This window comes from Lottia gigantea (assembly GCF_000327385.1).
Source record: "Lottia gigantea unplaced genomic scaffold LOTGIsca_10, whole genome shotgun sequence".
NCBI classification, from domain to species: Eukaryota; Metazoa; Mollusca; class Gastropoda; family Lottiidae; genus Lottia; species Lottia gigantea.
The window spans coordinates 3,963,066-4,024,420 of record NW_008706747.1 but is presented as its reverse complement, the minus strand read 5'-3'; the positions used below and the strand labels follow the sequence as shown (position 1 = coordinate 4,024,420).

Genomic DNA, 61,355 nt, shown 5'->3' with positions numbered 1-61,355 from the left:
CTTATTTAGTAGGTAAGTCATGTTTTTTATGTAGAAAACTAATTCGAGAAAGGTTTTTTTTATGATAATTTTAATGCTTGGCAAATTGAGCAGCATGACAACTACATAACAGATTTGAGAGATACGGATCAAAGTGCCTGAAATGTGAAAAATGTCTTGTGGTTCGGATGGGACAATAAATCGAGGGCCTGTGTGTTACAACCTATGCATGTTTAATTTCCCTTGACAGTTGGAAATAGTAAAAATGAGCTAATACCACTGTCCTGGCTAAATTTCCCCTATTGCAGACAGCATTGTGTTGCCTGAATTCATTCAGGTGCAGAACAGTTTGATGCATTTTATTTCATTTCTTAAATAAGCTAATTTTTATCCCCAACCATATTTTGTTATTTTTGGTGTATTATTTATGTATTATAGAAGATCGTGATGAAAAAGCAAGAGAGTTATTATCTATGATGGAGGAAGCCCGTAATTTATCTCGATTAAAATCATATCTTCCTACCAACGAGAAAAAGTGAGTTTCAAACTTTCATTGATGAAATAAAAGGAATTATTACATCCAACTTTTCTGCAGAAGACGGTGGAATGCCTTCAAAACTGTATTTGAAAACAGACTGTAGCTCAATTGATCATAGTGTTGGAATCTTGCTGTATTTTAAACTAATTGTGGTCATAGGTTGTAATCTCAGTCAATGTGTGAAAGTCTTGCCAGTCGGCTGTAAAATGGGTATTGAAAATCTGGGACAGCTGGTAGACTAAATTCTTGTGAACCCAAGTTGTTATCCTTGTAAAATCATTAACAAGAGGTTTGACCAAGGACCAGCTGGTAGACAGGATCCTTGTCAACCTAAGTTGTTATCCTTGTAAAATCATTAACAAGAGGTTTGACCAAGGATCAGCTGGTAGAAAAGATCCTTGTGAACCAAAGTTGTTATCCTTGTAAAATCATTACCAAGAGGTTTGGTCAAGGACCAGCTGGTAGAAAGGATCCTTGTGAACCTAAGTTGTTATCCTTGTAAAATCATTAACAAGAGCCGACTGGTGAAAGAAATTTGATTCTAATTTCAAATTTAGGCTGTCATCCTTGTAAAATATTTCTAATTTTCAACTATTATTTTCCAGGCAGCGTGTAGGTTTAGGAAACGGTCAGAAGAGAGCAAAAGAATTTGAAGATTATATTTTAGAGAAGAGAAGTTATATACGTCAAGAATTAAAACTATGTGAAACAGCTTGTAAACAAGTTCTACTGTATTCTAATAACTTTCTACATAAACATATGAAAACTGAATCAGTAAGTTATTTCTTCAGATCTTTTAATATATCAATCACTTCTGTCAGGGTTCCAATTTAAATTAGAAAATTTGCAATTGGTTGCAGAAATTTTTGGCTTATCAATTAAAGGTTTGATTCAAATTTCATAACAAAATGTTAAATGACCCAGTATGATGCTTGAGATCCACATTTCACAAGAAGAAGAGATCTTAGAACAAGCCATATTTTGAGGCTGTTATTACTGTATACTTGCGAAGATCTTGTGCATGTTTGTATAATGTACACACCCTTCCTTGGGGAAACTCCATTTACCTGTTAATAATGCGTGCCCCTCTTATGTAGGAAATGTGTTTAAAGAGGAGTAAGAGTAGCTATATTTTATCATTATATTATAGAGAAGAAGAATGAAGAGAACAAAATGTAAAGGAAAATTAAATATTTTACCAGATATCAAATCTCTACCAGATAAAACTTGCTGTATTGATATGTGTGTACAGGTTTGTAGATTTAATACACAGAAACACTGGTTGGGGACTCGGAGATATATGATTAAAAGATACACGAAAACACATTTATGTGAATATTAATTAAATTTCTCTTGATAATTGAGTCGTTACTAGGTGTTCTGACTCGAATTGCAAATACACAAATTCTTATACAGTGTCTACATAGACCACATCAGACCTTATCTATTTTAACCCTCTAGTCATAAAATATGTATTCCAGATGGCGCTGTCTCACTACTATCTACTATGTGAATGGAGAGAACGAGCTCAGACCTGTCAGGTGGAGGCGAGGAGAGTTTTAGCCGAGATGCTCACACCTTCAGGTAATATTTCTGTCAAATTATTCAAAGAATAAAAAATAATAATGTGAAATATTGACCAAGACTTATGCTCACAAATTTCACTTTTACTAAATGGTTCTGGTAAAAATCAATAAAACAGTTAAGCAATAGTAGCTATGTGGACTCTACAAATAAGATGCCAGAACAAACACATTCACCTTGTGGCATGAAAAGGTAAAATTGGTATGACAATGGCCAAAAGTTTGACCAACATTTGCTATCTGCACATGATATGGGTGATGTTCCCATTCTCAAAAATCTTCTCTGATCCTTCTCCTTATTAAAAAAAGAAGTTTGATTCGAGTGACGTCTAATGGTTATCATTTTAATTATCTTTCAGGAGGATCAGCTAAGAACTGTTATAAATTTATCCACTGGGTAACAGGATGTAGTAATAGTACGATACAGAAAGTTAACCAACAGATGAAAGCTACCCGAGGAAATCGTGAACCTCCTCGACATGGGCTACGCAAAAACTGGGAAGTGGAGAACCATATTGGAAGTCAGCAGGAACATGGTAAGACAGGGAAGAACTGAAATTCGTAAATTTTGAGCAATTTTTTTTTGCTAACGATCTGAACCGCAAAACAATATCCGCATATTGGCGAAACATTAGTAAAATTTAATGAACCTTTCACATGAAGAAGTATATCAATCATAAATGAGTAAGTATTTCATAATGAAAAGTGGTCTCTTGCAAAGGTCGTGAATTTCAAAACTTCCTATGTAGAAAGGTCAATTTTGTCCCATTTTTTCTACAGATACAGGTTTAAATGTCCAAACATTAGAGAATCCTGAAAATTACATCATAGTACCAGTGTCTGCTCCGTCGTCAAGCGTACCACAAGATAGTCCTGGAGAACAACTATCCAACATCCAAAAACAGATACTAGACCAGTTTGTCACCATTCAGCAGCAACAGAAACAAGTCTCGCAGCAAATCATGCAGAAGTCAACTTCACAAAGTAGCCTGGTATGTCAATATATTAATCAAAATTTCAGTAGCACATCATGAAACTGAAAGCAGTTAACTGTCAAAAGGTTTGGTTGAGAACCAGCTGGTAGACAGGATCCTTTAGCCCAAGTTGTTATCATAGTGAAATGATTACAAGAGGTTTGAACAAGAACCAGCTGGTAGAAAGGATAGTAATGAGTTGTTATAATTGTAAAGTCATTACCAAGAAGTTCAGCCAATGACCAGCTGGTAGACAGGATCCTTGTGAACCTAAGTTATTATCCTTGTAATATTGATACCATAGTTTGAACCGGTTGACAGGAATGGTCAGGACCTAAGATGTTCCCCTTGTATCTTTCTTTGGTGTTCAATTTTAAAATTTGTATTTCTATTTCCTTTCAGGAGGCCAGAAATGTTCAGTATTTAATAGAACAACTCAACACCCTTCAGCAAACAGTGGAGCAGATCTCTTTATCTAAGGGTCATGGGGTCACAGATAATCAACCAATCAGCACTCATCATCTGCATAGCAACCAAGGTCATGCTCAGCAAATGGCATCAAATTCGCAATACATGTCTAGTATCTCCAGCAGTCCAAGAGTTTCCGCATCAAGTAGTCCAAGCATTTCCATTGGTCCATCTGATAAAGTGAATGACCAATCAGCAGCCAGTCGTCAAATTTCATTACTGACGGGGAAAGTTGTTCAAAAGCAGCTTCAATTTCAATCACATAACCTAGCAACAACTAGTAAACATGTTACAGTGTTTGATAAACATCCACAGAAGTCAATTAGACAAAATCAAAGGGGAGTAACTCAGAAACCATCTGCAACAATTTCTTCAACTGGCCATCAAGGAATTTTATCACCAAATTCTACTGAAAAGACGATGTTGGAACCAAGAAATGATATCGATGCCCCACAGGCAACACCAATTCAGAAATCAACGAAACGCAGACACAAATCACATCCTGCTCCATCTAAAAGAATCGAACCTGTAGCGCAAAGATCCGCGAGCACGTCAGTTGAAATGATGTCACAACCAATTATTCAAATTAACCAATACAATGCTCAGAAACCTCAAGAAATTCAAGTTCCATTGACCAATCAGATTTCAGTAGTCAATCAGCTTCCACAAATTCCCCTTAGTAACACTGTTCCTGCCTTCGTTGGTGAAGACGGAATTTTAAATTTCATTACTCCAATGCCTGTGGCCTACAATATCCAAGCTTATCCAGCAGTTGCTCAAAAGATTACGGATGGCTCTGGTGGAATTCAGATATTACAACCAATCAGTAATCAGGTCTCTTCTCAAAATGGCAGAAACGAGCAGTCATTCATCATCGCACCTCCACCTGCCAATCAAATTGTTACCATGCCAACACAAGCAGGACAGCAGACTGTAGTTTATCAGCTTCCACCAGGATTTCAGAGCATCTCCATTCCTCAAGGGCAGCAACTCTCTGAAGCCCAGCCTCAACAATTTCAAATCATTCAACCAGGTCAGCAGCAGATAGAAGTTCAAGGTCAAATTCAGCCAATTCAAGTTCAAAGTCAACAGTTGCAGTTGCAAGTTCAAGGCCAACATTTTCAAGTTCAAGGCCAGCAACCAATTCAAGTTCAAGGACAACAGCCAATCCAAGTTCAAGGACAACAACCAATTCAAGTTCAAGGACATGTTCAGCCTATTCAAGGGCAACATATGATTCAGGTTGAATCACCCCAGCAGGTTCAAAATCAAGGACAAAAGCAGTTGCAAGTTCAAGGTCAACAATTGTTTCAAGTTCAAGGACACCAGCAGGTCAAAGTACCACAAGCACAGTCACAGTTGGAAAACCACAAAAGACACAAGCCACATGTAGTGCAACATCAACCGGGGTCTATACCACATAGCCACATTCTAGAAAACTTTCAAAATGATGTCGTACATCACATGGAAGGTCAAGGACTTCATCTGGCAGACCAGTACCAGGACCATCATCAGGTTCTTCTCCAGCAGCATGAACAACATCCACCACCAGCAAACCACCATGATGTTTTGAATCCACAAATTTCTGAACCACTTATTGGAAACGGAAACAGCTACCAGCATACTCTTGAACAAAGTGGCCATCTTCCATCCCTTGACCAAGATGGCTATCAACAACAAATTAGTACAGCCGAAATGAACAAACATGGTGTGCCATTGAATGATCATTTTCAAATCTTGATCAATCCAGACAACTCCGAGCTAGCTAGCGATGGATCCAAGGGTTCGGAAGACAACAATTTTGATCCAGACATACCATCCTCACTAACTCAGTCTGCAGATCTAACAAGGCCACCACCAATAGGATCTAATACAACTCAAAAGGGAGGTTCCACAAGCGGACCATCAAAGGTTTCAACCAATGAAAATACACAGGATTCAATGGATGATCATGACTCAGCAGTTTTGAAAGAAATGACAACAGAAGAAATCTTAAAAGCAAATGCAGCCGTGTCGGACTCTTTGGTTGGAAAAAGTCGAAGCATACATACTACCATATCTGGACGTGAGGAATTCGACGAAGCACGAAATCCGTCTACGTCTGCTTCTGCTGATTTGTCACATGATGCTAATTTGGACCAATCAAATGTTAAGGATTTGAACCCAAAACAAGCAAAGAGTAAACCAGTTAAAAAAGTTGCGAAAAGAAAACGCAAGGCTAAGCCAAAGACCCCGAAAAAGAAAGCGAAGACTCGCAAAGTCTCTGCTTCACCAACGGTGGCCTTGACACATACCCGTACCAATGAATTTGAGTCTGCGTCTGAAATTCAGAACTCTAATTTTTCAGATATGAACAATGTTGCTATCAATAGGGTCAAGGTCACTGCAGAGCAGCCTTTGAAAATTCGTCACAAGTCAGGAAACAAAACATTTGCGCCTTCATTCGATCTGGATCCCAATTTGAATATGACATCATCAAATCATGTGTACTCATCATCACATAATGTGTTGTCTGCTGTGACATCATCGTCTAATAGTGCTCCTCCTTCTCGATCATCATTAGCGAATACTCCCACCAGTCAGTTGTTAGCCAATCCAAATCTTCCATTTTTCATGTCGAGTCCCGATTACGAACATGCGTTATCGATCATGAACTCTGACCCTGATTTAACAAATATGAGAAATTGGAATTACGGAGGGGAGACTACTCCACCAGACCCTAATTTTTTGTCTCTTTCATCCAGTGACATCTTACAGATTCTTTCCAGTCACCATGATCCAAAAACTACTTAAATATCAAGATGATAGTTAACAAGGTTGTTAATATTCAAAATTGTCGAACCTGATGGACATGGTTGCCAACAACTACAATATACACCCAAATAGAGACAGGCTGAGCCTGTTAAAATGAAAAATAAAAACACAAGATGACTTTTGGTAACTAAAACTCTAAACATAAATAATTTTGGCATATATAACATTGATATTCTTTTTTATCATACTTTCATGTAAAAACGTTTTTTTCTTATACCCAAAATAGGGCATATCATTAATTTATTCTGACTTATAAAATGGCATCATATTATGAATATTCATCTTTTATTATTTTTTTTTTCCTGTTATTTGTTTTTGTTAAAGAATAAAATTTATTATGATTGAAATTTTGTAAATGTAAATGCTATACTTTCAATTTCATCACTGACAGGGAGAAACTTGGTTGAAATATCCAAATGTATTATCTCGACCTATGGCAGGATTGGATTAAACACCAGACTTTCAGGCTAGTGCGCCAGCGTCTAACTCACTGAGCAGCTCCCGAAGGAATAGAGTAGGGCAACAGAATTTTCCAGGGGGCAAACAGGATCAGGCATTTAAGAACTCGATTATATCAAAGGGGGGAGGGGACTGAAAACATAAACACGACCAGTCCATTTTATTACTAGGTAGAATAAATAGTAATTGGAACCATACAGACTAAACTTGTATTTTGTTTATTTCTACTTATTCAACCTATAATTAAAGAGGACTGGTCGTGTTTCTGTTCGCAATCGACCCAGATGTACACCAAATATCTTCACTCTACTATGAATTTAAGCCAAGATTTTAAAGCTGCATCTATTTCAACAAAAAAAAACAATAAATTTTTAACAAAAACAGTTTTATTTTGTAACTAAACACAAAAAAACTCCCATGATTCCGTGGAAAACTGACAGAACAAAAAAAAATAAATATCAATTGTCTTCCATTGCCTCCATTATAACTTCCTGTTTAATGACAACTCCGTCGACATCCCCCATTTCTGATTGGTCCATTTCTATGATGTCAGAACTGACACCAGCTTCATTTTTGACTACGTTTGATTGGCCCGTTTCTTTAACATTTGAACTGTCGTCTGCTTCATGTTTCACCTCAACTTCTGATTGGTGGGTTTCCTTTTCAGACGTGACAGTTGTCAGAGGTTTAAATTTCAGTTTCACAACTAAAGGTTCTGATTGGTTGGATTCATCCAAAGCACTATTTGATTGGTTTGTCTCAGAAACCACTTCCCTAAAGACTTGTGAACTTGTTTCTGATTGGTTTATTCCATTAGTTTGCTCAGAAGATTCTGATTGGTTCATTTCACTGGCATTCGTTTGCTCGGAAGATTCTGACTGGTCAATATTCTGACCATTTGAATTGTCGTTTGCTACACTGTTATTAAACTCAATCTTCACTATGTCCAGTTTTCGTTTTTTCGGACGTCCTCTTTTTCCTGGGATTCTAACTTCAACATCCTCTTTAACGTCAGATTTGGGTTTCGATGGCCGTCCACGTTTGCGTTTGATTGGCTGAAATTCAATCTCAATGTCAATGGGTTCAAGGTCGCCTTCCTCGTTAACACTATCATTAGCTTGAGTATTTGAAGTCTTAGGGTCAAGGTCACAAGATCCAGTATTCACAGCTTCAGGGTCAAGGCCACACGCCTCACTCACAGCTTTATGGTCAAGGTCATGTGTCTCGGCAACAATTTCTCTTACACTGAAGGAGTCAAATTCGGTGCCACTGTTGCCTTCTGATGAATTTTCTGCTTCTTCTATTTCTTCTTCTTCGCCTTCTGTTTTCAAGTTCTTTGGATGAAACTTTGTGGTCATGGGCAACATCTTCATTCCTTGAAAACAGTAACTATGGAAATCAATTGCTTTGTCTGGAGTATCTAAAGATTTCTTTGATGTTTTGTATTCTGGTTGCGGCATGTTTTCTTGACGTGCAGAGTGACGACGATTTTCTGGCTCAAGAATTTTCACACAAGTTTTACTTCCTTTGGGTCTGCCTCTTTTCTTTTTACCCGGAGTTTCACTTTCATTAGAGTTATCTCCCTCCTGACTGTTGTCTAAAGAATCGTTGAGATTCTGTTTACCCGGATTGTTTGATAATGCTACCATGGTAACTGGGACAGGTTTTGGTTGATTTGGGGGTCGTCCCCGTCTTCGTTTCAATGGAAAAGGGTCATACGGATTGGAATTTTCTGATCCTAAAAAAATAATACAAAAAAGTGTAAGTCAAGAGAGTGGGTAACAATCAATGGAGTTTTACATCCTGCTTTCACTGTTTACGTGTAGACTAATAAAGATGGCACCCTATTAAATGGGCAATATCAGAATTTGTCATGACTGTGGCACCAGCCCACTCCTTTTCTTGATGGCAAAAGATGACGGAAATTTTACCAGGACAGCGGCACCAGCCTACTCTTTTTCTTGAAAATATTCAACTTTTGAGGGAACATTAATGTGCACAGCGTGAAGCAAACAAGACCATGGTTCATTGTCCCATCCGAACAACTGGATGCTTTCTACATAATGGTGAGAATCTGTATTGAAAGATCTCAAGATATTGAAACTGAACCTTCCAGCATAAAGGGTAATATGGTAATAAGCCAACCTGGATTGTTTATAGAAACTTCACACGTGCTTCCTCCTGGTTTGGGATGAATTCTTGGGCGTCCACGAGATCGTGATCGTTTCATTTCTGTTTGGTCTGCTGGTTTAGGACTAGCTGAATCTACAATAAATAAAATATCAATATATGATACTGACAGCCTTCAAGCAAACTTAGAGAGTGGAAAAGGCTATAGTAGAGAAATCAGTAAGCCAACCTAGAGAGGGTAAAGGGCTATAGTATACTAGGCTATCAGTATGCCAACGAGTGTTAACAATAATAGCCAACCTAGAATATGTAAGGAGTTATTACTTACTTGGGTACAAAGGAGTATGGTCAAGCTAGCAGCAGTTAGCCATCCCAGAGGGTGTAAAGAGTTAAAGTAAGGAAAGCAACACGCCATTCTACAGGGTTTAAAGGGAGATAGTAAAGATAGCAGTTAGAAACAGAATAGCTAATCCTAATAGATCAAAAATACAGAATATGTTACAAAGCTGAGACAAACAGAAGCAATCTAAAGAAATTGGGAAAGAAAATAAAAAAAAGCAGAAGGAAAAAGTTTAAAGCATTACCTCTATAAACACCATATCTGCAAAAGACGAAAACAAACTTGAATAAAAAACCTAGAGCGCAAATAATAACACATCTGTTTAGTTGTTTTCATTTCAACGGTTTTTGTTTTTTGATTTTAAGAGCTGCGTTGTGCGTTCGTGTGGAACTCATGGTCACTTTCATTATTCGCCACCAGACTTTGGGGTTAGGGCACTTTAAGGTTTGAACTTTGACCTACCTCCTGCTCAAATTGTCCTTCAATTCCTCGAGTATTTGTTGGTCTTGAGTATCTTGTGGAGTGATTGGTCTAGAATAAGTCGATGATAACAACGCTGGCCACGTAAATATCGACTGGAATCGAGCCCGTAATTTTTTATAATCATCTGATTCTTTTATTGAATTCATCATCTTTTCTTCAGACTGCAAAAAAACAAGATTTTAGATAGGGGTGGGGTCTGAAAGGAAACTTTTAGGGCTTTTTTATGTGTATCTGCAGGATAGCTCAGTCCAAAGTTGGATTGTCCTCTGTCCAGAAAGTAGGAATAGCTCTGACAGAAGCGTAAGTTGGTTCTTCTTGTTTGCTGGAAGTTTATCTTCCACAAGTTTGCTAATTGAAATAGTTGGGACTATTTATAATGCCAGGGCCAGGTTGTGCTCCCCTGTTAGATTAGAGATCCACAAAGAAATCTTTTGACTAATATTTTAGCATCAATCATACATGCAGACAAAAAATCAGGGCAAATGAAAAGAAATTTGCATATTTTTCAAGTGCATAACTTACTGATGGTTCTTGGTGTGAATTTGTTGAAAATCGACACACGACAGAATCATCTGCTACCTTGGTAACCACAATGTCATCTTTATTTTTAGATTTCCGTGCAAGTTTCAGAGTTTCCGCCTTTTTCTTTTTTTTAGCGGCATTTTTTTTATCGAGTAAAGTCTTCTTCTCACCTTCTTCCTCTTCCAAAGTTAAGTTTTTTTGTATGTGGACAGTTTCGACATCCTTTGACGACTTTCCAACGATTTTATCTTCGGGAACTTGGATGTTGGCTTCTTCTAATTGTGATTTAGGATACACATATATCACTTGTACGGATTGAACAGAATTAGCTTTCGATTTGGGGTTTTCATTTTTTGAGTTCGTACTTGATTTTGGTGTCGCATTTACACTGGTTGAGGTGCTGGCCCTTTTCTCATTAATTACAGTTTGATTTCGTTTTGGCGTCTGCTTCTCAAATGTTAGACCTTCATTTTTTGAGTTTGTATTTGTTGTCGGTGGTGCATTTAGGCTCGTGGAGCATGCTTGGTTCTCTTTAGTTACATTTTGATTCTGTTTTTGTGTTGGTTTTGCGACTGTTGGTAAGGGTTTTGTTTGTGTATATAGCTGTGGGCGTGGCCTAAGAAATGAATCTAATGGCTTCTTAATGTGCTTCCCTCGAATCATAGCATAACAGTTTCCAGCGCGTTTGACTAAACAAGGTCGTGCCAGCAGAAGGGATTTGAAGCCGCGAAGATTAGACAAATTTGGCGGCAAAAGTGGAAGATCTTGTGGGACACTTTTGGGTTTTAGTGTTGAAGTTGAGGTAGATGGTGTAGGTGGCGCTGTAGATGTTGCAGGGGAGAGCATCCTTGACTCTGCAGCAGATGTATTTGATGATTCTGTAGCTAAAGTGGATGAAGATTTAGATTTAGAAGAGTTTGCTGACATTGGAACAGGGGGCGCTTTAGATGGTGTACAGGTCATCGAAGTTGACAAAGGGGACTCTGTTGGTGTAGAGGTCACCTCTGGCCGTCTTTTCGGCGTAGATGGCACTGTTGATGAGGAAGAAATATCATCGTCTAATAAAATTGGTGTAGCAGACGTCGTAGGCTCATTTGCATACTGTTTCTTACTTCCAATAGATTTTCGAGTCCGTCTGCCTCCAGATTGTGGTGTAGAGGGTGCTACTAGAGTGGCTGAATCTTCTTCCGTTTCGAAATCTTGTTTGGAATTTATGTAACTTCCATCTTTTAATACAACTTCTCTCAAAATGGCCAAATCTTTTTCTCGTTGAAATGATTTTGGTTTTTGAGATGCTGTTTTTAAGATTTCTTTCCCATCCACTGCCAGAGCCTGAAGAAAAAAGGGTGACAGTTTCAAACACAAAAGATCTTGGTCTGAACGGTATTTTGAACCCATAGCATAAGAAATTGCCATAATTTACGCTATCCATTCAAAAACACTGTTATAAGTAGTTAGACACTATAGTAAAGAAATCTTTTATAGAACAAAGCATTTGATTGGTTGAAAAGTAAATGACTCAGAACAAGAAGTGCATAGCAATTTCATCAGATCATAGATGGCAAGTTGAGTCACCTGGAAATGAAAACATCAAACTAAAAATGCAGAGGTGCACTTAGTCTTAGAATATATTTGAAATTTCTAAAGATTTACCTTATTTATCAAAGCCAAGATGGCTACTGACACTTTCCTCTCTTCTTCTTCCTCTACCTGAGGTTGTACAGCTGAAATTTATAAAACACTTATTAGCTATGTGGACTCCCTGAATTGTATGAGTTGACAAACCTAAATACCAAATAAACATCATTATCTATGTAGACTCTCTGAAAGAGATGTCTAGTTGACAAACCTTATATCAAACAAGCATTATTAGCTATGTGAACTCTCTGAATTAGTTTTGACTTGATAAACCTCAATAACAATGAACCCTATGTGGACTCTCTGAAATTTGGTTCCAGAGTGAACAAACTCAAATGCCAAATAAACAATATAATAGCACTAAGAACAAGATGACAAGTTAATCATATTAGCCATGTGGACTCTATGAATTGGTTTAAGTTGACAAACACTGTTACATAGTAACTCAAATGATCTGGATCCCAATAAGACGCTCAGAGTTCAGTACTTACGGAAAAAACGTTTGGGTCTTCCAATAGAGCCTGGCTTCTTATTGGGTCCTTTCACGATCGAACATAACTCTTTATAGACTTTGGTTCTAGCACTGCACCTATCTCGTCTTGCTCCTTGTTTTTCTTTCGGAGCCTGACGAGCCATGGCTATCAATTTTTTAACAGACGCAGATTGAGAGGCGTCGTCCTCCATTTCTAACTTCAGTAAAATATCCGTCTTCTGTTGTTCCTGAAAATGGGAATAAAATAAAATATAATTTTTGTAGTTTTGGGCTAATGAAGATGAGCAACATCTGGCAGTGTGCAATGATGGAAGTATGATAGTGCAATATAGATATAAAAGAAATGAAATAGGTTGTCAACGATCCAGGGCCGCGTTTCACAAAAAATTTCACGATCAATTTTGTCGTAACTATGGTATTTTTCAATGTAAATTTCTACACTTACGACAAATTCTTACCGTAAGATTTTTTGTGGAATGGGGCCCTGACTACCAAACCTCTTGGCAAAGATATTTCTCAGATGCTAACCTGACAAACCTCAGCTTTGTATAGAAGTGACATAAGAAGTGACATTTTATGTCCGGTACTAAATGGCTGATAACATCAGTATTCTATGCCCGAGGAATGGGCAGGGATAGATTTGTGACTTATTCTAGGCTCATCCCCAGACTCTTTCACTCCATCTCAAATCATAACTTGACCAGATTTTTTCACCAACCTAACAAGGCACATGATGTCATAAAATGGCAACACTCTAACCAATCTGAACTACTGCCTCTCTAATTTTTGGTGAGCTTAAATTCAAAAGCATCAGAAAACAGAAACAAACCTTTTCAGCATCAGTTAAGTCTTTTCCCTCTAAAGTTTTGTCAATATATTTTGACACAGCCAATCTGTCCTTAAACTTGACTAGAGTTTTAAATTTCGGTCCTCGAGGCGGGAACTGTAGTAATGGTGGTAGAATGACCACACTGTCTTCTGAAAGTTAAAATTAAAAATCGGATTCAGATGTCTGTTTCAGAAAAATAGCCTAATAAGATTCTAGTGTTCCAACCATCTGATTGGTCAAATTGAGAGATGAGGCCCCCTGATTGGTAGAAAGAGCTAGACTTAATAAGATTTTGCTGCGCCTGTAACGCGGGCTATACAGAATACAGTCTTAATATCGAGGGCTCTGATTGGCTGTATTAGCTTGACATTGTGAAGATGACAGACACTGGGTAAGGCCAGAGTTGTCAAGCTAGGGAATATGATGTTATTTTTATTAAAAGAAATTTGTACCTCCATGTTCTAGTCTATCTTTTTCCTGTTGATCATAATGATCAGGGAGTAGACCGAAATCACGATAATATGACTTCCAGTTCACATTGGGTTTCTCACTACCTCGACCTTTTTTCGCGGGAAATCCTTGTAACATCCTCTTGACAGGATCCTAGGGAAAGAAAATATCTGTCACATGTCATGGATGTCATGGTTACTGAAAATGGGCAAGGCCAAGCAAGTTTTGCCACGACAGCAGCATGAGCCTACTCTATATCGAGTTTTAGCTGTCACAGGATCTGAAAGAGTAGCATCTAAAAGATCTCCCATCCCTACGACTAAATATATTTTTCAAATCATCCTGTACGACCTGCATCACTGACAGTTTCACAAAAAGAATGTTTAGACTTTCTGAGAATAAGTCACCCTATCACTTTTATTAAGATGTTGAAAAGGCAAGGGAATTCAACTTCAGAAACTATACATAACTCCCCCCAACAGACAAGTTGGCCAGGAAAACTTACCGATTGTTTATGGAACCAAGTGACTGTTGATTTCCATTGCTGTAGTTTTTTATATCTGGTGAGAAGATGGTGGTCTGTACGACCTGGCATGTACGGCACCATTTTAGACCAGCATCCTGCAATTATAAATTATTAACAGTCATAACATCTCTGATTTTAGAATAACGTACTGCAAAGTAAAGTTAAATAAAAATCTGTACAAGCAAGACAATTACCTTAATCAAAAATCCTGTAAAAGTTGTAGAGTAGTGGACTCCTCCAAAGAGAAATACCATCAGGTGTTTCGAAAAGAGTAAGCATGGTCTGCTTTGCTACATAATGCGATTTCGTTCCATTATCAGATTGGGCTAATGAAGATTGCCAATATCATGCCATATGCAATGAGTTAATCTAATGCAAATATGAAACATTAGGAAAATAAATACCCCAAAAAATACAGCAAATATGAATTTAAGCCTACAAACCTGCACCAAATTCCTTAACCAACTGAAGAAGTCTTTTATCCTCTTGATATGAAAAAGGTTTTCCCAGTTTTAACGACGGGTCCAAATAGTTACAATATCTGAAACAAGACAACAATATATTGTTTACAAGACATATAGAAGTAGGAAGATTACAATAAAACACTAAGATATATAGATATACTACTGCATTTATTACATACTACGTTTAGAAACACATACAGTTAACATTAATAACACAAGTTATATAGATATACTACTTCTAGGTTTATTACATGCTACGTTTCAAAACACATACAGTTAACATTAAAAACACAAGATATATAGATATACTACTCCTAGGTTTATTACATGCTACGTTTCAAAACACATATAGTTAACATTAAAAACACAAGTTATATAGATATACTACTTCTAGGTTTATTACATACTACGTTTCAAAACACATACAGGTAACATTAAAAACACAAGATATATAGATATACTACTGCATTTATTACATACTACGTTTCGGAACACATAGAGTTAACATTAAAAACACAAGTTATATAGATATACTACTTCTAGGTATATTACATGCTACGTTTCAAAACACATACAGGTAACGTTATCAAGTAAAAAGTTTTACGACTACATTCTGATTCCAAAGAATAATCCTTACCGTTCTCGACATTGTGAAGCATTACGTTGTGGTATATATTTACTACAAGACGTCCAGTCTTTTGATCCCAGCAGCTTCACAGCTAGCATTAATCTCTGAAAAAAACCAAACAGACCAGAAATAACAAACAGCTTTTCACAACGAAACACTTCCTCATTTATAATTGATATACTACCTCTTATGAATATTTCATTTAAACTACCAATGCGACTGGAAACTGGAATGGTTCAAAACGTAGCAATGATTCCAAAAAAAACAGAAGAATTGGAAGAATTAAATAAAAGACTTACTACATCTTCTTCTGGAGTCCATTTACTATGTTTAACTCCAGGGTCAACTGATATCCATCGTTTCCTACATTGATCAGCACTCCTAGCCTCCATTAGGTACGATACTGAAAACACGAACACATGATTAGTCTTTAAAATCAGGGGCCTGTTTCACGTGGAGGGTGTTGAACATGAAGCAGACCATGCTTACCCTTTTCAAACACCTGATGGTACATCTACTATACTATCATTGCTCCTGATATTGTCATACTTTAACCGAGATGTCTGGTTACAATTGTTTTAAGGATTTTTATTCAGTAAGACAAATCTAGGCCACATATTCTCGAAACGATCTTAACACTAGGATGTCCTAGGTTCTTATCTTCTAACATTGACTCTAGGATATCCTAGGTTCTTATCCTCTAACATTGATTCTAGGATATCCTAGGTTCTTATCTTCTAACATTGATTCTAGGATATCCTAGGTTCTTATCTTCTAACATTGATTCTAGGACATCCTAGCACTAAGATTGTTTCGAGAATAGGTTGCAAGATTTCTAGAAATACAATAATCTGATTGGATGATACAGAGTCAAAACGATCAATCAGATGAAATTTTGCTAATTTGAAACAAATTTTGGATTGAATAACAGGATTCTGGAAGTAAATATTCAAAACTTACTCCTCTGCCATCTGACTTTATCAGCCTGGACATCTTTGTTTTTTTCATAGGCTTTTTTCAACATGTCATCTTCTTCTCCTCGCCATGTCCTGAAAATAGAATATTAATAATAGGAAAAAATTCACTGATATAGACTCGATTTAGATTCAAATGAAATCACTTTGAGTCTTTGAAATCGAGAAGAACAACCAGTTATCAGAATGAGGTATATTATTTCAATGCAAGAATGACAAATAGTTTTATATGCTATATACCAGCTAACAATGCCATGAAGTAGGCAATAGGGACAATAAATTAGAACAGCAGTGCAGCATAAACCCATAATTTATAGCTGTACATGGATCTATAACATCCAAAATCTGTAGTTGACTCTTGACTCTACCCAATTTCAAGGCTATAAAATCTAAAGAATCAATGCCTGATCAAACCCAAGTCCTTTATATAGGCAAATAATGGTCTTCAAGGTGATCCACCCAAGCTGCCATTGCTCATATTAGACTTTGTGTTGTCTAAAATACAGTCTAAATGGAAGCGTCACCAACCTGTGTTTAAGAGTAGCATTAATATCAGTTTGGTAATACTGCATGGCTTGAAACGGCGATCTCTTCGTCTGAAAGTGACAGAAAAAAAATACAATAAATAATCAGAAGCAAGGTAGACAATACTAAGTACATGCAGTACGCGATGGGGGACATTTTATCCCGACAGCACCCTCGTTTATCTTCTATTTTTTAAAACCTAACTGTAGCATGATTAGGGGCATACGTAGTCTGTCATACACAAGGCAAGAGCTTTCTATAAGGAAAAGAAATGAGGTGACATTTTCTTCAAAGTGAGCAAATGACTTGACTAAAAGTTACATAATGTGTCTAATCTGTTAAAGAATGTTATCTTCCATAATATTGTGTTTGTGATATGTGCTCTTTGCTTCTAAACGTCCTACAAATTTTGAAATTCGGATGTTAAATTCTCAAAATTGTGGTCAAGTTACCCCAAGTTCTTCTGCTATCTGTTCCCAATGTCCAGTTCCATATTTCTCCAGTAATTCTTCTAATTTCTTCACCTCACTTTTCTTCCAAGTTGATTTGTTTATTTTAGGATCGATGGCAGTCTCCCACATCTTCTGACACTCGAACCAATCACGTTTTCCACCAAACTAGAATAATAATTTCAATGAGATATAAATATCTGTACACGCAAGACAATTTTCCTTGATCAAAATCTTGTCTAAAGTATGTCAAAATTGGAAGTATTGTGGTATAGTAGTGGATTCCTCTAAAAAGAAGTACCATCAGGTGTTTCGAAAAGAAACAACATTTTGTACAAGGACAACTTAGGTTTACAATGATTCTATCTACCAGTTGATCCTTGGCCAAAACTTTTAGCATTAACCTTTCTCAGCTTTCCGAAATCATTCACAGCTCGACTAGAATTATGACCATTCTTTCAAATAACAACCAAGAGTATCACCCACGACCACCATTTGTTGAACTAAACAAGCAAATGACGTCATGTACAGATTTTTAAATATTATCCAAGAATAAAAGACTAAATAATTGAGACTTACATCAACTGTAGATATCCTCATCCAGTCAATTTTTTCAACATCCACTTCTTCCAGTAGCTTCTCATTCTTCGTCCGACTGAATCACAAAAAATAGACAATCAATCTTTCCTGGATGAAAAAATCAACTAGTTGGCATAACATAATGTAATGGCACCCTTTAATTCATTACCACTTGGCTAGAAAAACCTCTGGCCCTATAATACACCTACCTTTTCTTTTTGATCTCCTTGTCGAGTTCCTCGATTGTCTGGTTAATCTTGTCTTTATTCTCACAATCTGGCAACTGACGTTTATTTTCTAATACTTCCCGTTTATTCATCAGGGGCTGGATGATATTTCTTAAGGCATCTTTACACACCGAGTTGATTAATTGTCTTTCTGCCACGATCGTCCCTACAACACCGATTCAAAAATAAAAAGGGATACAGTCACCAGATTTTTCCGTAACATAGCTGATCGTGTAGAACTTAAAGAGATTGTTAAGAGATTTTCTAAATTTTGTATGCGTATCTGGGATATGATAGTATCAATTTGTATCATTCCAATTATCAATTTGACGTCTGTGGTTTCTGAAATTCCACTAAAACTAAATGTTTTATGACGTCACTATCACGAAGCTCTTAGACATCATTAGCATCATTGAATTTTAAATTTCAAGATCTACTTTCGTTACTAAGGAAGAATAAGTAAATAATTCCCAGAATGCAACAAAAATCAACTTACAAGCTGAACTTATAACTACATCTTGTTTCTTCTCTTGTAGAAAATCTTTTATTTTAACATCTTCATTTGGTGGAGGACCCTGAAATAATCAACAATAAAATTAATTTCCCTTCTCCCTTGTGATGAGAGCTCAGAAGATGACAACTTTTTCAAATTGAAATGAAATACCTTACACTCTTCTTTTCTAAACCATGTGGGCTAATAAAGACAGGTCGCTGTGTGCAATGAGGGAAATTTTTCCAAGGCGGTGGTATTAGTATACTCTTTTTCGATTTCCAACTGTCAGGGATCTTTAACATTCACAGCCTGTAGCACATAGGGCCTTGGGTTAATCCAAACTTTCCATGTCGGCCCCTCCAACCTGCATCACTAACAAGATGAAACAGGAAGACTCATTCAAGCACAAAACAAACTGGACATAGGGCAATGGGTTAATGTTCCATCCAAACAACTAGATGCTTTCCATTTCAGCCTCTCTGACACACATCACAAGGGTAAGCTGAAAAGACTCATTCAAGCACAAAACAAACTGGATTCAACAAAATGGCAATAAAATCTCACTATTCCATTTTCATCAGAGAAGAACGGTTGTGTGTAATCTTTGGCCTTCTTGGATTTATTTTCTTTTGGCGCTTTCATTCCTTCTTCCAGATTCAGTTCCAGCAATCTCTGAAAATAAAAGACCAATTTTAAGAAACTACCCTAACAGCTCAGTCAGTAGCAAGTTGGATGGTTGTCTGCTGGGTGATTAGGTGGAGTGGGTTTGAATCCTCCTCAAAGTAAGAAGATTTCTGATGCCTCTCATCCACTAATACCTAATGTGTTTGCTTACTTTCCTGCACCCAAAACTGCATGAGATGAGCTCCAGTCAATCTGGCAGCAAATATTTTTTCTATCAAAAAATCATCCAGCCTATAATTTTCGGTATTTGAAAACAAATTTACAATCCAGTCTTACCTGTTTTTCTCTGTTTTCTTGTAAAGATTTTTTGATCTGATCGAGATGCTCTGTAATAATTTCCTGGTATGCTCTGTTTAATGCTAGACAGGTCTCTACATCCACTGGGAGCTCTGTCGTGTTGGACTCTACTGTACTGTCTGTTAGAGAGTAGACTTGGCTTTTAGAATCTTCATCAGTTATCATAGACTGGAAATACAAAAAACAAAAATTATTTGATTTTTGCATGGGCAGAATATCTCTAATATAAATGTTTTTCTTTATTTTTTATGCATATCGGGGACAATGATAGCATCAATGTGCAGTGCATTTCAAAAACTAGTTGTCCTGATGAGGATTATGTAGGACTATCCGAAACATGATGACAGTATGATAAGATCTTTCATTGCAAACTGAAACACTTACTTCTTCAAATGTTGTGCCAGTCAAACCAGACGTAGAAGCAGAAGACACTGGAAAAAGAAAATTCAATAAATAAATCCGTTGACAAATTAATTCCAATAAATTTTGAGATTGGTTTCCAAGGCCAAAAGATAAGTCTGCTGCCCGGTGGCTGAACCAGATATGGACCAATCAATTGGTCGGTGAGTGAGGGCACCAGGTATTTACAAACACAATAATAATAAATTTGATTGTGGGGGTTGGGCAAAACTGGGTCAGTCTCATGATTAATATGCTTGACATCATTTTCTTAATTTGAGCCAGTTTCAACATGGCTGCCATTCAGACTTGTAGTCTATCAATGTAAACATTTCACAATAACCATGCATTCTACTCCCAGAATTATATTATCAATATTTCAAAACTAAAAACAAGAAATGAAAGGTACTTTCAAATTTCGCATAGACCGGCAAAAATAATTTTAAATTTTAATAAAATAAAAAATGTGGCCGTACCATCGCGGTAGGTTGAAGTGCGATCTTTTGAGCTTAACCCGAGATCTAAGAAGAGCTGGTCCTCTGTCGGCTCGTCACTGTCATACTCAGCATCATCATCGTCTGCTTCACCTAGAGCATCTTGAATTTTCTCAATTTCGTCCTTCAGAACAGAAGCATCACCTGCCATCGCTCTTTTTTCGGTAAATGGCTTCAACCAAATCTGAGCATTTCGCGCTACTAACGTTGATTCTCCACGTTGGGATAGTGTATTTACAATGAGGGTGTGTTCTTTAATTCAAACCAAGGATATTTGACATTTTAAAGTTGGCATGTGGCTCTTTTGATTATAAAATTCCTGAACAATTGGAAGTAATGAAACTTTTTCAAACTTTCAAAGCAAAATTCACGTCTGCTAAATTAAACAAATTTCAGTCACCATCCTTTCACCCCTTCTAATAATGAGAGTTGCCGGAAACGGAAGTCATGCGACTGAGTGTAGAGACTGTCGCAAGTCATCATGGAGGCGAAGTTGAACGAATTTTTTCGCGAATGAAAAAGCGATGTACTCAACGAAGCTATGACTGTTTCAACTTGAAAACATCATCAGGTTATAAACTATCCCCCATTCGACAAATCCCCTGCCTGTCTGTCCCGTATCATTCCGCTTTAATGAAATTTTTTCCAATTTTCTTACCCTACCCTGAGGCCATTTTATCAGCTGATTAGGTCTGTGTGTGCTCAAAGTAAACAAACATGTTCAGTGTTTCACTTGTGGTCGACTGGGGCCGGGAATGCACCTAACCTAGGACCGAACGAATAAGATGTACATGTAAAAGCCTTCATTGCCAGGCAAACATTGATAATAGGAATGTAATATTTGTATAGAGCTGAATATCATTTTCCTTTAGGATGGATATGGGGCCTGGGGCAGCACATGATTATGTCATAATCCTAATGTAGGCCCTACATGCTTTTAAACATTGAACATCCTTTTCACTGGTAGAGCAAAGTGTAATACTTCAGGTTTTCTTACAGTCTTGGGCTATCATAGGTAACATTTTAACCAATGAGCTTTTTTCATGTTAACATTCATTCAATTATTCTGCTGAAGATTTGCTTGAAAAAGACTGACAATGGTCTTATTCTTTCAGATGGTTTACTACAAAGCGATAATCTTCTGTGCAAGGACTAAAAGTCTATAAAGTCACCCTGCAAAAATGGCATCGAATACAAAAATGGCGTCAAGTATTCAAGGGGAGTTAAGAAACTATCAAGTGGAGGAGATCTTTCCACTGTTAGAATCCACAGATCAACAGGCCAGGGAGGAAATCAGGAAACTTATTCTGGAAGATATCAACAATTGTGGAAGTAAGTTCTAGTTTGGTTAACTTTCATTCAGGGGGTTGGAGAATCGGCGTTAAACCTTTCCCTCTTATAAATAGATTAGACCCTGGTTCACTTTATCCAAATAGTTTTGTATGATGCGATGAATTTGAAGCAATCAAACCAATCTTTTCATACGAGAAGTTGCCAATACTCATAAATTATACATGAGTTTTGAGCGTGTGTGTTCATATTACAAAACAAACTGTATGTGACAGGGTGTTGATTCAACTTGATTGCCAGTTTGAACATCAAGCAGTGCCATATTCAAGGTTAACCTAAATATCAATTAATGTGAATTGTCTTCAGAATTAGTTTCATTTCAATTTAATGACATTATGTCATATTTCCTTTCTAGCTAAAGAATCATGGTTGTTACAGTCATGTTTTGATCATTATTTATTAACCAAGTCAGAATCAGTCCAGCAGTTGTTACCAGAAGTAAGAGATCCTCAGTCTAAGGTCAGTTCACAAGACTTAAAAATACTCCTAAAATCTTCAAGATATCAAGGCCCTTACAAGTTTACAAGTCTTAAACTTGTTGTGCCTTTACACCCAGGCCTTAATGAACTTACAACATAGTTACAATTTCCATCTACTGTGATCTGGAGATGTAGCTCAGTGAGTTAGATTGTTGCTTGCTTACCTGAAGTTCTAGGGTTCAATCCTCAGATGGGTCGAGATAAAGCCTTTGAATTTTTCTACCCGGTTTCTCCTGACAGTGTTGCAGGTCAGAGGGACGGACATGGAAAAAAGGTCTAGTCATTTGCATAAAACAGTTCAATGGGGCTCTAAGTGCTACAGACAATGCATGTTAAAAACCCACGACAGTTGGAAGCGGAATATTATAGGCTAATGAAAAACTTTCATTTCAGCATCTGTTAGACAGAATAAACGAGGGTATTAGAACAGTGAATAATAAAATGGCGTGTTTACAGTTGTTACTAAATATAGTTTGTCGGCAGCCCCAGTGGACACATCGTATTGTCGGACTTCCTGTATTTAATACTCTTATAAAATGTCTAAAGGTAAATATTAACATTTTACATGACTTCAATACTGAAGCAGTTTTAAGTTGGGCCTCGGTGATTGCTTTAGGTATGTTGTCAGGGCCTAACCCTAACCATGTTCCTTCAGCAACCGTCAGATGATAATGATCATCTAGTCATAGCTTTCACAATCCCATATTCTCATCATTAATGTTGATTGGTAGAGAATTTAATTTAATGTATGGTCTGCAAAGGGAGGTTATTGGTCTCTAATGACGAGAATATGGGATTGTTTAAGCAACGGTTAGATGTGAATAATCATCGTACCGTTGCTAAAGGAATACGAGCCCTAAGTGGGTATTGCCTCAATACAATACAATATATAGACAAAAAGTAACACTTTATCTTTCAAAAGTATGAATATGAATATTTTGAAAATGTTTGTTTTGCAGACGGAGACTGATATCCCAGTATTAATGACGTCTGTTATGATTTTAACGTTACTTCTTCCCGTCGTACCAGTTTCTATAGTAAAATATCTTCAAGAAATACTAGACATCTTGACACGACTAGCTTCCTTTTGTGTACGAAAACCTGGTACGCATTAACTTCTTAATATTTACTGGATTTTAGGGGCCTTTCCTTTCATAATCTTTTAAATGAAGGAAATAACAACTTTATGGCTTACATGATTGTAGCTCAGTCGGTTAAAATGTTGAAATCGCTTCTCCCTTTCCTTGGTTTCCTCCCAAAAATTTCAAAAAATCTGGTGACCGTGTTCTGATGCCTAAAGGATTGTCCAAAGACCATCCAGTATAAAGGATCCTTGTGAACCTTTAAATTTATGGTCCTCAACATTTGCGATAGAATCTACATTTTTGACTAGATTTTCACCAAACTTTGTGTATGTGTTTTAATGTCTTGTATTTCAGCTAACACACCTGACGTCTATCTACTCCATTTACATGTTTCACTATACAGTTTATTTCACCGACTGTATGGAATGTACCCTTTCACCTTTCTCCAGTACATACATCATCAGTTTAATAAGAAGGAATTGGTGCCTGTCTTTGAGGAAATTGTTTACGTAAGTATTGATTTGATCCTAATATACAATGAAGCTGTATTGAAGATGGATTGGAAATAAAAAGCAAACAGGAGGCTACATCTACCTCCTTGGTCTACTCAGTTTTGGTCTCTCAAGAGGCTAGTCTACCTCCTTTACCAGTTTTGGTCTCTCAAGAGGCTAGTCTACCTCCTTGACCAGTTTTGGTCTCTCACGAGGCTCTGTCTATCTCCTTGACCAGTTTTGGTCTCTCAAGAGGCTTGTCTACCTCCTTGACCAGTTTTGGTCTCTCAAGAGGCTTGTCTACCTCCTTGACCAGTTTTGGTCTCTCAAGAAGCTTGTCTACTCCTTGTCCAGTTTTGGTCTTTCAGAGGCTCTCGCTACTTTGCAAAACTCAATGAGCTTCCTTGAACAATTTTGGTCTCTTATTTGAAAACATTAACAATTTCAGATAAAATTTCATGACCAAAGTGGATAATTTTAGACATAGATCTAAATATTGATAAATTTTGTATTTCCAGCCAATGTTAGAGAGAGTAAGACTACATCCTCAGTTAATATCTGGCTCTAGAGAAGATGAGACTAGCACGTCTAGGTAACTTTACACTTCTGAGTTTATCGCTGTGTTTATAAATTACATATTAAAAGAAAGGTGGTTATTGTAGTCAAGGTATAGAACAAAGCTTGACATTGTGCAGATGTATGGAAACCTGCTGCCTAAGCAACTTAGAATTCTCATATCTAGATAATTTCTTCAATTCTGATTGGTTGTTGATTTTCTTTGGATAGCAGAAGACAAGCGCTTGTCAATTAATTTTTGTGATATCAAATTTCTGTTTATTATCTTCAGATGGAAACATCTAGAAACTCAAGATATTGTGATAGAATGTGCCAAGTTATCATTAGATATTGTGGAGGGGACGAGAGATGACTATCCCACCCCAGCCTTTATTAAACGTTATCAGACTGTACAGGATGTGGTGAGAAGTCGACATAATTCAGATAACAGTCAGGGTAAGATTTATCTTTTTAAGCTCAATGAGTTTGAGACTTGCTCCTTGATCTTGAGATTTGGGGTTTAATAGAAGCTAGGATCAAACTTTTCAATTCATTTTTTTTTTCGCCGGATTTCGTCTCCATTGTAATCTAACAAGTTTTTTACTGCAGTATTGTTCTAATTTTGTTTTCAACCAATCAAATGGTGTCATGTAGAACCCATTTCTTGCAAGCATGAAACAGCCTCTTTGGATTTCACTATTTGTCATTCAACAAACAGGTTCAACATGATACCATTTGATCAGAGTTTTATATCATTCCAATAATGATTGGATTATTCCAAATTTTCATCATTGCACACTGCACTACTTCCTAAGGTATTGGAGGTGCAAGTACTATTAGATGTTTACCCATGTTATTTCTAATTGTAGATATGAATATGATGTTTTCTGGTGGAATATTTGAATCTAGTCATTATATATTAGCCTCACTGGGGAGCGATCCCAATGTGGTCTGTAGTCCTTCAGTTGTAATAGGGTTATCTACCCCTCCTCATTCTCAGTGTACCACTCCAGCTACTAATGTTATAGATACCTGTCGACAGGTCCCCTCTACTTCAGGTAAGTTGATGCTATGAGGGGGTCGGGCATATTCTTGGGGGGAGGAGGGAGGGGTTTCGTTCCAGCTACTTTGCACGAGATATCTTCTTCAAAGGGCTGGAACGGCTCACTTTACTAATTTAATTAAAGCTGTCCTAGCAAAATTTTCCTCATTGCAAACTGCATGGCATTACCTGTCTTCATTAGCCCATTAGGTGCAGAAAAGTAGGTCAGAAAATTCCATTCATATTCATTTTGTGACCTAACTACTTTCTTATGGTTTTTTAAGTCTTTGAGAATTTCCATTTTAACATATTAACTTTAACATTCATGAACATTGCTTTAACCCTGTGCCAGTGCTTTCTGTTGGATAGTAACTTGTTACCTTTCAACCACCCTAATCCTACCCTAATGTATTTCAGGAACATTAGGAAACACCCCGATGTTAACACCATCAGAGATTACCCCGAGGGAAACTCCTAATATAACAGACGAACAGGTAACTTATAGTGTATAACTGTGAATATAGTGCTCACCATTTCTTACACTCGGGTAAATACAGAAAAAGTCATTTACCCTTTATAATGAGTCTAGTTTGGCGATTCCCTTTTGGGTGAAAAACTGCAGTATTTTTCACTGAGACAGGCGGTTAGATGTGATGATCTTTCTTAAAACAGTTAGCTCAGTAACAAGATATATTTTATCAAAATGTCACTTCAATGCAGTTAGACACTGAAATTTGGACTTTTTCGCAATTTTCTTGTCTTATTCTTTACAGTCCCGTGCATCTAGTCGAACTTCAGCTTTCCAGAAATCCTCAGATACCAAACGGCTTAGCTCTGGCTTCCAACCTAAGAGCTCTTCAATTGACTCCAAGTTGACTCCTGGGGCCATGGTTACACCTTCTCCATTGAAGACAGAATTCACTCAAGAGCCGCCCAAAGGTGCAGTGAAGACTCAACCAAGGAATGCCATACGCGTTCTGGAATTTGACAACTCTCCTGAAAAAGAGGAAGTTATGCCCTACAAGCGCCCTCTGTCTAACCAGAATTCCATTGAAGAGGCTAAAGCTGTTACTATGGATATATTGGATGGATTTGTCGATGAATTGCCTACTCATGAAAATGGTGAGTTAAGCTTTTCCCTCCAGATTATGTATTAAACCACTTTTCACTTGAAATTGATGCAGATTGGAGAGGCAGACATGAAAAAAGTGGATAGTTTTTTTGGCTTTGAAAATAAACAGACGCACCAAGTTCTTCACGCTGTGTATTTTAAAAATCCTCTTACATTTGCAAATTGGCTGATGCTATCCCGGCAAACTTCCCCTAATTGTATTGGGTCATCCGTCCTCTTTTGGCAAATCAGTTGCACATAAATACGATGTAAAACATCAATATTGTGTCTTTTCTATTTCCAGAATGTATAGACCATGAAGTCAGTCAGATAACGCAAGAAGACGACCTAGAAGGAAGTTTTGAGACAATCCCTAGCCCAGAGATTACCCGTGCTATGGCGGAAAGCGTCAAACAGTTCATGAAAAAAGTGAATCGAATTCGCTTCAACAGTTTAAACGCTACGTCAGAACGGAATGAAAAGAGGAATCACGTACGATCCAATTCTTGTCCTCCTTTTGAAGAAGAGAACCAATCAGATGAAGAAGATGTTCGTGATTTTGCAAGTCGTTCTATTTCTACGTCAGTTGAAGAACATGTTCCCATAGCGTCCAACTCTGCAACTGCAGTATCGACAATCGACAAACAAGTAACGATGATAACCAGAGTCAAGCTAGAAAAGAAAAAGGTTCGTCAACTGAGTGGAAACAGCGACATCGTAGAATTATTCGAACCCAGCAACCTAGGTCCACCCTTCAGTTTGATATCTCAAGCTCTACTTGCGCCATCTGATGTGACCGTCTGCTCGTCTTGTCATTCGAAAATTCTACACAGAAATAATTCAGAGGCCGCTCAAGGTAGGTCGACTGACATTTTGGTTTTGAATTTGACCTTTGACCTTTTTCAATTTATTTATGAATTTTTTATGACAACAAAATTTGCAACTAATCAGAATTTGGATAACAGCCATTTGTCCATTTTCTCAAGTGTGATAAAGAAAATTCATAGTGTTAACAAGACATATTTAGGGTAGTGACTCATGATGGATTGAAACAGTGAATGGATTTACTGGTACTCTTACAAGTATATGGTAGTAGCTTATCCTTCTGATAACATTTATTTCAGAAACACCAATGTTTTCAACGTTATCTCCCCCAGAAATACTAGACAGGCATCTGAGAATTGGTGGAGAAGTTCATGCTAAAGAATTAAACAGAATTCCTTTGACCAGTAAAGAATCTGTCAACTGGACACATTTTGGAGGTAAACAATTTGGTTTTTTTTCTGTCGAGTAGATCACAGTTTCTGTAATGGCTCTCATGGTTTTTTGAAAAACTATGACCTTTGCAGCAAAACATTTGTGACCTACTAAATATTACACACCAAAAGTGACTTTAAATAAAGAATTCATGAACAAATACAAAGACCAGATTGAAGGCTGACACCAGGTTGTTGCTTAGAATAACTGACCAGAGCATCAGAAGTTTTCTTACCTTGAAGAAGATTCCAACCCATGGTACCTAGTCTCCAAGAGGTTTTAAGATAAACTTGGTGTACTTACGATATTTTCTAGGGGTTCCACCTGCAGATGAGGTGAATATTTTAAAAGGACAGAATATTCTACTCCATAATCAAGTCATGTACGAACGTCACAAACGAGACTTACATGCCAAACGAAATCGTCGTCTGCTACGAAAAATAACTCAGACTAAAACCTTGGAGGAACAAAACAAAGCTATGGTAAGATTTTTGATTGGGGAAAGTGATTTCTGAATCTGATTCGGGAGGAAAGATCAGGTTGTGTGATCTAGGCAGAAAACAGAACAGTTAGAATACAAAAAAGAAAGGGACTGTGCCACTGTCCTGTCAGAATTTCCCTCATAACACACTGCATGGCATTGCCGGTCTCCATTAGCCAGATCAGCTGCAGAAAAGAAAAACTCCATATTCTTTTTTAGGCAGATCAAAGAAGAATTCACGAACAAGAAATCCAGAATTTAACAGTATCATTACGTTTGGTCCAGGAGGAAAACCAGAAATTAAAACAGGAGAAAGAGAGCAACGAATACAAGGATCTTGTCATGTTGAGGTAAGGGGCTATGTGGGATTCTTGTCTTGTTTGGGTGGGGTGATTTTCCACATGACATCTCATTGCAGAAAATGTTAATTTAGTATGTGGGTTTGTTAACTAAGTCTTCCTTTAGAGAGTTCACACAGTTGATAATAGAAAATTTGTATTTTTGATTCCAGATCAACACTACAAACTAATAAAGATTTAGAAGAGGCGAATATTGGACTCAAAAATCTGTTAATAACTCAGAGAGAGGACCATGATAAACTTAAAATGGTACGTGAACAATTCTAGATATTTTATAAATTCCGTATATTCTGCTTAAGCAGGTATAATGAGCACACCTTTCTTACCTTCCGGTGAATCTGGAAAAAAATAATACACATCCCGTCCTGACTGGAGAAATATCTGGAAAAAATCTCTTGTCACCAAAAGATTGGGTCCTGGAGAAAAAAAATTACAAGTTGGCTTGTTAACAGTTTGTGTGTAGATTTTGCTCTCAATATTTTATTTTTTTCTCAATTTTATTTCAGTCATGGCAAGAAACGAAATCCGAATTATTAAACACCCAGAAAGAACTCGATATTTTAAAGAATCAGAGTATTTTTAATCACAAGTTAAAGGAACAGGTAGGTCAGCTATTTTGTTTTTCCTTACATTTTGATTTGGTCTCTTTCTTCAATTTTGTGTTTTCCACAGTTTGTAAAATAAAGAACAGGCTAATACTTCTGGCTTGGCAAAATTGTCCACAATACACAGTGCATTAGCCCAAACGAGGTTCAGAAAAGTAGGATGTAAAACGCCATTTCGTTCTATTTTATTTGACAGGTTTTCAAGCTACAGAAGGAAGTATTATTAATGGGAGAACTTCAACAGAAATATCACGAGAAACTTCATAATCAACGCAACTCCATGTCAGTCAAACCAGACGTTAATTATTTAGCCCAGTCTCTTAAAGCTGAAACTAGAAGTAAGTATATGTTTTATTAGAGGGAGTGAGAGATTGGTACGGGGGGTGCTGACACTAGAAGTAGGTGTATCTTTGATGGGTGGGGATGTTGGGGTGGGAGGTCTGACTCCATTTCCATTGTACCAGATGTGAACTATTTAGCCCAGTCTTTATAAAGCTAGTGAGGGAGGGGCTGAAACTAGGAGTAAGTATATTTTTGGTAGGTGGGTAGGGGGAATTGGTAGGAAGGAAAATGTGTATTAATTTTAAAGGGGAAATTTGTTTGTTTCTATTTTAGTTTTAAAAGAGAAGTTGAATTCTGCGACAGGAAAATTAGAAATTTCTACAGCCCGAGTTTTAGAATTAGAAGAACAACTACAAAATAAGGTATTGAGTTTTTTTTATTTTCAGTATAGTATTTACATTATCCCGGTATTCGTTAAATTTATCATTGAGGTCAAAGGTCAATACTTAAATTCAACTGTTGATACTTACTCAATTCATTCATTCATTCATTGATCCCTTCATCTATCCATTCATCCCTTCATCTATCCATTCATCCCTTCATCTATCCATCCATCCATTCATCCCATCCATCCATCCATCCATTCATCCCTTCATCTATCCCTTCATCTCCATTCATCTATCCATTCATCCCTTCATCTATTCATTCATTCATCTATCTATTCTAGGAGCAAGGAGTTAGTGAAATAAAACGAAATCTAGAACAGACTAAAGTAAGCCATGCTGACGAGGTCCTAGCTATAAATGATAAATATAACGCCATGGTTCATATTAACCAACAGTTAGAATCAGAGTTATTAACCCTACAGTGTCGAGTTGATCAACTTACCTTAAAATGTCAGCTTCAACAAAAAGGTACGTGAATTGTATTTTTCCATTTTTTAAGGCAAAATGTTTAAAATCTAAAGTCATAAGCTATGCCAAGTGTAAGACTTAAAATTCCATTATTTTAAAAATTTTCAAATTCGTTATAATGCAATTGAATTTGAATTCATTTCAGGTGTAACTCCAGTGATATCATGTCCAAGTAAAACAGAATCTGATTGGTCAGAGGGAAATCATTCACACCAATCAAACGACAGTATTAAAACAGTGACCGATCAGAATGAAGGAAATAGCGAACAACCTCAAGTTCGCGTAGCTCGTTCTGTAAGTGATGCAGTATTGCAGGAAGAACAAGCTCGTCTGCAGAATTCTCAAGCTTTGGATTCGTTATCATTTTCTTCCCAAGATGGCGCTAGTGTGTCGAGGGGTGGATCGCGATCAAGTATTTTATGGAATACTGACAGTGAAGATAACCGTAGCAACACAACAACGGACAGTGGCTGGTGGGAAAAATCTACCGTCAGCAAATAGGTGTTTCGCTTCTTTTTGGAGATGAAGCTTTGTTCCTACTGTGCAGTATTAAAGTCTAAGAACTGGGTTTTCAAACTAGCAAGGTGTTCCAAGGACCTAATTTTAAAAAACCTGGCATCCATCGTCTGCAATATTTAGTTTAAAAGCTTGATTTTCGGGACATTACTTTCATAAACTTAAGATTTAACAACTGCAGTCAAAACTCATTTGCTATGTCTCTAAACCTTGGTTTCATGATAAACATCCTTCAAAAATATCATACCAATTTGATTTAATATTAGCAGTTTGCCTTCCTATATTGTGATGTATAAAAACCCCTTGTATAGGTGCTTGTGTGTGGCATGCAACTTGTGAATGGAAATAACCTTGGGCCACAAACCTTTTTTCAGGCTTTGCTGAAATTTAACTCAAATATAGAGAAGCTATTACAGATGTAGAACTGATTGTATCAAAGAAAAAATACACCAATCTATTTCTTAAGGTACAATGTTTCTGGCATTATCACATTAATCTTCAAATTTTACATTCTCTTGATGTGAGGGGTATTATAAATTTGAGTAAAAACTAAGCTGGGAATGAGAGATGTTTTGTGGCCCTGGGGTTAGATTGTTCAATTACCTTTATTCTGCCAAAAATTGTAATGATTATATTTAAACGTGATTTGCTTTCTCTATAGTTGTGATGTATGTATATATATATATTGGTGTATTTATATCTAATATGATATGATAAAAACTCATAACACAAATTTCCATAACCTTTCGACCATCACAGCCTTTATCATTGGAACTGGATGGTGGAAAGTTATGGAAATTTGTGATAGAGTTTTTATTATACAATCAATCAGAGACTTTATATTTATAATATACAACCTTAATTTATCTGAGGATCTTAGCTTCAAATCATACCTTCTTCAAAAGTTTCCCTTTCAGAAATTATTAGGCTAGAAACTAGTTACTGTTCTTTTTGGCTTTCATATCTTGAAGCACTGGAACGGACCCCTTTCTGAAAAAATCATACAATTGAAATGGGGGTGTATATTGACGTCACCCATGTCCGTCTGTCCATAACTACTTGTAAACATTTAGAGGCACGATTCTTGCAAAATTTTGACAGAACTTGGTAATATTATTCAGCATCGCCCCAAAAAGTTCAGAAGAAGTGTATGACTGAAGGTTGAATATTTCATACTGGTGATTGTTACTGTACTGCTAAATATTTCTGTTTAAAATCAAAGCTGCCAGTTGCAAACTATCTTACAACTTTTGATTGTGAAATTGGGCCAAGATTATGAACTTTTCCTCTATTAAAACTGAAACTGTTATTAAAACATCTATATCCTGGTCTCAGGTCTATTCTACTAGTCAACTGAAATATAAAATGGCACCCAGTAATTGATATATCTTGTTCATATACTACCATTAAATATCCAATCTTTTCTTTTTCTGTTGAAAATGTCATTATTATTCTGTGATTATTATGTATAGTGCTATATATTGTTTTAAAAAGCCAAAAAATTGATGTGAAATATCAAATATATATTTTTGCTTGGTCCAGTGTTGAAGCCGTTGTGTTGATGAGATTCTGTAGGTGTTTAAAGGGACAGGTTGGCCATCCGTTTGACCAATCATAACTTAGTCTCAGAAACGGAATTTTGTACGATTTTCGTATATATCTAGTACTTCTGAAAACTATTTGCATATAGGCAAACTAAAATCAACTCCTGAAAATGGTGAATCTGTCCCTCTAAAGTAAAGATGTTTTTGTAAGAATTTTTAAAGGTATGGGTTATTGAAAGAATGAATATTGGAGATATAGTGATGATATAAAACTTTGTGATAATTTAAATGATTTGAGTTTTTTTTCTTTGAAAATTTAGTATGACTTAATTCACTAACTTAGAATTGTCATAAAATGTGAATTGTGTCTATTAGCGGCAAGAGCGCATGATAGTTGAATGGAGAACTTCTGATTCATCTGTTTTGACCCTTTGGGTTTTTTTCAAGTTCCTCACTGTGATAATATCAATAAGAATTGCCATACAGTGTGCAATGAGGGAAATTTTATCAAGATGAGAGCATTAACCTACTCTTTTCCCACTTCTAGCTATCGAGGGTTCTTGAAAATGCAAGCAATCAACTTGTTGAGCCACTGTGACTTCAGCCATACAGTGTGCAATGAGGGAAATTTTGCCAGGACACTAGTTTACTCTTTAACAGCATAGTGTCAATGGGTCTCTAGTCAGTCGGTAAGCGCTGGAAATTTCGTCAAGTGTCTTAGCTCTGTTTTATTTGTTATCAAAGAACTCACTATGTGAAAGGGGTCCTTTTCACATTTATCTGAATAAAAGTTAAAAAAACAACCCAAAATTATTTTTAAAAATGTCTATTCATTCTTGGCTTCTACAGTTTTTTCAGACTCTGCTTTTTCTTTGGCATGAGCTCGTTCTGCCCTCCACTTAGAGAAATTCGAAATCTTCGCTTTTTCAATTTCTTCATCCACTATACCAAATTCATCATCTAGATGTTTGTAGTTAAAATATCGGAAAGGAACATTTCCTTCCATATATCCTGGAAATATCACAAAAATATTATTAGCTATGTGGACTCTCTGAAGAGATGTTGATTTGACAAATATAAATATTCAAATACCATGATGTAGAAAGAGGCCATTAAGTAGTTTTCTTCCGAAAAGACAGTAAAAAGATTCATATTGAAATCCGAAACTTTACTGTGGTCTGGAATTTATAAAACAATATAAGAGTTGTTTCCCTTTGATCAGAGATACAAATAAGATTTTCAAAGAGCTTTTAGTGGCTGAATATGTTTAAAAGCTTGAAATTGAAACTTTAAAATTTGTAATAGAACATTAGATGCTACAAAAATTTTGAAATCACAAACTTATTTTTAAAACACACCATATTCCATAGCTTTGAATTTTTCAAATTGAAGTTTTTTCTGCTGTTTTTGGCAGACGCCTGTTCTCTTGGTCTCATACAGTTCTCCTGTTTCAGGGTTCGTAAAATGTTCAATTAATTTCACATTCTGAAATATGATAAAATATTCATAAAGTCAAACTTAAGGAATGTTCTCAAATATCAATGGCTGTGGTAAATTACCCCATGTATTTTTCAACCAATTTAAACTTTATTCAACAGTAACCTGTTCAATTGATCAGAATGTCATACATGAAAATCTGAAAATCATGCTATTTGTTAAAAAAAAAATTCTAAAAATGTACATAAAAAGCTGGAAACAATTCTAACTAAACTTAATTAGGCTTGACAGTATTAAGAGTACTATGAAAATGTTACGTTGTCTAAAATAACTTACTTACCCTATAATCTACAACTAAATATTCGTCTCGACAAACTGGACACGGTGAACCTGTCGCCGTATACTCTCCTCTCTTAAAGATAAAAAAACTTCATTTTGACAATCTGATATTCCATTATAAGGGATATGAAGTGCTATTTGGAATGGTTTATTCCAATCGACCTTTCCCACTTCGCCCCCAATCTTTACACTTTTTACCCCTTCTTTATTTTGCCCCTGTTTTATTTCACCCCTTCTCAATTCAGTTGGTTAGCATTATAAAAGACAATAGTATATTTATTGAAACTTACTACACAAGTTGCTCTAGTTGTTAAAGGAGCAGGTCCTTTATAGTTTCTTCTGTAATGGGTCCAAATCATATCATTCTTATAACATCTTTTAAATGCTGAAATTCACCAAATATCCATGTTTTACTGATACCAGATAACAACTTAAGTTTACGAGGATTAGTGACGTAGCCAGGATTTCATTGACAGGGGACCATCCGATCACCTCGACTCACCTTTTAGATTTGCATCAGGAGGTTAGTCAGCCCCTAGACAATTTTCTAATCTAGGAAGGCGGAGAATGCATCTAACACGATTTAGGCAGTGAAAGTAGAATAAATTTTTCATTTTTTTCTGTCCCGAGGGCGCCGCAGGGATGTATTTCTACATTTGATTGGCTGTAACCGGAGATCATGGTCGAGGTCATGAAGTTTTCGGGCGATTGACGTCTGTTTAGGCGTAACGTTAGACTAAGAGGGGGGGGGATTGTATAATTACCTTCGCTGCTCATATATCTAATACTCTCATCAACGTTAACTTTCAGACGTTTCTTTTTCTTTGTTCGGGCTTCACTTTCACCATGTTCATCATGTTCTTCAGTTTGTAATCTTCGTACCGTCAGACTGAGTTGACGTATCTGGTACATTAATCTTCTTTCTTGAATTAATTGCTTAAACAACGAGAAAAAAATTTCCAACCAATGGTTAAAATGAATGCATATAGGATAGGCTTTCTACATTAACATTTTTGATTTTTACATCTATCTGGAGCATATTAATTTTTGTATAAATTTACAACAATTTTCATGTAAATCTATGTCTGTTTTCATTAATACAGCATTAGGAAAAAAATTTAAAAGCTTTAAGACAACTCAGTTTATTATTCATTACTAGAGACTCAGAAAAATTGAAAGTCCTTGACTGTTTGAGATCCACTTTCTAGCTGAACAGAATATATCGCTAGACACTTACAGTAGGATGCCATGTTGGTCTTCTCAGAATATGTGTCACTATCCTTCTCAATGGATTTAGATTCATTTTCTTGTACAATTTGTGTAGTTTTCCAACTTTTCAACCTTCCATGTTTTTTTCTCAGAGTTATCTTCCCTTACTTGGACCATTCCTATTTTTGGAAATAGGGATATCAGGATTTTCCATTTATATTGAGTTTTTCGCGTGGAGAGGCCAAGTCATTGCCAAAATTGATTTTCCTTGTACAATTTTAGCCGATTGCTTTCGTTTCCAACCATGAATGGACCCACAATGTTAAAAAATGCTTTAAGTACAGAAATGTAATGGACCCATCCAAAAGCAGTCTAGATCAGTCAAGTATCAATTGTCGAGATTATACCAGACGTAAAATTGAATGAAATTATTTTGGCGTCTTGCCAGAATTCTGACCTCATAAATATTCATTATCTCCCTGGTTACATTAATCGAAAGGAAATGAGAAGTTTGTAAAGAGCGAAATTTAGATTTTGTTGTAAGAAAAGAGGTGAAAACTGTTCAATTAACTTCATTTCGTAATATTTTGTATAGAAAAGTGTCAGAACAGTTTGTATGTTGCAAATTTTCAATTTTCCAATATTTCACTTTGCACAGAATGGTGACATTTCCATTTTCTCCTTTCGTTTTTCCGGGGCTCGTCTATGACGTCAAGGACAAAGCATGTTGATGACTCTACAGTCTCGCGCTAGATACCGTACGGAGAGCTTGGGTGCATATTTTGACTTGAATTTTCTAAAAATTTTGCGACTGACCCTCGACTCTTGTGGAAAAATATCAAACTACATTGAATAAGGATTCTCAAAATTAGTCTGATAATTGAAGAGGGGTGATTGGAACCAAAACGATCGAGATATTTGTCAGATGTTGAAGCAGATTTTACACTATAAACATCAAAGATTTGCTTGTTGTGGGCGTCGATAAGCCCCTATTTCTCAAATTTGCATCATAACAACTGTAACATTAGTTGCATCTTGAAGTAGAATTAAAAATTTACAAGATCTAGAAGAATAAATCGACATCGCAAAGATAAATCTCACGTGTAAGTGAAACGTTGACTGAAAAATCGCCATTTTCGGGCGTTGTCTTGTCGCATTTGAAACAGAAATGTGACTTCATTTTTCATTCTTTCTGCTCAATTCTTTCATATTTCTATAATTTGTGTTTCTATCTTTTTAGCAAAGCACAGTTTAACCAAAAACTCTCGTATTTGAGGGAGAAAGTGGATGTATAAAATTCTAGAAGGTAGGCCATAGGCATGCGGACGACAAAATGGCGTCCGTTTTATTTCGAAGCAAGTTATGTTGAATAATTTAAAATGATTTTCTGTAGTGAAACTAATCTTTCAGCAATCAATTGTGTATATAAATCATTTATGTGTTTTATGAATCATTTATTTGCATGATTTCACGACCATTTGTTCAGTTTTCATCACCATGTTGATATTTCATGACCTACTTTTGAAACGACAACCTGACCTTTGAACCCAAATAGTGTGCTATAATTAGCGTCGGTTCCGGTTGATTGAAGTGGGTGTGTTTATGGGCGTTCCCTGTTTGATTAATTAGGTTGTTTTATGTTAATTTATTCCACAATATAAGGTGCTCACATGAAATTTGAAAGCAAAATTTACAACTCATTTTCTAAAATTTGAAATTTAAGTTTCATATAGTCTCTCTTACATTTAAATCTAATAACTTATAATTAGTTAGGCTGCAACTCTTTTGTGCCTAATGCATTACTAAGAATATCTCCTCAAACAGGAATGCTATTATTTGTCAACTTATAAATTATAAAGCACAAACATATTTCTCTCTGAGGAACTTGACTTCACACAAATACATTTGAAAATTATACTGAAATACTAACAAAAAGCTGATATTTAGATTAAAAGATAAATTAAATAGAAATAAACTTGTGAGGACAATAATTTAATACCTGATGCAATTTTACTTTTGGGACCCTATTCATGGTACTAATAATTAGATAATAATGAATTAATTGCTAGAGAAAAATTCTATATGTCAGTGACCTTGGTGCTTTTATTTCCCCACATGATTAGGTTCTTTTTCCAAAAAGGAACTTTCTAATCTTGTACATGTAATGTCATATTTAGGAAAGGGGGGGAGGGGGGTTGAGTTGGCGGAACAAGTTCGAAAACAGGTTCTACATGACACGCTTTGATTGCTTGAAAATAAGAACATTGGGAGTAAAGTAATGTAGACTAAAATTATCAGATTGATAAATAAATGTACTGTGGTTCTAAGTCAAAATGGTTTTGTATCGGGTGGCGAAATTTAAACATTGAAATTAACCTTTTTAATGGGATTGTAAAGAGGTTTTCTGAAATTTTTTATGTGTATCAGGGACACTGATAGGATCAATTTACATCATTCTGTTTAATAGGACAGAGTTACCCATACTCATGGTTTATTCACGAATTTCGCCTTGTGCTGTGTTTAACTGATTTTATACAATAAATTGGCCACAGTGCGACCAAAGACATGGCTACCTCCAAGCTGAAAATTTGAATTTGCAGCCAGATAAAGAAGAAGACCTATCAGAGACCAATATGAAAATGATGTACTTCTCTTTTTATTGGTGAAGCGTATATATTCATGATGAATTTAGCCATGGCACATATTACATGTCCCTGAAACAAAAGTGGATTGTTTCTGACATTTCACAGATTTGGAGACGTCTGCTGATCCTGCTGATCTGGGAAATGTAACTTTGATATTTTTTCATGATGTTGTATCTTTCATGAAGGTAACTTTTCATTTACATGTTTAGCCATTTTGCAGCATTGTGCAGGCGCGAATATTGGGCTATGATATTCATTGATCCCTACTGAAAAAGGTAGGAAAATATCGCCTGCAAAGCAGACCATGTTTATTCTTTTCGAAACACCTGATGGTACTCCTCTTTAGAGGAATCCACTGCTATACAACTCTTGATTTTGATCTTGTTTGTACAGAGTTTTATAATGAGCTAGTTCTTTGGTCATGACAAAGTTTTTATTTCTTGCACATTGATGTTTTGGTGAAAGTGTCGGAAGAGAAAACAAAAGGAAACATCCAATCTTGCATTTTGATGACAAAGAAAGAAAAAATAGATTAATTATGAATTTGAAGCAACAAAAGTAACAAATTCATTGATAGCTTTCTTGTCTTCCTAAAGAGATTGTAAAGAGGTTTTCTTAATTTTTAATGTGTAATTAGGACACTGATAGCATCAATTTACACCATTCTAATTTTCATTCAGACATTCCTGCCATTCCATTTATACTTAGGGTTTGATGACGTCACTAATTGCAAAATATGCTTTATTACATAAGGCCCTTTGCGATTAGTGACGTCATCAAACACTTAGTTTTAGTGGAATTGCAGCAACCAGATGTCTGATTGTGAATTGGAATGGAGCAAATTGATGCTATCAGTAAGCTTTTTTCTGATGCACATAAAAAATTTAGAAAACCTCTTCACAATCCCCTATAACAGATTAAAAAGTGACCTACTTCTGTCTAGGAAAAAAATGTTTTTTCAGACACAAGTCAAAGTCTGACAATCTATTAGTTTGAAATCCTACTTACACAACAAAGTGAGGCAAATGTGTCTTTGCTATAAGATGGTTCAGGAATTTTTGTTTTGAAAAGAACTAAAATCATAATTAGAAAATCATCTTAAATAAAAAAATGCCTTTACGAATACTACGTCTTAGAATGAACATAAAATTTAAGATTTTTAAACTTGGTCATTAAGTGTATATATTTATCAGTAGATATACCTGGTGTCATAAATAACATAACAGAATCCTTATATAATTCAATAAATCCAAAAAACTTAGTAATTATCTATAAATATACAATTAACTAGTGAAAAACGCTTAATATCAAGATTAAGCGTTTTTCAATAATTACTTAATAGTTTTATGAATTTTCCAGATTTTACAGGGATTCTGTTGTAACTTTATGACACCAGGTAAGTTTACTGATGAATATATACTCATATTGACCATTCTTGAGAACTTAAATTTTATGTTCATTCTAAGACGTAGTATCACTTTAATCTTAATCTTAGGCTTAAATCACTTAAAAAAAATTCATTACTGCACCTTGTAATGTGTAGTTTATTACATCATTGTTAGTTATAACAGGTCTGTCAAAGGTTTGTTTATTTATCTCTTTATTTGGGCATCAAGTTGACCTATCCCAATTCTCAGACACCTGTGGTTCTTGCTATTCCACCAATGTTTCATGACGTAACTATCTCTACAGCCCTTAGTTACATTAGCAGCTTTTGTGATAGTGCCGTCCAAACTAATGTTATATTTCTCAATGTAAAGCTCCAAGATAATTTTTCATAAACTGTTTGGAGAGTGATTGAAAAGACTTCATAATTTTTTTACCGATTTTTCAAAAATTTAAAAATTTGAAATCCTCAAGGTACTTAGGTTTCTTTTTCAGCTTTATATCTTATTTTAACTTGCTTCGAAATAATGCCTAGGTTTATTTTGTATAATCATCTTTGGTTTTAACTTTGACTGTGCTTTGTTTTTCAGGAAATAAGGAACCAGAATTGAGCAGAATAGAATGAAATTTTTGTATTTTTTTCAGATTTTATCAGTTGAAATAAAGTGGCGTTAAATTTTGTAATTATAGCACGCACTAAGGAAATTTTGGGTCTATAAGCCACTCGAAAAAATGAAAAATTATAAAGTGGTTGAAAAAATTGATTATAGCACGCACTAGGGACTGTTTGAAATTTTACCAACCACTGGCAATTTCTTGAGACTCAACTTAAAAAACAAAATGTCAAATTTGAAAAAATGATGTTGGAAGTTGAGTTAAAACACTATATATAAATACATTACATACAAAATCATTGTTCTATAAAATTGGGAGCCAAATTATCGTTGTTTTTCTGCCTTTTTGTACGTTTTTCACAGAAAATTGGTTATAATATCCACGATTTGCATCAATTAGTTATCTTGATGGTGCTGTTTTCAACAAGTTCTAAATGCCTGCATCCTTTTGCAAATGGTGACCTATTTGCAATGGAGATTTCAAATGATTTTGGCACTCTTATGAATTTTCATTTGGTATATATGCCTGTTCTGTCTAGCTTGATCAAGAAAATTAATATATTGATAGAAATTGATGTTTTGATCATAATTAACTAACTCAAAATACAAAATTAACTTATATTGACACTGTATAATATAGAATCAAATTTTCCTTTTGCTTGTTCCTCCTTTCATATCAAATCCTCTGTTGATAATGGTTGCTTTCTTTCTTTACAAAATTCAGGATTTCTTAAATCTGCCAGATATGTCCAATGGATGTTCCTTGATTTAAAATAAAAGAAAAGAACTAAACTTTTTTTAAATAAAAAATCTAATAAAATCATGATAAGAAATCTGGACATATGATGTATTTTAATTTTCATTAATCAAAATAATTGTATTTCGAATCAAAAAAATATTTGTTCAAATATCAAGAATAACAGAAAAGTATCTGAAAAAATGAGATTTGGTGAAATATTTTGTCAAAAAAACAAGGTGTTCCTGAAGAGTAAGCATTCCCTGCACTGCTTTGACCAAGTTTCTAACACTTAAAATCACTCCCTCAGCATTTCTTGCAAATTGAGTGTTTGGGACTTCACACACTTTGTACGCTGTGTTGTAAGGTCAGTTTGAATAGTAGTTTCCCTCATTGCACACTTCATTGTGTCATTGGTCTACATTATGAGCCCAATAAAGTGCTTTAAAGTAAGATGTTTAAATCCATCTTTTTAAAACGGGTGCCTAATTAGAACTGATAATCGGCAAATAAGGACAAAATTTTGCTCGTGAAATTTGCAGTGTTCTGGTGATATTGGATTCAAATAGAAGTAATTGGTATTGATTTTGACTATATTGAAATGAATATTATCAAGTCAAACTGATGGAATTTAAGGACATATTGATAGGCAGATTCTAGTAGTAGAAGTTGAAAGTAAAATAAGGTTAATGCTTCTATCCCAGCTATATTCCCTCTATTGCACACTATATGGCTTTACAGTCTTCATTAAAGTGGAAAAGAAAGTTTGCTTGCTGTAAACTCCATTTCATTATGTACAGCACCAAGTGTGAGGGATAAATTTTTGACCAATTTTTTCATGTTGCATAGTCGATCATCAAAAATGAAATATTTGTGGCCTTCGATGAAAATGAAATCTGACCTAGTTTTAAAGAGCTTATTAATACAGACAGCACAAGATCGAATTCAAATATAAATCCTCATTGCTAACTTTAATTTTTTAATTCTTAGAACTTTGAAATATATGAGCTAATTTAGTAAACTTTGGCAATGGGGTAATCGTTGTGAAGGCCAATTTCAAGATGTCCAGATTTCCAATTTTTATCAAATTTATTCTCTTAAGTTTAGGTTCGAAATATTTTGATTTGAGTTGCATTCAATGTATTACCGTGGTAAGGCAGGGTGTGCTTAATCTTCTAATTAATCAAAAAAGAGCATGCTAATTCCCCTGTCCTGGCAAAACTCAACTCATGGTCTTGTCCACCTTCATGAACCAAATCAGGTGTGGAAATACAGGATGTAAAACTCCATTCATTTCATTACATTTTGAAACTTGGTAAGCTGGTACCTTTCTACTTTACCTTAAATAAGTTATAAATATCTCAGGCTTTAAGTGATTGTAAAGGGTTTTCTAAATTGTTTATATGTGTATTGGGGACACTGATAACATCAATTTGTATCATTCCAATTTTCTATCAGACGTCTGTGGTTCTTGCAATTTCACTATAAGTAAGTGTTTTATGGCGTCATCAAACACTTAGTTTTAGTGGAATTGAAGGTACCACAGACGTCTGACTGAGTGGAGTGGTGCAAATTGATAATGCCAGTTTCCCCAACACACCTAAAGATTTTAGAAAATCTCTTTACAATCACTTCAAGTCGTTTTTCTGACAGCTATTATATATAATATACAGGATGTGGCTTAGATCCTTTCAGATGTGGCTTAATTCAGAGCATTTTGTGGACAAATTCAGACTTGTCTGGTTGATAAGTAAATAGATGTACTGAAATGAAAAATAGAGTTTTCAAGAAAATTGGTAGACTGATTTTTGATAACCAAAAACTTTCATTTGGCTCACAATTACAAGCTTTATTTCACAAACTGAATGTACTGTAACATAACTGCCAATTTCATTGCTATTGTAACTCTCTGAAAGGGACGCCCAGTTGATAAACCCAGTCTCGGAATGAAATTAGGTGTCTCAAAAGGAGCATAATGATGAGTATACATGGTTCAGATCAGCAAGTTCTAGACTTTATATTCTTCCACAAAATTTGTCGTCTCACAATGTTATGTGTCAAAAATGTAGCAAATTTTTTTAAATCTATATATTTGGAATGAGGTCATGTTTCTATCAAAAGTTTCAATTTTAAACCATTTTCAAGCATTAGCCAGACATACCAGGCAAATACTAAGTAACATCCCTTGTAAGACGCTAAATATAAAAAACGAACTACTTGGTGCATCTGAAAGGATACGTTGCAGTGACATGTTTATGATTGAGTTCGTCAACTCTCCATACCCTTCTGAGAGTCCACAAAGCTCAACTCAGTTGATATTTAGGTTTGTCAACTCACTATCCCTTTCTGAGAGTCCACATAGCTTATAATGGTATTGGGTTTGTTAACTCTGTATCTCTTCAGTGAGTCTGCATAGCTAATAGAGTTATAGAATTTTGTGGTATTGGGTTCATTAGCTTGGCATCTCTTTCTGAGAGTCCACATAGCTAATATAATGTTATTGGGTTGGTCAACTCTGCAGACCTTTCAGAGAGTCCACATAGTTGACAATTATTAATGGTATTCTATTATTCAACCATATTAGACCACCCCACCCCCACCATCATGTATATATGAGCAAGCCCTCGAGCCCTACCCCTGTATTTCATAATTTTTGTTTTATCATTTCAGGATTGGGAAATTGAAAGTAGAATAGTTCTGAGAGAAATGGTGTACAAGATTTAAAATGGTATATATTCCAAAACCTAGTTATTGAAATAAAATACAATTATTAAAACATATATCACACATCCCCTTGGCCTAGTAGAATGAAAAAAAAAACAAAAACAACTATCCATCCAAACTGTGAAACGACAACCAAAATCCAAAACAACAATCTGGCAATACATTGGTAGCAGCTAATGAAATTTTCACTTGAGGAAGTATCAATCAAACCTAGGAACGAAACACAAAATCCAAAATAACAATTTGGCAATAAATTGGTAGCAGCTAATAATCTTTCTATAAGAGGATAGAAAATCAAAATCGCCAAAGTACAAACGATAATAATTACAAACCAAAATCCAAAATAAGAGTTAGGCTATTACCATCCTTTTAGCAGCAGGGAACTTTCCAATATATAGCATCTGAATCAAATGCACTTCTGGATGCTCTGTTTCATGTTTTTTTCCTGGGTGACTCCACTTGGCATCCAAGATATGATGAATTTAGGGTACAAATATGTCTTTTTCTACATTTTTGGGTGATACATAAACCTTATTTAAGATTATTTCTGAAGTAATGAAAGTACAATTAATGCTTTGAACTAAATATGAAGAGTTAAAAACTGATTCATCACCTATTGTTTTCTTTCTACATGCTAAAAAATGACAATATGACTTTATCTGTAGGTTGAAAGGAAAGTGATGAAGTCTAAAAGAATGAATAGAAATAACTTTACCCCCCAAAATAGGGTCACTATCCCAAAAGTTGTAGGCAATAAACTAATGGTAGGTCAGAAAGTCACTAAATCACAAGTGTTAAAATTGCACAATCCAAATTCTAATATCAATTCTTACTGCACATTTTGAACAAAAATGGCACGTTAATGACAGAAACAGAAATCTCAAATTCCTTCAGAGGGACCCATTCCGGATTTTTGCACGATTGTGAACAACACAATGTTAAAACACAAAGCACGCAGTTATTTTTTCTCACAAACAAAAATTAATGTTATACCAGTCTGTAGCCCATTTTAACCAGCTTGTCTGCTAATCTTGAGCAGAACAGTAGAATGTAAAACTCCTATTTCATTTCAAGAGTCTGATACATGTCTCCCTTTCTCCCTTGCCTTAGTTGGCTAATCTGTCTTCATTAGCCCACATGGTGGAGAAAAGTTGGACGTAAAACTCCATTCATTTCATTTCATTTAGTTGGCTTGTGGTACCAGTTGGAAACCCAATACCGAGCATAGGTTTAGACAAAGATGATTAGAGAGCGACAGTACTATCTTTTTAGACAAATACTTAACCGCCACCTGCCTAATTTTAAATTCCTCTACCTGTGTGGCAAATGAATATTAAACTAAGTTTATTCTGTCACAGTTTCTGGTCCCTCTATAATTAAGTATGCTGCTCTTCCATTCTAAAGATATTTTTTCAATGAAATACATTTATTTCAATCAAACCTTTTCTTCAAGTCCACTTTTGCTGGAATTTTTTCAAATATTGATCTTGTAATTTTTTTTTACAGTCACCAATAGATGCCCACCAGCTGCTGGATGCCCTGGCCCCGTTACTGGGACCGGAGGGCTGTATCAAAGGGCCTGTAGAGGCTTCTAGAATAAGTAGGTTAGTGAACTTAAAAAAAATAAATAAAAAATTGATAAAATTTTTTTTTATTTCAGAAATATGTAATGTTTCAAAATGTTTTCAATTTATTCTGTTTAATCTTAATTATGTCAAATTATTTAAGAAAATTAATTAATATTCTTGAAACTTATTGGAGAAGTGTTGGTGTTTTCAGTTTAATGAAGGATGCAGTCAAAATGGTCAGTAAATGTGTCTATCTGAATATTTTACGTAATACCAGTGAAGTTACCACACTTAATAAGTAAGTTATCATTCATTCATTCATTCCTTTATAAGTTCATTCATTCACTCATTCATTCATTCCTTTATAAGTTCATTCATTCACTCATTCATTCATTCAGTTTAAAGCAGTAGGAACACATTCACTAATTTATTAACTTGCTCATTCATTCATCAACTTAATTATTCCACCATTCATTTATTCATTCACTCATTCATTCATTTATTCATTCATTCATTCACTCATACCATTAACTCGCTCACTCATTCATTCATTTATTCATTTATTCATTCACTCATTCATTCACTCATTCATTTATTCATTCATTCATTCATTTATTCACTCATTCTTTTATTCACACATCCATTCATTTATTCATTCTCTCTATCTTCCAGGTTTATAGCAGTAGGAGGGTGGGACACTCTCAACCAATGGTTACAGGACAGTAAAGAACCAGAATTTACTGGTTTTCTACTAGAATTGTTAAAAGTTTATCGTGATCTACCAATTACCGTAGAATTGTTAAAGAAAAACAACGCTGCCAAAACTATTAAACAGTTTGCTAAATCAGATAATGAAAGTAAGTGGGCTTGTTTCATTATTCCAGTCAACCCAGCTGTAAATGGGTTTAGATAGTCCAACAGATAGAAGTCTGAGAATGCACACTGCCAAGAAGTTTGGTCAAATTCCAGCTAGTTGAAAGGATCCTGGTGAACCTGAGTCACTATCCTTTAAGGTTAAAGCCAAAAGGTTTGTTTTCGTGTTCCAGTCATCTGAAGTCACTAAATTTGATTTAAAATGGAGTTTAATTATCAATCAGATTTCTGTATTTTTGAGAATAAGATCCCTGCTATGCATTTATTAAGGGACTAAAGTTGGGGTTTTCTAGTGTTTTTACCAGTGCTCTATTTTGAGATTTATTTCAATCTATTTTATTTCTAGGTATAAAGGTATTATCAAGTGATATCGTTGATAAATGGATGAAGACAGTCCGTGGTGGACGCGCAGATGAAAATGGTAAATATTTTTTATATTTTTTTTTATTAGATTTTACATGACTAATTGCACTAATTGCACCCATGATTAGGTGCATGATTAGATTAGGTTCATGAATATTCAATACAATCAAATTGGTTAAATTTCAGATAAGAAAAAAGAAAAAGACAAGAAGCGAAAGAAAGACAAAGATCATCATCATCGGCATCATTCTGGCAGTAAAGATAAAGAAGGTGGCGCCACTGACATGACGGGAGGTGGGAGTAGCGATGCCAACAAAGATAAAACAAACGATGATAGTGCGGCCAAGCGACCAAAAACTGTCAAAACTTTACAAAGTAAATTTAGATCTACTGGTAAGTTGAAAAAAACTATATTGAATATAATTTGACAGACAAGAAAAATCACCCCTTAACTTACAAATGAGTTCTTCCAATCATACATAATTGATAGAAAATATGCATGTGTGGAAGAGTGTAAATGAAAGTTGAGGGGTGTCAAATACAGCCTTTGTTACAAATAGTTACTCACTGTCTTACGGACTAAACATGGAAAAGCGTTCGGATGGAACAAAAAAAACACATACTCGTGTGCTACAGACTTTGCATGTTAAAGATCCCTCGACAGTTGAAAATCAAGAAATGGTAGACTACTGGAAAATATTTATTTATTTCACAATGTCTACAAAAGCAGGAAATAAAACTTCATTCTTTTCTATTGTAATTTGTAGGACTGGAAGATCAGACTATAGCCCCTGTTAAAAAGAAACCTGTTACGGAACCCAAACCACTGCCTGTTTTACCAAAACGCAAGTAAGTACTGTAAACTTTATTGATGAAGTCTTCTAAATAATAAAATCTTGAGTCAGTCCCTTTCTTTGCTCCTCATAGAAACTCTATTGTGAACTAACTGTCCTGATGAGGATTGTATATCTGAAACATTTATCGGTAGCATGAGATGAGCGTTAGTCATTAATATTTTGTGTTTTTTTTTCGCAGTACAAGTAGTATAGAGGAGCCCCCGGAGAAGAAGTCAAGATTGACCCTAACAATCCCCTCCCCCTCATTATCCTCGGCTACCACCCTACCAACATCTACTAGTCCCCCATCTACCTCACCCCAAGAAGTTCAGCACGGCAAGATCAAAATCATTCCTGCTAAACGACGTAAGTCTTGAATTATTTTGAATTTTGGTTTCGTCATCAGATTGGGATTAATACAGGCGATGCCCTGCAGTATGCAATGAGGGAAATTGTGCCACAAGAAAGGTATCCCTGTTCGTTTTTGCCTGTATGCCTAAAGTTTTTGGCTTGGAAGAAAAGGGCGTTGGCCACTAATAGGGTATTAAATGCTATTGAGTTATTGCCCTTGACTTTCATTAAATCGTACATTAAATTATTTGCTAAATTTGGACACATTATTTCAGTACCTACCCATGAAATACATGAAGATTCTGGGTTTATGGACAGTTTGTCTGTGAAACCAAGGTTCGGGGGTGTGAAGAAAAAGAAAAAGTTGATGTCACCTGTTACCACGACAACACCTACAACGCCGTCTGGTCCTCCTGATTTAAAACCTGCTGTAGTTACCTCCCCTATTGCAGTGCCACCTGTATCACCTATAACGTCACTCGCTTCACGATTACCGTCTGTTCCTTCAGTAAGTTTTGGTGTGGATTATTTGCTAGCTCTGGAACTTGGTCGAAGATCATTCGAAACGTGGTGTCTATCTTTTGGTCTAATTTTGTGAAAAAAAACAGCTTTTCTATTGTTGCTAGACCTGGCTAATGACCAGCTGGTAGAAAGCATCTTCAAGAACCTAAGTTGTCATTGCTCATTATTACAGTTGACCCAGCTTTAAATGGGTATGGATAACCAAGAGGCTTGGTCAAGGACCAGCTGGTGAAAAGGATCCCCAAGAACCTCAGTTGTCATTATTCTAGTTGACCCAGCTCTAAATGGGTATGGATAATCACCAAGAGGTTTGGCCAAGTACCAGCTGCTAGACAGTAGCCTTATGAACCTTGATCCTTGTCAAATCAGTGCCTAAAGGTTTGACCAAGGATCAGCTGGTAGAAAGGATCTTCGTAAACCTGGGCAGTTATTTGATATAGATGTCTTTCTTCTGTTTTCCTATTTTTAAAAAGTTATTTGTAAGGATCAGTATTTTTTTTCAGTTTTATAAAGATACTTTAGAAACAGCTGAAGAACCACAAGAAACGAAAGAGAGATCACCATCGCCGGAAGAAATGAATCCTGTGAATCTACAGATGCCGCTGTTGTCTCCAGAACGACCTAGTACACCCGTAGATGAGGATATGGAAAATAAAAATCCTGATGATTCCGGCAAGAAAAACGGTAAGTTTCTGTTCCAATTGCCATTTTCAGTTGTGTAAATGTTTGTTTCGCTGTACGCTAGATCTGCTTTCTAGCTACCAGTACTCTTTTCAGAATTAAAAATTGGAATTACTATACATCATCGATTCTAAATTATTATCTTAACGTTACCATGTTTTTAGACAACAAGCTAAAAATCTGATTGGTCAAAATTATTCACACAATTTTTTAGCTTTGTATGTTAACGATTGCATAAAGTTTCTGACAACGAGCTAGAAATCTGATTGGTTAATATTTAGATTGCACGATTATCATTAAGTTACGATGTTTCTGACAACAAGCTAGAAATCTGATTGGTTAATATTTTCACTGCAATAACATCATCCAATCAGAGTATTCGATACTCTATGTATTGGACTTTCCTATGTTTGTGCGATGCCCAGAGATGATTAAAATGGCTGCCATTTATCTTTTAGAAGATGAAAATAACGGACAAGAAAACGTAGAAGACCCAGATCAGAAGGGATTGCTGTCAACTGGCATGATCAAACGGAAAAAACCCAAGAAAAAACTTCGCTGGGTGGATGATAACAGGCTTTGTCAGTTCCATTATTTTGAAATGGATGAAACTGAAAGAGGTACGTCTCGGAATTTAATTTAGAATTTCATAAATCAGATTTATGTCCTACATTTTTGCTTCTTATCGGACTTTTTCTATCTATATTTATTCAGTCTTGCTCTGAGAGTAGGAATCATAACTCTATTTTATTCCATTTATAATTGAACTTATGATAAAGAGCTACTATGTGCAGTGAACAATGAGGGAAGAATAAGATATACAGAGATTTCTTTTTTCTATTTTGTTTCATTCGTTTCTTTTGAAATTTTCCAGAAAATGTGAACCGACCGAAAGATAGTTTTAATAGTTTAAAGAAAGCTGAAAGAATGATGGAGGGAAGGGTACGTTACTTTTTTCCCTTAAAATTATGTTTATTAGCAGGTAGGATGGTAATTGGGGCAAGAAATAGTTTTCTGGGGGTAGATCATAGTGACAGAAACCCAATCACATAATTTCAGAAATGTTCTAAAATAACGAAAAAAACTATTTTTTGTAGGCAATGGATAGAAAGTTTAGTCACCATGACAACCAGAATGAGGCTGTACAATGGCGCAAACCTGAATTATTAACAGGACTAAGTTCCGTGGTCGTCCCAGGATGCAACAGTACCGAACGTGACATTCAGAATCAGCGAGAACAAAGTGTTCTTCAAGCTCTTTTCTTCTCGAAGGCTATGTAAGTTTTCTCTTACAATTTTTCAGATGTCCTACCTTATTATATGTTCAGTTGTAGTGGAATTGCAGGAACCACAGACTTCTGATTAAAAATTAAAATGGTGTAAATTGATGCTATCAGTGTCTCTAATACACATAATTTTAATTAAGTTTTGTTATCCAATCAGATTGCTGTGTTTCTAAATTTCCTTTAAGTTAAGTTTTTGAATATAAGCCCAAGGTGAAGCAAATATTAATATAAATTTTAGAAAGACTTTATCCTTTTAATGGGCTTAATTGTACTAAAATTTGCTTTGATTAACATGTTCAAGAAGATCAACTCAATTTGAAATGTTAATGTTTCCAGGTTACCAGATACACCAACAGAACCCGATTTAGAAGCAGTAGAAACAGAGGAACCTATTAATATACCTTTAGTTGATGTAAGTTATCTCCCTTACTCTTCTAGAACGCTTGATGACACTCTGTTCCTTACAGTTAAAGAATTGCGTTCTAGAATTGGAACAGGTCGAACCTGTCCGGAACTCACAAATCGATGCCACTTGGAGTCACAGAAGTCTCTTGAATGCCTTGATCTTGAAATTTCCAATTTTACAAGTTAAACTTTGCTTATCAAAGGTCCATGGTTTAATCCCAGCATAAGCCAGGAAAATACCTTTGAAATTTTCAATTAGGTTTCCCACTGTCATTGACTCAGTGAGTTAGATGCTTCCTCGCTAACCTGAAGGTCCAGGGTTTAATCCCAGCATAAGCCTAGATAATACCTTTCAGATTTTTCAACCCTGGTTCCCCAAACTGTTTGGTTAAGTCAATAAGCCATTAAAGATCCTTCAGTGGTCTATAACTTCTAAAAGTCTCACCTTAACTTCTACTAATTCTGAAACCAGAGCCAGTGCATTCAGTGTATTCAAAATCTGAAAAATTTTCATTTTCAAATTTCAGGCTTCATCGTCAGGAGAAGAATATTCCTATACGTATGACAACATTACCCAGAAACCTGATAAACTAAAACCTGACCCCCCAGAGTTACTACAACAGAATAACCACGGGATTCACCAAGGAGGTCATCCTATTGCTCTAATGGGAGCCCCACCCCCCGGTCTGCCACCAGAGTTGACCAATATTTTAAATAATTTTAGTAAAAATCCCCCGACTGGGAACAATGTATCTAATGATATGATGCAGAATGTCCAGAATATGTTGGCTGTCATTATGGTGAGATATTTTCAGAATTTTATTTTATTAACCTGGAGCCTTATTTTCGTAAACTTACAGGACATTAAATCGAGGCCCCTTGTGCTACATCACCATCACCAAGGCCCATAGACAAAAGTGATGTCATAAAATCATATTTTGAGTGGAATTGCATCCACAGATGTCAGACTGATAATTGGAATGGTGCAAATATTGATTACAGTTGTTGAACATCAGTCAGTTTGTAGCTCAGCAGTCTTATTTGATTTTGTTTTTCAGCAAGCCAGCCAAGATGGCAACCAGAATCAGATGATAGACCAGTTGAGAATGGCACTGGAACCTTTCAGACATCAACTTCCAGAATTATTCCAGATGGGTTCCAACTTCGGCGGCAGCGGTCCGAACATGATGGGTGGACCACCTAGAATGGGACCAGGGCTGCTCGGAGCTGCTCCTCCTGGGTTTGCTCCCCTTGGAGGCCCTCGAGGACCCCCTCCTAACAGATTTATGGGACCAGGTAGGTTGGGTTATTCTGATTATTCTTGTTTCCAATCAAATGTGAATCAAGATAACTATAATTTTAAGATTGATATTTTTACAATGGGTCGTTTGTTTGATTAGGGTCGTTTCACATGTACAATTATGATTGGATAATATTTGTAAAAAGCAAACGACCGAAAACAATATGGTTAGATGTTAAATGACATATAAACGTTTGGCCTCCAGTTAACTGATATCACAGACAAAAGCAATATTGTAAAAAAATAAAAGTGGAAGATGGGATTATAAATTTTAAATTTAGATGTTCATGGGGTGATTGATTTGTAATTTTAGGACCTGGTGGACAGATGGGAATGCCTGGACCGCAGGGACCAGGTGGCCCGATGCGAGGACCTGGCCCTGGCCCTGGACCACAAGGAGGACCAATGGGTCCTGGGCCTGGAGATGAATGGGGTGATAACATGATGGGAGGACACATGGGGCCTGGAGGTCCAATGGGACCTAATGGTCCAAGACATAATTTCCAGAGGCGTGGTGGCCCGATGAATCGTGGTCCAATGAGAGGTGGTCGTGGTGGAAATCGTGGTGGGCGTGATAATCGTGGCCCAGACAGGGGAGGTAACCGTGATGATAGGAGAGATGATAGGGGTCGTGGTGGACGAAATGATAGAGGCAGAAGAGATAATCGGGGTGGAAAGGGAAAGAGACAAGGTGAGTCAAAAGATTTCAGTCTGTTTTGTGGATTTTTTGTAATGAATTAGAAATTCATTTTCCAAGGTTATTTTGTGAATATATCTTTATATAAGCTATGAAAGAGAGTTGATTGTATTCAGTAACAATGGCCAATGTTTAAAGTAAGCCAATATATTTTGTATTTACTTGCCCTGATTTGTCTTTGAAATTGAAAAGTTTTTTTTTGTGCTTTGTTTTGATGATATTTTACTTTTTTCAATCGTTGGTTTTGAAATGTGGAACAATGACTTAACTTAATTTCTTTCATTCCAGTTTGTCGACATTTCTTATCAAATGGCGGTTGTAAATTTGGTGACACCTGCAGTTTTCTTCACCCTAACCCCCAAAATGGGCAATCACCAGTGTCCTGATGAAAGTGGTTAACATAGAATAGTCATCTGAAGTGCTAGAAAATCAAAAGGTGGGAGATTTGGTGGAAGGATTTCATATTTGGAAGTGCAGGAGTGATGAATTGAGAGAGAATATTCTATAAATCATTTTAGTTATTCAAGAAGGAAAATAAAATGGTTATTTTGGAAGAATGATTAAAAAAATTCAGAAATTTCCGAAAAAATTATGATTTTTGTGATGAAGTTCTAACTATGGAACATGATTTAGATTAAAAAGTGTGCTTGTGATTTTGGATCTCTGTGAATTTTGAAAGTTTTATAAGAAATGATTTATCACTGAAAATGCCAAATTCTCTTTGGAAATGCTGACAAAAAAGGAAGGTCGAATATTCTTCAAAAATTTCAGCATTTCATCAAATTGATTCGGAAGATCTTTCCGTACTTTATAAAGATTATGGATTTCAAATTTGTGGATGTCGAACATTTTTTTCACTTTTCAAACTGATTCAAGAGCAAAGATCGTTTATTTAAATATTTGCCCAAAAAAAAGTGGAAATATCATGATGAAGGATGGCATAATGTGGCCATATTGTGGTTTAAAGTGAAAGTTAAATGACATACAGGGTTAAAGAATTGGACATTGAATATACCGTACTTATCAGTGGCAGAAAGTGCAGGAAACATCCAGGTTTTACAAGGATAACAACTTAGGTTCACAAAGGATCCTGTCTACCAGCTGGTCCTTGACCAAACCTCTTGTCATGGATCTTTCAAGGATAGCAACTTGTGTTCTCAAAGATCCTTTCTACCTGCTGGTCCTTGAAAAGTGCTTCCACAAACTAGAATGAGTGAAATTTCCATTGGATAAAAAACTTGCTAAAGCTTAAAGCATTGGGATATACCTACATATATGAAAGCTTAAAACATTAGCTTAAATCTCTGATGCATTCAAGTACAAAAACTAGAAAAAAAGAGTTTAATTGATGTGGAAAAAAGCGAATTATATTAAAAAATTGTTCTGGTATTTTCAACAAAATAATCAAAGATGCTAAAACTTGTAAATTGTGCAAATGCAAACTGACAATAAATTCGTAGAATTGTGGCAAACTCATAAAGTTGTGATAATTTCCTGAAAAAAAACTAAAAGCGTTCTTCATATGTCTGTGATCTTTACTGAACTTTTGTGTCTTCGTAATTTTTTGTGCTTAATCTGTGTGCATGAAAAATTTGCTGATATGTTTGCAAAACTGATTATGAATTATGTGCATTTTTAGCAAATGAGCTTTGGACATTTTGTACTGTTGCAATCCTAAGTGAATTGTCATATAGCCAAAAACCAAATTGACTTGCAGAGAGATATTTATAGATTTATGTGCCCTTTGACCTATATTGTGAAATGCACATGCATTTGAATTGATGTGCATTTAGTGCTGTGAATGATGTGTCAACATACTTAATGCATGATATATATAAATCTGATTGCTTGCTTTATAAATTTATCAAATGAGTCCAATTATGTTCTATATTGAGCCTATAATCAAGCTCAGTTTCGTCAATATACAACAATAAACAAGGCATCTGATTGGTTAATATTATCACTGCAATAACATCAACCAATCAGAGTTCTTATAAAGGTTTATAATGTTTACCATTATTTTACGATGTTTCTGACAATAAGCTAGAAATCTGATTGGTTGATATTTACTACATGACTAGAGAATATTGACCAATCAGAATTTTTCTTACTGCTATGTTTGTTACAAGGCCCCTGATTGGTTAATATGAATATTATCACTGCAATAATATCAACCAATCAGATTTCTTAGAATGATATGCTATGATTATCAAAAACCTATGATGCTCCTGCAAACTACAAACTCATGAACTTTTTTTTAGCAAAAGGGATTGTATTTGAATGAATAATAATATATAAAGTAATTGAAACTTGTAAATATAATATTTGTACAGTGAAATTGTTAAAACATGGATTATTTGAGATTGCTATGAGAAAGAATGAATGAAGTATTGAAATATGCAGTAAAAGTTTTGGTTTTGTCTGAACAATGGCACATATCCCATAGAACTGTCCGTGCTAGGAGCTTTATACTCCAAAAAAACATAAGATAAAAGCCGGATTTGAAGAAATACAGTAATCTGATTGGATAATAAAACTAAATTTAAAATTAATTTTAGTGATTGACCAATCGGATGACTAGAACACTATTAAACCATCTAAAGTTTTGGAGAATTCGAGCCTGGTTAGTATGTGCCATCGTTTAAACTAGCCAATCAGAAATGATTGTTTTGTATATCTGCTGCCATTTATTTGTTGTCATGACAACAGTATTTTCTAGAAACAATCACTAAGTGATTAAAATTTTTCTATAAACTACAGAATTTGTTTTTTTCTTTAATTCATTTTTTTTTCTACACCCCCATGATATACGCCCTTCAGTGTGCAGCAAGGGAAATTTTGCCTGGGAAGTGGCTTAGCCTACTCGGTTTACATGTCCGACTATGCACAGACTGCAGCACAACGGGCCTCAGTACCATCCAAATCTCAGCCTTTTCGACTTAAATCACTGGGCTTGAAAATCTGAAGATTTTATCTCAATATATACTGGGAATGAACACTGGAGCTTCAAGATTTATTCCATATTGTGTAATGGTTAATAACGCTCTTAATCAGAATTTCAGTTTTAATTTTTATATAATTATAATACAGCACTGACTAACACATAAATATCACAACTGATACTTGGTTTGATACCCAAAACATATATTAAAAAAAAATAGTCAAATCATATAATGCTGAATTGTATTGGGTTTTGGCTAACTGATGCTTGGTTTGATAACCAAAACATACATTAAAAATTAATAGTCAAATCATATAATGCTGATAAGTATTGGGTTTTGGCTAACTGATACTTGGTTGGATACCCAAAACATATATTAAAAAAAATAGTCAAATCATATAATGCTGATAAGTATTTGGGGGGTTTTGGCTAACTGATACTTGGTTTGATACCCAAAACATATAATAAAAAAAATAGTCAAATCATATAATGCTGATAAGTATTTGGGGGGTTTTGGCTAACTGATGCTTGGTTGGATACCCAAAACATATATTAAAAAAAATAGTCAAATCATATAATGCTGATAAGTATTGGGTTTTGGCTAACTGATGCTTGGTTGGATACCCAAAACATATATTAGAATTAATTATCACCAGATATGTTTGTGGATATCCTTGCAACATACATAGAAAATATTTGCTTTGATGCTAGTATTTCTAGGCAAATAAGGCTAGATTTTAAACAGTTTTTGGGGATTGCCCATTAATACTTCTGCAAAACTAAGGCTAGAATGTATGCCTTCTTGGACGGATTGTGTGCAAATACTTTCAGCCATGGAATTCCAGACTCAAGAAGGAATAAATACAAATCAATGCTGTTCAAGTTAAAAATATCTATAAGTAGAATATCACAGATGGTATAATATACAACATTCAATATACACAATTTCAACTCCACACATTATACTAATTGAGACTTTGGATTTTAAAAGTGTAAACTTAGGTGACGTCTCTTGGCTTTCAAAACTAAGATGGTGTTAAAAGGATTAAATAAATAAGTTAACTTTAAAACAATATTTACAATTCAAAACATTCAAGTTAGTAAGCCATTAAAAATTCCTCCTGGTGGTCAAAATCATTCTTTAAAACTGCTTTATTTAGGTTACATTTTGAAAAATATTCCCTCAAGTTGCCAAAATTTACAATGCACAGAATTCAACAGTTAAAAATGTCGCAACTTCTCAAATGTTTCTCTTAAAATCCACACCTTCAAAGTAGATATTGATCCAATAGGTCTACTTCATCAAGTAGTGATGTTTTCATTTTAATCTAAAATGTCCACATTTCTCAAAAAAAAATTCCCTTGAACTGCCTCATTTAAAGTAGATTTTTATCTGATTCTAAAATAACTACACTTTTATTTTTTCTTCTTGGCTGATGCTCTTTTATGTTTCACGTCTGATTTCTTTTCTTCTTTGGTTTCCGTGACAACGGGTGTCTGAGATTTCGATGGAGATTGAGGAGTCTGAACAGGTGGAGCCACCTTAGTGGAGGTATCTTCAGGGACTTCGGTCAATGTTGCCAGTTTTCGTTCCAAGGCTCGGACTCTTTCTTGGGTTTCTGCCAGTTCCAGCTCAGCTGTAGAGGCTCGGTCTTCTGCAGTTTGTGCTCTTTCCTCTGTAGATCTGTTGTCATAGAATAAAGTAGATTTAGAACTTTAAGCATTTAATGTCAATGTTAGGAAAACATGTAGGAAAATTTATGCCAAAAAAATTAAAAGATAAGAAGACATTGGTTTTTATGAGTACTCCAAAAAAAACAAACTCTTGAGTAATAACTGTTTCTATGCGCTCAGCTTTTTTCATTCATCAATTCCAATCAAGGAACAAAGAGTCCAATTTTGAATTTCCTGCAGACTAAAGGGAGATAATTTTTTGTGCCAAGGGAGGTAATCCAACTTACAATAATTGTTTCTGTAGAGTGTCCACAGCAGCCAAAGCTTCATAGGCTTTCTTAGTATCTGGTACTTCTTTTAGAGTTCCCACTGCTGTTTCTGGTTCTGGAGGTGGCTGCAAAACAACATAGAGAATTAAAAAATGGAATGGATATTACCTGCTTTTCTGGTCCAGTTCAGACAAATAAAAACATGCTATGCCATAAACTAACTGCATGGCATGATGAGGACATTCTCATGGTTGTGAAGGTTCTATAATGTGCACATTCTATGGATTATATTAGGCCTACAGGACATGACATTAGTTTATTGTCCCATCTGAACAGCAAGATCCTTTTTCCATGTCAGTCCCACCTGCATCACTCTCAGGGATATGCTCTTTGTTATGGTATGAAAAGATATTTTACCATGTCAAGAGTATGATGAAGATTTTCTATATGTGTATTATTATCACTGCCAATCTTTTCCAACTTCTCACTTTTATCAACTTCTGGTTCCTGCAATCAGATCAGAATTTACAAACTAGACTTGATGGCAGGCAGCCAGTGGCGAGGGGAAGGGCCCCATAGAGGCCACAGAATTGCCGGGGGGTCAAAGACAATTCTGTTACTATGTTAAGTGATATATAATTTGAAAGACTGGAGGGTAGCCAAAGCTGGGCATGGACCCCTTGTAGAAACACTGCTGAGAGGGGCCAAGTTAAGGCCCCACAATCATCAGGGGGCTCACATGCAATTCATTTCCTCTGTAAAGGGGTGGGGGCAAAGCTAGGGCAGTCTCTATAGAAACTACACTGTATGCAACTGGAAAATTGTGACTAATTTCCTATTCAAATTTCTTTTGAATTGCTGCCCTAAGACTTGGAATTTGGTTTATCCATACAAACTACCTTTTAACCACTATTTCCAATCTCAGCCCAAGACAAAAAAATAATAACCTGAATTTGTGAGCTTTCCTGTTCATGAGGGACTGGTTCATCCTGGTTTCCATCTGGTTCAAGTTTCTGAGTTTCTTGTGGCTCGGTATCCTCTCCAGTCTGTGCTGGTTGAGTTATCTCCCCTCTTTGAGGTGGTAGAGTTACTTCCCCTTTTTGTGCTTGTTGAGTTACCTCCCCTGAAGGCTGCACTTCTGCTACTGTAGATTGACCTGCTCCATCACTGACATCAGATGTGTCTTTGAGCTGTGTTTCCATGGATTTTGCTGCAGGTATGTTAGACTCTTCTGTTTTCTTTGATTCTACATTTTCAGATTTTACAACTTTTTCCTCTTCTTCCTAAAAAAGAAAGGGAAAAAAAATAGAATGACACTCTTTGTTATTGTAGATCTATCTTCTTCATCTTGAGACTTGACTTTGTAAACTGCATCAAGAAGAGAATGAATTGAATACATTCTCTCAAAATGAAATTCTTAAATATTTGCTTTAGACCTGCACAATTTTGTTTTGAAAAATTAAAAAAACCAAAAATCAAATGTAGGCCCATGTGGGAAAGAAATTTGCCAGGGCAAATTTCAAAATAATAGTGATAAAATTTTTTAAGGTAACTGTAGACTGTGAGAGACCATCAATTTTGTGTGCTTTCTAAATCAATTTTTTGACAAATTTTTCTTTTCAACAAAATACATCACATTTCATACCATACTTTTGTCCATAAATTAAAACAAAGGTCCTACCTTGGACCCTTCATCAATATTTTTGCAAAAAATAAAAAAAGCTGACCTTTCCCTCATCCCCAATCTCCGCCAACTTTTCTTTATCATTATAACTGATCCTGTCCGTCTGCTCAGGTTTTTTGACGTCTGTTGCCAACTGTCGAGGTGGGAAAAGTTCATGGATCGGTTCCTTCATTAGTTGACTTGTTAAAATCTGAGCTGTTTGTATCCAACTATCACATTCCGTCTAAAATTAACAAAAACATATAGTGATGTCTTCAAACGCTTAGTTTTAGTGGGATTGCAAGACCCACAGACATTTGTCTGAAAATTGGAATTATCCAAATTGATGCTGAGGCACATTTTAAACAAGTTTATCTTAGTTGTCAATTTTGATTCCCTCTTTCAAACAGGGAAAAGTTATGATAGGCCTACCTTGGACAAAGCTTTCCAGATTATTCTTGAGCAGCTGTTGTCCTCTCTCAATGAAATTTGTCTTAAATCTTACCCGTAATCGATGAAGATCTCGTAGCTCGTGATCAGCATTTTCTTCGTGTAAATCTTGACGTTTCTGAGTGTTATCTACCACAATACCATCACAACAACTAAAATATTTCATTAATTCACATTGTTAGAAGATTGAAATTGGTGTTGTTTTCAATCAAAATACTATTAGGACCTACATACACAAATTTTGAAACTGCTTTTAGTCGAAAAAGAAATGAAATGGACCTTTTAAAATTAAGTTTTACATTTCAGTACACTAATGACTTATTGAAGATGTACATGAAAAATTCAAGAAATATATGCCAAAGTAGCTTAGTTCATGAAAACATTCAGCCAAAACTTTTGAAGCTTACTGGAGAGAAGCCCATAACATTTATATATATTCTAAATATTAAAAACAAAAATCGAAATTATTAGGTATAGTAAAAACAAAACAAAGAAAAACATGTGTAAAAGCATGTATTGAATACAACAAACATTGCAAAAACAAGGAAATAAGTCAAATAACTCAACAGCTATTGAAAATAAAGAAAAATAGAACAACAATATCAAAATATGAAAATCAAAACAAAATAACACGTCATCTTAAACAAAAAATAGAAGGAAAGAATTTAAAATGAATTGAATAAAGGAACATCACTAACTAGGGGAAATAACTCACAAAGCTAGTTTGATAGAAAGGGAGGAAACTGTAACAGCGACAGGTTTCTTAGCAAGCGACTCAAATGAGTTACAGTTCACAAACGTGACGAGATCTTCCGCTTCTAGAGATCTCCTGATAAAAAAGGTTAAAATAGTTGATAAATATTATGAGTGAGGAAGTTCTTGGAAAACTCTTCTGTAAAGCACTGGCCGAGGTCATTAGTGCAAATAACAGTAGAAATTGAAAATGGAGGAAAATTGCAGACAGAGTGACAAATCGTAAGAAAGAGTTGATTAGTGCTAACTAAATGTGCATGGAATTTGCAAAAGCAGGAAATTCTTGAAGATTTTAGATTAGAATTTGAGTCAGTAGTCAAATATATGTCTAGTAGTACCGTAGTAGACAGGATTCTTGTGAATCTAAATTGTTAATCTTTTAAAAAAAATGGTTGTTTCATATCTTCTAATAAGCAGGAGTCAGTGTGGTAAACACTGTTGCAAGTGCAGGTGCAAATTAATAGCAAAAACCAATGAATTTAAAAAGGTTTGGAAAGGGAAACAAAATTTTATAGTTAAAAAAAAAATATGGACTCACAGTGTTACATAGTTTGAGAATAATTCTAGTTGTTGAAACAAAAGCTTGACCGTTTCGTGAAGTTGTGGGATGGAGGACGTCCCAATTAGCGCCATCTGCCGAGCCTCCTCAGAGTGGTCTTCCCTGTCTGGGGCCAAGCGCAGCAATAATTGGACCATCCATTGAACCATGTCGGAATGAAGAGACGAAACCTAGAGGAGAAAAAATATTAGTTATAAATACCACTTTAATATCACTCTTTTGTCAGATTAAAGTACATGTTGGTCTGAATGTATCGTTAAACTTATTTGATCCATAACAATAGGAAAGATCCTTGCCCATTCCCCCCCCCCCTCCCCCAACAGAAATTCCCCCACCCCTAATTATCAATTCTGACCCCTTTTAGCCCCACCAGTTTCACTATCTACGGAACCCTACCCAAATTCCCCACCCCCAATTTTTTAAGCATGAACTCTACCCCAACCACAAATTTTCCATACCTGATCTACAAGTTTAGCATCTTCACTATCTATGGCACTGGAAGCTGTCGTCAACCATTTCTGACTTTTACGAACAGTGTCATGGATATCAATACTGAAATGAACAA

At 35.6% G+C, this 61,355-nt stretch overlaps 4 protein-coding genes across 4 annotated transcripts; 2 read left to right on the top strand and 2 right to left on the bottom strand.

The window, feature by feature from the left end:
* Positions 1–7,273: 7,273 nt before the first annotated feature.
* Positions 7,274–20,590, bottom strand: LOTGIDRAFT_156241 (hypothetical protein; the record flags this gene model as incomplete). Its single annotated transcript, XM_009046255.1, has 23 exons — positions 7,274–8,553; positions 8,961–9,080; positions 9,530–9,546; positions 9,748–9,929; positions 10,291–11,622; positions 11,944–12,014; positions 12,420–12,648; positions 13,251–13,399; positions 13,703–13,853; positions 14,206–14,321; positions 14,670–14,767; positions 15,328–15,422; positions 15,618–15,721; positions 16,279–16,367; positions 16,821–16,888; positions 17,270–17,434; positions 17,846–17,921; positions 18,055–18,238; positions 18,569–18,647; positions 19,130–19,237; positions 19,526–19,714; positions 19,931–19,977; positions 20,422–20,590. The coding sequence occupies 23 exons, from the start codon at positions 20,588–20,590 to the stop codon at positions 7,274–7,276; spliced, it is 5,118 nt and encodes a 1,705-aa protein (XP_009044503.1).
* A 1,526-nt stretch (positions 20,591–22,116) lies between these two features.
* LOTGIDRAFT_109459 (hypothetical protein) lies at positions 22,117–24,923 on the top strand (the record flags this gene model as incomplete). The annotated part of the gene is made up of 6 exons (XM_009046254.1): positions 22,117–22,248; positions 22,662–22,814; positions 23,228–23,372; positions 23,708–23,862; positions 24,363–24,436; positions 24,692–24,923. 6 exons carry the CDS (start codon positions 22,117–22,119, stop codon positions 24,921–24,923), a joined length of 891 nt encoding a protein of 296 aa, XP_009044502.1.
* An 8,934-nt stretch (positions 24,924–33,857) lies between these two features.
* LOTGIDRAFT_109474 (hypothetical protein) lies at positions 33,858–34,675 on the bottom strand (the record flags this gene model as incomplete). Its single annotated transcript, XM_009046253.1, has 3 exons — positions 33,858–33,995; positions 34,288–34,359; positions 34,577–34,675. Coding segments are annotated over 3 exons (309 nt in total), but the record flags the coding sequence as incomplete, so codon positions are not given.
* Positions 34,676–44,249: 9,574 nt separating this feature from the next.
* LOTGIDRAFT_230041 (hypothetical protein) lies at positions 44,250–53,011 on the top strand (the record flags this gene model as incomplete). Its single annotated transcript, XM_009046252.1, has 18 exons — positions 44,250–44,261; positions 45,107–45,204; positions 45,380–45,466; positions 45,841–46,025; positions 46,388–46,462; positions 46,591–46,797; positions 47,172–47,253; positions 47,440–47,606; positions 47,867–48,099; positions 48,617–48,797; positions 49,253–49,414; positions 49,669–49,736; positions 49,892–50,070; positions 50,416–50,491; positions 51,012–51,284; positions 51,543–51,780; positions 52,098–52,475; positions 52,770–53,011. The coding sequence occupies 18 exons, from the start codon at positions 44,250–44,252 to the stop codon at positions 52,865–52,867; spliced, it is 2,799 nt and encodes a 932-aa protein (XP_009044500.1). The 3' UTR covers positions 52,868–53,011.
* Positions 53,012–61,355: the final 8,344 nt, after the last annotated feature.